Genomic DNA, 71,859 nt, shown 5'->3' with positions numbered 1-71,859 from the left:
CTAGTTTCTGAGAGCAGGAAAATTAAGAGCTAAATGATAGAGCATGGAGAAGGGTTGTAAATTCCAAGGACCTTTTCCTCCATGGAAGGCATTAGTAACACCTTTAACCCGTGTCAAGCTGGCAGACAGACACAGCAGAAAGGGGAGGAAGTTGGCTGTTGGGGATACTAACTGCTGAGGAAGGGGTGAGGGAATGTGTGCAGAGGCTCAAGGTGGTGCCAGTGACCAGTCACACTGGTGTTGAAATCACTAAGGTAATGCCATCTTGTCCTGATTAGGCCCTGACTCCATTTTGTGCCTGCTCAGGCACTTTTAAGCCACAAGTCCTCCAGACAGCCACGGCAGCATTGACAACACATTCAGGGCTTTCCATGACTCTGACCATGGCCCAGATGTATAACCAAAATAACCCGAGAATGTATAACCAAAGTAACTCCACATGTATAACCAACATAATGACAGATGTGTAGTCATAATAATAATAACAGTAAAGGCTGCCGGGCATGGTGGCGCATGCCTTTAATCCCAGCACTCAGGAGGGAGGCATAGGTAAGAGGATTGTTGTGAGTTCAAGGTCACCCCAAGATATATAGTGAATTTCAGATCAGCCTGGGCTAGAACAAGACTCTACCTAGAAAAAAAACCAAAAGCTATTCCAAGGTTACCTTAACCTACATCTCACATTGATATCATGGTTTATGTGGTTTTTGCCTTTATAAACTATACCCTTGAGCTTAAGGGTCGAGAATTCTTTCTGGCATTAGCCCCTCTTGGTTGCCAGCTTAATAAATTGGCTTAAGAAAAAAAATAATAATAATATGACAAAGTGCTAACTTCTCAGATATACTGTATTAATGAAGGTGGTTGGTTTCCCTTCACTCCTTTTTGTTTGGTTGATCAACATTTTTATGTGATTTTTGACAATGCTTATACAGGTATATAATGTATTTTTTAGGTATTCAAACTTTTATTTTAATCCTTTTAAAGCTGTTTTTCATTTATTTATTTGAGAGAGAGAGAGAGAAGGCATGCCAGGGCCTCAATTTACTGCAAGTGAACTTGAGACACATGTGCTACCATGTGTGTCTGGCTTTATGTGGGTTCTGGGGAATCAAACCTGGGTCCTTAGGCTTCAAAGGCAAGAGCCTTAACTGCTAAGCCAGCTCTCTGGCCCAATTCTTGTAAAATACTATAGAAATGAATGCAAACTAAACAAATATGTCCATGTGCCTATGTACAAATTTTTACCTTTGAAAATCTGTAAAAAGTACATGGTAAAAACACACAAACAAATAACACAAAAGGTCTTCAAAACAAGCACAAAATATTTAAATCCAGTATTATGGAATTGGTTTGCACAAAGGGAAGCAAAAGTAGTTTTGAACTGCTGGTTATGACTGGTTTTCTAGGCTCACTTACACAGTTTATGGCAGTCAGATTAAAGGCCTTTTTGTCTTAGGATGTCTTCAGTGTCATTTTATTTCAAACAGTCCAGAATATTGTTTTCCCCTCACAAATCGTGAGAAAGGGTGTATTATAGCATCACCTTCCGCTGTCATCTTCCTCTTGGGTCACAGGTGGGCAAGGCACCGTGCTTTCCTCTCTCAGGCTCGGGCAGTTGAGGAACTGGACTTGGCCCACTGGAGGGAAGGAAGGCAGCTCAGACTGTGAGGGTAAGCAAGTTAGATTGTCTGCAACGCTGGGAGTCTGCCTCCTTTAGTATTATGACCAGTGTAAGTCTCCCATTAGCCATATCCATGTGGACGTCCACTGTGGGCTTCATTCTGACCCTGTGCTCCATTGCCCAATCACCTTTTAGAAGCCTGGATGAATCTGATGTCTACGTGGATATATAGTGTATTGTAATGATACTCACGCCATTACCTTCTCTTGTCCACTTCCCCTCCCGCTGAACCCCGTCTGTTTTCCAACTAGTCCCATTTCAACTTTGTTACTTTTTGTGTGAGTTGTAACTCTCTCAGTTTTTTTTTAATATTTATAATTATTTATTTATTTAATTGTGTGTGTGTGAGAGAGAGAGAGAGAGAGAAAATGGGTGCTCCAGGGCCTCCAGCCACTGCAAACTCCAGAACACATGCACCACCTTGAGCATCTGGCTTATGTGGGTCCTGGGGAATCGAACCTTGGTCCTTTGGCTTTGCAGGCAAATGCCTTAACTGCTAAGCCATCTCTCCAGCATGACTCTCTGAATTTAATTAGAGCTGCTTGCACAGTGGGAGGGGGTGTTTACAGAGGCATGGGCAACTTAGCCATGCTTTTAAAAATTCCCAGCACAGAAAGAAAACAAAAATGAGGTAGATAAGACTTGACTGACGTGTGCACTTTACCCTGTGCCTGGAATGAAGGAAGACACAAAGCGTAGAGGTGGAGCAACCTGGTTGAAGCTCCGAGGTTTGCAGCCACATTAGAAGGATGGTGGAAGGAGACAGGTTCTTTAAGCAGCATCCCAGCCCAGCACTGTCTGTCTGGACCATCATGCAAGCAGCGGAACACCTCCTTGGGCTGCTGGACCACACAACTGGGCTCCTGTATTATGGGTTGACTGTGCACCTGGCTGATGTCCCCATCTCATATGGGGTCCAGGCATGGCGTATTTTTGCATGTTCCATCTGCCCTAAGTCTGTCAGTCCCCTTGGAACATGGGAGAACATTCTGAGATGAAGAATTCAGTCTCCACATTCAGAATTCAGAATCTAAAAGTGGCCAGGCCTCTCCAAGCATGAGACTGCCAACCAGGGTAATTAAGAACCTGGGTAGAAGCTGGTGTGGTGGCGCACACCTTTAATCCCAGCACTCGGGAGGTAGAGGTAGGAGGATTGCCATGAGTTCGAGGCCACCCTGAGACTCCATAGTGAATTCCAGGTCAGCCTGGGCTAGAGTGAGACCTTACCTCAAAAAAAAAAAAAAAAAAAGAACCTGGGTACCTGGGTAGGTGCTGGGAAGATGGCTCAGTGGTTAAAAGCACTTCCTGAGCAAGCCTGATAACCAAGAATGTACACAGAGCCAGATACAAGCACTGCAGACATGTCAGGAGACTCTCGAAGCCCAAAGGCCAGCTAGAATGTATTTGCAGCAAAGAGAAAAGGAAGGTGGAAGGAGAGAACTCAACACCCTAAGGTTGTCCTCTGAACTCCACATCCATGCCTTGACACATGGCTACTCATTTACACACACACACACACACACACACACACACACACACACACACACACCCCACATGTACACTGTAGGGAAGGAGGAACTATTTGCTTACTACAAACACCTTTTACTAAACCTCTTCTGCTTAGTAGCCAAGTCAGCGCCTTTGCCCATCTCCTAAAGATTGGATGGCTGTGGAGGGGACATGGCTGGGTCCGCAATCTCTTAGGGAGAGGTTTGTTTCTATCCAGTTCCACAGGGAGACACATGAGCCCACAGCTCCTCGGCAGCGAACAGCTGATCTGAGGTCAGGCACTTGCCTGCCTTGTATCTCTGTGACTTGGGCAAACGCCAGACATCTGTCCACTGTTCATGGAGGTCTCACCCATCTCCAGAGGCTGGTATATGCAGAGCACACACACAGTATTGATGATTATTGTGGTGTGATTCAGGCATCCCCCATAAACTTAGGTGTTCTGAATGCTGGGTTCCCAGCTGATGGAGATTTGGGAATTAACGCCCCCTGGAGACAGTGTATTCTTGGCGGCAGGCTTATGGGTATTATAGCCAGCTTCCTTTTGCCAATGTTTGGCACACTCTGTTGTGTTGTCCACCCGATGTTGGTCGGGGGGTGATGTCCACCCTCTACTCATGCCATCATTTTCCCCTGCCATCATGGAGCTTCCCCACGAGTCTATAAGCCAAAATAAACCCTTTTTATCCCTACAAGCTGCTCTTGATCAGGTATTTTCTGCCAGCAATGTGTACCTGACTGCAACAATGATCAATCACTTTTTTAAAAAATTTTTATTTATTTATTTATTTGAGAGAGACAGACACAGAGAGAAAGACAGATAGAGGGAGAGAGAGAGAATGGGCGTGCCAGGGCTTCCAGCTTCTGCAAACGAACTCCAGACACGTGCGCCCCCTTGTGCATCTGGCTAACGTGGGTCCTCGGGAACCGAGCCTCGAACCGGGGTCCTTAGGCTTCACAGGCAAGCCCTTAACCGCTAAGCCATCTCTCCAGCCCAACAATGATCAATCACTTTTTAAGGTGTAGAGAACATAGCCAGTGAGGAGCTGCTGGGCCCCTCCCCCCCTCCCCGCAGCCTCCAACCTGTCAATCAAGCACGTGTTCAGCAATCCCCTACCTCCAGCCCAAGAATTATGTGAGTTACCCACTGCATTCCAATCGTGGCACCAAAACTCACAGGTCACTTCACCTCTTGAAGCTCCAGTTTCCTCCTTCCCAGGGATGGTGTCAAGAACGTGAGGTGCACAGCCACTCAGGCTCCCTCTTCTTATGCTTCTCATGCCTTGCTGTTGCCATCTTGAATGCCTCAGTGATGTTTTGAGGAAAGAACCTACCTTTCTAGTCTGCATTAGGCCCCATAAATTATGTAGGCAGTCCCGCTCCTCTGTGAAATAGGAATGGCATTTACCTCAAAGATTTGCATTGAGAATTAAGTTAGAAAACATCTCTTATGGGCTTAGCCACATGACTGGGAAGAAGTAAGTTCTCCATAAATGACAGCTGTTACATGTCAGCCAGGTTAATTCTCTCCCAGTGCGTTCTTTGGCAGCTAAGCGCCACCCCTGATTGACCTTTCTGTCTGCAGAGCCAGAATACACACTGAGGTAGGGTTGACTCCGACCCTCACACAGCATCAAGGCCGTGGGAGACCATGAGGCTAACACTTTGTCTCTGCACATCCCAAATGCAGACTCAGGGATTGTGATGTTGACATTGTTCAAGGTGCTTCCTACTGGATGTTGAGACGAGAGATCCAGGCCATGTGACATGCCACTAATGCCACAGGCTCTGAGCTGCTTCCCCTTCCAATTCTGTGACTCTTGTCAGCACGGGGAAGTTTAGGGAGCGGATAGATCTGTCAAAGGCTCCATAAAGCCCCCAAGGTTCTAACTCGTACACTAGCCAGCCACACTTGCAGTGACCAAACCTAGCAAGACTTTGGCTAGCCCTGGGCAACTCTAACTGAACTCATTCTTGGGATCCATCTCACACCTCTTGTGTTAGGAGGACTTACATTCTGAGGTCACCATGCATGGGTCCCTGGGAGCCTGCTCAACCCAGACATGGGGAGAGTAAACATCTGGTAAGGTCACCCTTGGGCCTTGGCGATGAAAGTTGATGGGGGTCACTTCTCTTTCCATCCTCTTGGTATGGAGCTCCCAAACACACGGCACACAGCCACTCAGGAGTCGTGGTGGGGCCAGCAGCATCTCTTGAGTACTGGCCAGCTTGCTGCCTCATGCTGATCTGCACTCAGCTCCCCACGGAGCTTGAACTCCAGTTGGAATCCCTGGGAAGCCAGGTCTGTGGCCCTGACCTTGCCTTCTGGGGATCCAAGCTTAAACAGTCCCCTCTGCCTCTCCTGAATAGCAATTCATCCATCACACAATGTTGCCTATCTCCACACATACCTTTTTGAAAAAAAAAAAATCAATATAATACTCTGCTGTGATTTGCTTATAAAATGTCCTCCACACTCATGCTGATTCTGGAGCTGTTCTGGAAAGTTGTAGAATCTTTACAAGGTGAGGCCAGCTGGAGAAAGTGGGTCTCTGGGGATGAGGGCCTTGAAATTTATAGCCCAAAGCCGGCCATGGTGGCACCCGCCTTTAATCCCAGCACTCTAGAGGCAGAAGTAGGAGGATCATCAAGGGTTCAAGGCTACACTTAGAGTACATAGTGAATTCCAGGTCAGCATGGGCTACAGTGAGACCCTACCTTGAAAAACCCCCCCAAAAAATATAGCCCAGCCCTGTTTCCTGTCACCACTTTGCTTCCTGTTGCACCCTAATAAAAGGACATGAGGACTACCAGCTGCATATTCCCACCACATGGAACTGCCTATCACCATGGCTTCACCTCCACGATGGACTGTACCCCTCAAACTGTGGGCCAACACACATCCTTCCTCCCCTCACTTGCTTTTGTCAGGAATTCTGCCACACCAAAGAGAAAAAGTAACTAATCATGTTCTACCTGCATTTTAATGGCTAAATTAAGGGGGGAGGAATCTACTTAAAATGAAATAAAGTCACTTTCCATTTGCACATGTTCCTGCTAAACTCACCTGGAAAGCCAAGGTGGTTATGACATGGCAAGCACCTTTGGGTGAATCCTGAAGGGACGTGGAGAAGGGTTCAGGACGTGCTCAGCTGGCTGGCCTTGGCCTGCAAACTAATGGAATGCTGGGCTGTAGTTCCTCTCCCTTCATGGAGGTGCAAGGGTCTTCCTGCATGGACTAGTCTGGACTTCCTCACAGCAGTGACAAGGTGCAGGATGTCCCAGCAGACCAGGCAGGAACTGTCACATCTGATTGTGGTGGACACTCCTGGGAAGGCCTCCAGAATCCTTGGCTCCCTAATGCCTACACTGTGTGTAATGCCCTGACATCCAGATGTGGTCAGGAGCTGTGTGATCTCATGTTAACAAATCGAATATGATGAAAGAGGGCTTGGGAGATAGCTCGGTCAGTAAAGTGCTTACATTGAAAGCATGAGGACCTGAATTCAATCACTAGAACACACACACACGCACACACACACACATCTGAGTGTAATGGCATATGCTTGCAATCCCAGTGCTGGGGAGGCAGACAGGAAGGTTCCTGAGGCTCACTTGCTAATGAGTCTAGCCTACTTGGCAAGTTCCAGACCAATGGGAGAAACTGTTTCAATAGAAGGTGAACAGTAGCCAGGTGTGGTGATGAACTTGAATCTCAGCACTGGGGAGGCAGAGGTAGGAGGATCGCTGTGAGTTTGAGGCCACTCTGAGACTATACATAGTGAATTCCAGGTCAGCCTGGACTCCAAAAACAAAAAACAAAAAAATTTTTTTTTAAGTGGGCAACATTTGTACTTGCTGGGATGAACTTCCAAAGCAGGTACAGGTATGGAGGAAGGGTTTTATGGAAGCTTACAGATAGAGGGGAAGTTCCAAAACTGCAGAAGAAGCTGGCGCATTTCCACAGGTCCACACAGAGAGAAACACCACCATCACCATCAGCAAGCACACTCCAGGAACCCCGGCAGAACCCCAGCACTCTGCATGTCTTTTGTCTGGAAACACATTCTCCCCCAACCACCCCTTGGGATTAGACTCTAGGACCCACCCACAGTGACATCTCCTCCAGCCAGGTGGCTGGAGATCTAAGTTACAAGCTGAAATAAAACTCTCTCTCTCCCTCCCCCTCTCTCACATGCACATACACACACACACACACACACACACACACACACACATACACCCACACAATGACAAAGTGAATGGTTTAGTACTCTTGCTATCCTATTGTGTTCTGTGAGAAAGGTATGTGGGCATTTCAAATATATTACGGTCTCTAATCAGTGACTTTAAGTTAACCAAAGAGGAAATGGTCCTAATTGGAGGCCTGACTTAATCATGTGGCCCTCTTAAAGAATGTTCAGGCTCCCCTGAAGTGACAGAACTCAAGTAACCAGGGTCCTTGCTCTCTCTCAAATGCTGCCTGTCATGGGTCCCGCTGTGTCCCACTACCAAAGCCAAATGAAAAGTCTCAGTACCTCAGAACAGGACTGGACTAGCTATTTAGACAGAGGACCTTCAAGGAAGTACTTGGTACTATTAGGGTGGGCTTTCATGTCACATGACCAGTCCAGTGTCCTTTGTCATGAGAAGAGGAGGAAAGACGGTATGAGGACACAGCAAGAAGGAAGCTATTTGCAGGCAGAGAGCAGAGACTTCCGAAGCGACTAAACCCACTGACATGGAAATCGTGGCTCCCAGACTCCAGATCTGTGAGGAAATCCATGCCTGCTATTGAACCTTCCCCACTGGTGGCCTTCTGCAGGGACTGCCCTGACACACTCAGGTTATTTGTGTTGAAGAAGTTGGCTGCAGTGAATTGACAGTCACAGGAAATGAAGTCTGTAAAATCCCCGGTTGTAGCCAACAGTGGCTTCTCCTTCCTAAGTCCTCAGGTTAGACACAGCTCAGCCAGTACCCCGCTCCACCCACGTGAGACTGCAGCTGTACCTCTAACCCAGAGGAAGTGGGAGACGACACGTGTCCTATCATGTTTGTGGCCGTCACATCGCATGGAAATCTAATGTCTTCGGCAGCAGAGCTGTGGAAGTCGCAGTACCACTTCTGCATTGTGTCGGTGACACGCGAGCCACAGGCCCACACAGACTTCAGCACTGGAAACGGAGGCCTTGCTGAGACCAAACCTGAATCACATCCATAGCCCTTGACAGCTGCATAATTGAATTTTAATTTGTGGCCCATATTTAAAAGTGGGGCTGGCTTTCTGCGTCTAAACCATTGTACTTAACATGACATGTTTTCTCCGGTTGGTCTTCATGTGGACTTCATAGGAGACCCCTGTAAGCCCCTCTGAAGGATGCCACCTGTCCCTTATTCGAGTTTGCAAGGCACAGGGCGCCAACCAGTATCTCGAAGCAAGCTGCTCTGAACATTCCCTCCATGCTTGATGAGCATTCTGCCCTGTGCCTCACAGGATGCCCTGTTTGAGAGAAGCTTTTGTGTCCTTTAATGGATTGGTTTCCTTCTCCCCACCCTCCCGGCAGATTGTCCCCCTGTTGGGTGAGCCAGGGGTATGGGATGGTGAGCAGTTATCTCAGCCCCTTGTGAATCAGCCCCTGGCCCAGGTACATCCAGCCACCTCTCAGGACTGTGCCTTCTGTAAGGAGCCCCCATCTAGACCTGCACAGTCCCAGGGGCCCAACAGGAAAGCCTATTCTTTATTATAAGACCGGTTCCTGAGCCCTCAGCAGGACATGGAGCCAAACTGACAGCTGACTCTTGGTTGCCTTCTGCAACATCTCCACCTAGTGGAGCTGCCAGAGAGCTTCTCCGATGGGGATACCAATTCCCAGTTGCCCCGGAAAGAAAAGGCAGGTTCCAGCCAAAGAAAGAGGCCACACTGGGCAGCTGGAGTCACTGAGCAGCCTTCCCTGACTTGCTTAAGCCGACTATAGTGCTCCAAGTTCCCTGAGCTTCCTTACTTCCGGAGCTTGGCTGGCTGCATTGCACACATCACACCAACGAGACACGGGAGCAGGAAGGGCCACTGGGACAGAAGACAGGGAGCTAAATTCCTTCTGGTCCAGGAGATTGGGGGAGGGGGAGAAACAGAGAGAAACTGAATAAAGTCCGGGTGTGGGGCGTGTGCTCAGCGGCCCAGGGGAGGGCAAGAAGCCGTGCCGTCAGTACTGGTCACACGCTTCCCACCCACTTGTCCCTGCCAAGGGGAAGCTCACCACCTATGCCTAGAAAAAACTCCCCAGATGGCCTCTTTATTTTTTTTTAATTTATTTTTATTTATTTATTGGAGAGAGAAAGAGGAGGAGAGAGGAAGAGGGAGAAAATGGGAGTGCCAGGACCTCCAGCCACAGCAAACCAACTCCAGACATTTGCGCCACCTTGTGCATCTGGCTCACATGGGTTCTAGGGAATCGAACCTGGGCCCTTTGGCTTTGCAGGTAAGCACCTTAACCACTAGACAATCTCTCCAGCCTCCCCCACCCCCAAGATGGCCTTTCTCAATGAGACAGCGAGGGTAGGCGCAATGGCAGACAAGCACTTCCAGCCCCTCAGATCTCAGAATGTATATACATGCTTGGGAAGGTGAGCTTCTCGGGGGGGGGGGGAGGTGACTCTGGCAGGGAGGGGCCTGCAGAGGGACAAGCTGCCACACAGAAGGACCTACGGTGGGGCAAGTGGCCGCTGCCCAGAGATGGTCATGCCCAGCAACATCAGAATGTGATACAAACTAGGATCTTTGAATTAGGTTTGTTGGGCAGAAACTATGAGGGTTCTCATTTGGCAGGTGAAGAAACTGAGGCACTCCCTGAAGTTTGCTTAGATCTCCATTGCTGTACAACCCGGAAGGATTCCTGGAGAAGGTGAAGAGGGCACAAGTCTGAGAGGCAGGCGTGGTAACCACAGTAGCCCAAGTGGTCTGGTGAGGTTCATCAAACTCATGGGCTTTCTGGAATTACTGGGTTAGTCTGAGATGACTAGATTGACCTAGGTATGGTTTACTCACTACGCATAAACATTATTAGGACAACCAAGTAGAGTAGTGTACGCCTTTAATCCTGGCACCCCCGAGGCTGTGGTAGGAGGATCGAGTGAGCTCAAGGCCAGCCTGGAGGTATATAGTGAATTCCAGATCAGCCTGGACTAGAGCACCTTGAAAAACAAAACAAAACATATACATACATATGTTCCAGACTTGGTGGCAGATCCCTGTAATCACAGCATTCACGAGACTAGGGAGGAGGATCACGAGTTCAAGACCTATGAAGCCTACACAAGTTCCAGGCTCTCTATACTACGTAACAAGATGCTATCACAAACAACACAAAGGTCAATTATAGGAAAAAAGCAGAAGCTTAACTTTTGACATGGCTGAGTAAATTTAGGCTTTGACTTCACTTCTTAGTCTCCCTAAGGCACTACTTGGTCTGAACTTGGGAGTCAGGCAGTTCTAAGGGTTTGAGTCTCTTGCTGAGCTAGTCACCTGCTATTTGAACCACTTAACTAACCCTCAAGGCTTCACTGCCTTCACATGAAAGATGGTAAGATCAAGCATATTTTGCGTAAAACAGACCAGCAAATATTTTCGAGGATAGGGCTACCTAATAAGTATTGAAAACTTTGAAGGTCACGGAACCTTTGACGTGAGGTGTCCACTGAAATGTGTGAGCCCCACACTCCAATAAAACTTTATTGAGACCAGCAGAGAATCAGACTTGCAACGTGAGCTTTAATTTTTGGCTTCCTGGATTGGCAATAGTAGAGGCGATGTTAGATCAGACAGACTCTAAATTATAGTCCCTCAACTAAGGCAGGAGGATATCCTCCCCAACATAGTCTGGAGGGAACCCTATGGGGGATGTTCTGCTCCCAAGCTCATTCAGCGTCTGGTCATTTCTTGTTTGCTCTCCAGATCCCCAGGATGGAGAGGCTGTGGTGAAGGGAGTGGGGACCAGGGAGGGAGACAAGGACAGCACAGTTGTGGGTGGGTGTGACTGCGGCAGCCCAAGAAACAGAGAGGCCATAGATAGAGGAGCCGAGTGTTTGAAGATCCCTGGAGGCACTCAGCTCTGGCTCCATGACCACTGGGAAGTTCTGTCCTCAGCCCCCTACTTTTACATCTGCACAGGATCCTTTCAGCCCCTGAGTAGAGGGCGGTGGGGGACCCAGGAGGCAGCCACAGGAATAATCCAGGAGAGAGAAAACAATGAGTTGTCTCGGTGGAGGCAATCAGATTCTGGACATATTTTTAAGTGTCTAGTTGCACTTAGGAATGTGATGGAAGCCTGCTGGAACCATTTCATTCACTGATTCAACTAGACTGGCTGGCCTGGCTGTACCCACCGAGCTCAGGAATCACAGGCATGTGTCACTGTTTACATGGGTGCCAGAGGTAGAAGCTCAGAGCATCTCATTTATACAAGAGCCTTAGAAACTAAGCTATCTCCCAGCAACTAAAATCCCTTCTTAAGGTAAGAATGACCCAAGAAATATTTGATAGCCTACACATATACCATAAATACGTGTATATTCATGTATATGTATAAGTACATGTATATATCCATTGTTTTCTGAAATTCAAGTTTTACTGAGCAGCCCACATTTTACCTGGCAATCTTATTCTGGAGGTAAGCTCGTGCAAAGCTGAGAGAGTTAAGTAACCACTATGGGCTGCATTCCCCCCAGTCTGGCCACCCTTCAGCTGTGTGACCCAGACAAGCCTTCAACCTCTCTGTGGCTCTATTTCCTCATCTGCAAAATGGGCCTGTTGAGAGTGCCTGCTTCCCAGACAGGTGAGAACAAATGAGTGAAGGCCTGTCACCCTCTACCGGAGCCCAGCAATCTACAGACGTCCACCATTCAACTTATCCGAATTCTTGGATGGAAGGGCCCATGAGCGGCCAGGTGTGCTGGGGAAACAACCCAACCGTAGCTCCACTGGGCGCCTCCTCTGGAATAAAAGTTTCCTCCTGCCCTACCCTCCCAACCCACCCAGGACTTGAAAGATAGAAAAAGTACTGCACCACTTTCACATCTTTCATTTCCTCACAGCTCAGTGAGCATTTGTTTGAACTCACTTATTTTCCCTTTACAACTGTCCACTCTTGCCTTCCTCTGGGCCGTCAGGACTATAAATCATTGTCTGGGATTCCTTGCTTAGAAAGAGCTCTGGCTAGAACCCACTCACTGGAGAGTTCTGCCAGGTTATTTATTGTGACAGAAAATTCAAATGGCATGGCAGTCAACACAGGGAGGAGAAGCCACCTCAGCAGTATGTGCCACCGTAAATGCAGATGGCAGGGGCGGGAGCAGCATTTTTAGTAAGTAGAGCAGATACTCCACTTGGCTGAAGATGCAAAATACCAGAAAATTCTCCTGACTTTCTGTGTGGTTGGAGGAGAGATAAAGGCAACCTGCTTCTTTTCTTCAGGACCCTAGAGCAATGCTGTAGTTCACAATTGGTTGTGGGGCCAGGCAGGGCAAAAAGCTGATAAAATAGGAAATTAATGAGCAGGAAGGGACAGTGTGAGACAGGGAAGGAACATTGTCACCTGCACAAGCACCTCTCTTGGTGCCCTTTTTTTAAAAAAATAAATATTATTAATATTATGATTTATTTATTTGCACCAGGGTCTTCGGCCATTGCAACAAACTCCAGACACATGTGTCACCTTGGGTATTTGGCTTATGTGGGTCCTGGGGAGTTGAACCTGAGTCCTTTGGCTTTGTAGGCAAGTGCCTTAACTGCTAAGGTATCTCTCCAGCCCTTGGTGCCCTTTTTTTTCTGGCCTACTTCAGAGCAAAAGCTTTTTCCTGAATGGTTAAAAATATATTCCCCTTGTCTCTGGACATAGTTTGCAAAGGGAATCAGTAGGCTAGGATGCCTCTTCCCTTGCCCTCCCCTCCACCAGCTACTCCAGGTGATGGGTTGACAGTTGACATTAGCCAGGAAAGGCTTTTCTCCTCCTTCCTTGTGGTGGGAGCCATGCCCTGCAGCAGACAACTTCTGACACCCTTCTTTGGGCCTCTCTCTCCTGCCTCTACAAAGTGAGCTGTTACTTGACAGGTTACTCAGGACCAGGAAGATGGACTTGCTAAGCCCGTCTTGTCCTGGACTTACTGGTCCATCTGCTGCGTGCAAGAGTTTGCTTTGCTGCCCTTTCTGAAAACACATGAGCTGGTCTGTGCAGGGGCAGGGCTAGGAAACCCCCTGTGTGTGATCTGTAGCAGTCAGCAAGGGGTTCATCTAAATTTTCCCTGCTTCTCAAGAAATGTTGCAGTGGGGAAGAGAATGTGGGACAGGGTGACCTCAAACCCCAAGAGTTGATATAGACATCTGTGAGGTACATTGGGTATCACCAGATCACCCACACTTTGCCTGGGGCCAGCCACAGCCACAGGCCTGGAGACGCTGTGGTCACTGTGTTCCAATTCCCGTTCCAAACTCTGTTGATGTCCCTTTCAGAAGAGCCCCTGGATTTTCAGCTACAGTGAACATTTCCTCCTTTTCACTTCAATACATTTGTTTACTCACAAGGCACATGCCAACCTGGGCTTGATTATTTCTGGAAATGGTACCTCTCTTGTGACGTGCGCCTGCTATAGGCATGGCAGTGGCCGGGCATGTGTGATGCTTCCTAAGCCTTCTCATCTTAATGGATGCAATTGGCAGTAACTGGGCCAATAAGCCAATAAAAATCATGGTGTGTTTGTTACTTTATGTCGTAACAAGCTACTGTAAGACTCTGCAGTTTAAAAAATAAACACTTAAATCTCGGTGAACAGAAATCCAGGAGTGGTTTGTGGCGTGGGACTGTTCAGGAGGTGACAGTTAAGACATTGGCCAGATCTGTAGTTATCAGAAGGCTTGGCAGGGGTGGCCAGGCCCACATCCAAGATGGCTCCCTTGCGTGGTGCTGGCTGTTGGCATGAGGCCTCAGCAACCTCCCGGTGTGCCCCTCAACAGGCTGTTGGAGAGAGTCTGAGATATCCAAATACATTTTAAGATCTATTCTTAGAAGTTGAAACAGTTCTGCTACATTGTCCCTAGGAGCAAATCTCTTCTAAGTAAGGCTCACACTCTGAGATGAAAATCAGGCTCCACCCATGTTGGGAGGGGTATCAAGAAATCAGCAAATTTTAAAACCTCTTAGGTAACATGATATGGAGGGAAGAAACGGGGGCTGGGAGGGAAGGTGTTATAGTTGGCTGAACTGACAATAGCAGAGAGAAAATACATGAATGTTTGCATGTATGGGACGTCTGTCTATTGCCTGCTAAGGGAGGTAGATGTGGCGAGAGGGGAAGAGGCCAGGCATGGACAGAGTGGTGGTGAGGTGTGGAGTGCTTGAGGCAGACGGCAGGGTGAGAGAACCAGAGGCGACCTCCGCAAGGTTAGGAGCAGGCCTTGCTCCTCTGGAGCTCAAAATGCCTTGGATTTACTACTTAGCTTGGGGCCGTTACGCTTGGGTGAGACAGGATGTGGGGATGTCTGTGCAAAATCTGTAAAATCACAAACCACAAAAGCACCAGTCCTCCTTAAATGCTTCTGTTTCTTTCCTAAGACTTCAGTCTCCTCAGCATCCTCATGGTGCTGATCACACAGTAGGGACTCAAAATTAACTAGAAACACTAAATTTGGGCTTTCATTTGATTTATAGACCTCACTCCAGAGGGACAGGGAAAGGATGTAAAGTTGAAATCAAAAATAATGTAAGGGCTAGGGAGATGGGTCAGTTGACAAAAAGCACTTGTTCCAAGTGTGAGAACCCTGGTTTCAATCTCTAGAACCCACGTACAAGACCATGACTTTAGTCCCAGTGCTCAAGAGATAAAGGCAGCGTGCAGACTAGGTAGTCTAGCCTCATTGGTAAGCTCTGTGTTCAGGGATCCTGTCTCAGTAAGTGAGGTGGAGAGTCATTGAGGAAGATACCAACATCAACCTCTAGCCTCCAAACGCACCTGCACATGTGCCCAAACATACATGTGCACACATACACACATGCACACCACATACACTAATGTAGATGGTAGACCTACAGAAAGATATGAGGGAGGGTTTGTTCATAATTTTTAAAAAATATATATTTTATTTATTTAAAAGAGAGAGGGAGACAGAAAGAGGGCAAAAAGAGGCAGAGAAAGAGAACGGGCATGCCAGAGCCTCCAGCCACTGTAAGCGAACTCCAGACACATGCCCCACCTTGGCTTATGTTGGTACTGGGGAATTGAACCTGTGTCCTTAGGCTTCATAGGCAAGCACCTTGGTGGCTAAGCTATTTGTTCATCCTCTGTTCATAATTCTTAGATAGGGGAAGAAAAACAAGCATGGGAGCCTGGGCTACAGCCGCCAAAGCACCACTTTACCTGAAACTCCTCCCCTGCTTTCCTATGCCCTTTGGCCAATAATGTCCTTCCAAGCAAATGACAGATGGTAGACTTTTCTGACTGCCACCCACCTTGGTACTAGAAGCATACCTCTAGGCTCTCTGTCATCCTGGGGGTGGGGGGTGGTAGGAGGAGGGACGTAGTGCACTAGAATTGTTCCTCCCCTTTCTCTCCCCTATTTGGGCAGCAGATATCTGAGAATCGTGGGGCTCACATAGATAGCAGCAGATGCTGGGCAGCCTTTCCACTCCCATGAGCCTCTCTGCCCCTGCTGTCTCCATTTGCTGCCTTGGCTGCAGCTGAACCAGAAGCTAGCATTTAATGAGAAGCTGCCTAGAGCACAGGCCAGGAGGTGGGCTTTGTCTGAGGTCTTTAGTATCACCTCTACTACCAATTTGTTGGGGGGCGGGGGAGTCATTTGTGCCAATTAGACCCTGGTTAGTAAAGGGTTGTCCTGTCTGCAAGGCAGGTAAGAAGCCAATTGCAAGGACAGGTGATCAATGAAGGTGACACATTACTTGTACTTCCAATTCCTCTCAGACAGTTAGGCTTCAATTAGCGCTCTGAGAAATAGAAATAGAGAAAGTAGGTGGCCTTGTCTTGGCTGGGCCTGTGCAACCATGCCGAGCGCTGAGATCCAAGGCCAGCCGCGCTGAGGCAGTAGGGTAGGCCTCTGCCTTAATGAGCTCCAAAGCTTCCCGATTTCATTCTCTTCTGTGTTTCTTCAGGAACATAAACCAATGCTTTAATAATGGAACAGAATGAAAAGGGTGTCAGGGCATGGTGGCACATGCCTTTAAGTACTTGGGAGGCAGAGGTAGGAGGATAGCCATAAGTTTTAGACTACCCTAAGACTACATAGTGAAGTCCAGGTCAGCCTGAGCTAGAGTGAAAGAGTGAAAAAGAAAAAAAGAATGAAAAGGGTCAGGCCTTTCTGTTGTCTACTGGTCAAAAAGGTGCCTCCCCATTCTCTATCTGCCTCTCTCTCTTAAATAAACAAATTAATTAAATATTTCAAAAAAGATTATTAAAATGGGCTGAATAGATGGCCTTGTACTTTAAGGATCTTGCCTGCAATGCCTCAGGATCCAGGCTCGATTCCCCAGATTCCACATAAGCTAGATGTACAAGGTGGCACATGCATCTGGAGTTCATTTGTAGTGACTAGAGGCCCTGGAGCACCCATTCTCTCTACTGTCTCCCCCCCCCCCCGCTCTCTCTCTCTCTCCTCTCTTAAATAAATTTAAAAATATTTTTTAAAGATTATTAAAAAGGAATTACCTGCATTCACTCACAGCTCCTACTGCCCAGGCTCAGGCTGAATGGCCATTGCTGGTTGGGACCAGTTCTGATCAGCTGGGCATCCAATCTGTCAGGTTGGAATTTATAAAGGTCACACCCCAGGGAGTCTCTCAATCCCCATGAGTCATGATATTGTACAACCCCCTCCTCTGGAGTGAATGTATGACCTGCTTCTAACCATTAGAATAGGGTCAAGGTGATGGGCTATCACTTGGACTCTAGGTGACCTGAAAAATCCAGTAGCTAAGTGGTTGAAACCCCTATGGAAAAGGCCATATAGCAAGGACCAAGGGACAGGCTCTGGATGCTGAAGAGGCCCCCAGCCACTGGCCAGCAAGAGAATGGGTAGGGGTATGTGGTAGTTTGAATGTAACTTTCCCCATATCGTGTGGTACTTTTGATTTTAAGATTAAGCTTCCTGAGGCTGGAGAGATGGCTTAGCAGTTAAGGCATTTGCCTGAGAAGCTAAAGGACTGAAATTTGATTCTCCAGGACCCACATAAGCCAGATGCACAAGGGGCACATGTGTCTGGATTTCATTTGCAGTGCCTAATCTCTCTCTGTCTCTCTCCTCTCTCTGTCTCTGTCTCTCTCTCCTTGCAAATAAATAAATTAATTAATTTTTTAAAAAGATTAAGCTTCCTACTTAAGTCTCCAGCAGGCTTGAGACCCCTGCTGGAAAAGGTGTCACTCTGCTATGGATGTAAAATGAAGTGAACTTAGCTTCTTGTGCCATGATGAAGCTTCCCCTGAAATCTGTAAACCTAAAATAAATTTTGTCCCACAATCTGCTTCTGGTCAGGTGTTTGTCTCAACAATGCAAAGGTAACAGAGATATAAAATTGGTTCTGAGAAGTGGGGACATTAATCTGAGCATGTGGATTTTGGTCTTCTAGAATGTGTTTGCGAGAGGAACATAGAAGAATGTTGGTACTTTGCACTGGAGAAGCCTTGCACTGATGTAAGCAGAGCTTGATGGGCTATGATGATGAGAGTTTGAAAATGTAAATGCAGAGAGAATTATCAACTATGAAGGCTTGGCCTATGAAGTTTCAAAGGGGAAGGAGAGAACTTTGTTGGAAGTGGGCTACTGGCAGAGAGGATGGCTGCATTCCTCCCATGCCTGAGAAGTTGAGCAAAACTGAGTTTCAAAGTAATGGAATGGTGTGTTTGGCAGAAGGTATAGAACAGTTTATCATAGAAAGAAAGATATGAAAAAATGTACATTTTATCACAGAAAGAAATTTAACAAGTTTGAAGTTATAGGCACAGAGACTGGAGTTAGACTTAAGCTGTAATTAAGAGATCACCACTATTAAAGGCAGGCCAACTGTTTTGCACTGGGACAATGATAAAGATACCCTGAGGGTGAAAATCCAACCATGGAAAACTCAAACTAGCACAAATGCAAATTCTTTTGAAAGGAGAGGGCTTGAAGGAAGACTGATGAAAGAGTATGCTTCTCTTCCAGGTTAAGCTTTATCCCCCTGGATTTACAAATTTGTCTGTGCCACCTATCTGGTACTGGTTTTGGAAGCATGAAAAATTCAGGGAAGTGGGTCATGATGTGACATGGTTCCAAGAGCCACTAAAATGCAGGAATGTGAAGCAGGATTAAAATCCTTGTATAGAAGCCCAGGAAGGCCATTGTATGGAGCTATGAAGATTGAACCATAGGCTTCAGTGGAGACCCCAGAGTTTGGATACCAGGCCAGCTCAGGATGAAGTTTACGCTGGGCTGTGAGCAGCCCAGCTGGAGGGGCAGAACTGAAGCCCCAGGACTTTGTCACTGCTTGTAGATGTTGGACTTGGAACTTCAGGTTTTTGATGTTCTGCCTCCTGGTTATTAATTCTGCATTAGTCCGGTCTCTCCTTGTTGTGTCTTCTTATTGCAATGGGCGTGTTTACTCTGTGCCATTATGTGTTGGAAGTATGTAACTTGTGTTTTGAATCCATAGGCTCACAGTTAAGAGACAGTCTTGAAACTCTGATAAGACTTTGGACTTTTGAATGGGAGGCTGAGGTAGAAAGAACACTGTGGTGGTTGGATTCAGGTGTCCCCCATAATCTTAGGTGTTCTGAATGCTAGGTTCCTAGGTGATGAAGATCTTGGAATTAACACCTCTCGGAAGCAGTGTATTATTGGGAGTAGGTATGTGGGTATTATAGCCAGTGTCTCTTTGCCAATGCTTGGCACATTCTTCTGTTGTATTGTCTACCTTATGTTGGCCAGGGGATGATGCCCACCCTCTGCTCATACCATCATTTTTCCCTGCCATGATGGAGCTTTCCCTTGAGTCTGTAAGCCAAAATAAACTCTTTTTTCCCCACAAACTGCTCTTGGTCAGGTGATTCATACCAGCAATGCATACCTGACTGCAACAATATAGTGAATTTTGTACCAGAAGTAGGGTCTTGCTGAAATGAATCTGACCATGTGGATTTGGGTCTTTTGGAACTTGTGTGCTAGAGAAATGTTGATGGACTTGGTACTTGGTACTTATGAGACAGAAGATTCACAGTGTGGTGAGCCAAATATTTTTTGGCTATTCTAATGAGAGTTTGAAAATGCTAAAAGCACAGAGAATTATTTTGGATTATGAACCTTCAAAGGGGAAGAAAAGACAACAGAGAACTTTGTTGGAACTGCAGTACTGGCTGTGTTATGCTGAGCTTGCTTAGAGAGTTTTATCAATACTGAATTTAAAATTAATGGATTGGTGTGCTTGACTGAAGAGAGAGAACTGAAAGATGTACTATTTAAAGTTATAAAAAATTTAAGAAAGTTTGAAATTACAGACACTGATTTTAAGTGGCTAAAGCTGCTATTGTTGAATAGATTACCATCATTAAGTATGGGCCAACTGCTTTACATTGAAACAATGGAAAAAATGCCTGAGGGTGAACTCCACCTAGGAAGGGCTGAATGGATAAGAATACAAACTTGTGTGAAAGGAAGAATTCTGAAGGCTCAAGGTCAAGATTTATTTCCCCCTAGATTAACAACAGCTGTGACACTGCACACTTGGTATTGGTTTTGGAAGCATGAAAAAAAAAAAAAAAATGCATGGAAGCAGATCATGAAGTGCACATGGTTCTAGGAGCTACAGCTAATATGTAGCATGTGAAACAGTGATGTCCCTGTGTAGCCAGACTAATGAGGACATTGTCAGATGGATCACTGTTTGCAGTGGAGACTGGAAAATGTTAGGGTATACTAGGACTATGCAAAGATCACCATGAAGCAATATTGGTTCAGGATGAAACTTGTCCACAGGCTACTCCAGCCCAGCTGGAGGGATGGAATTGGGAATCCAGAGACTGTTGTCACTGCTTATGGATGTGGGACTTGTACTATATAAGTTTGTTGGTTACCTGATGAGATTAGGGACTATAGAACAATATTTAAGTTGGTAAAGCATATGGGGACCTTTGAATTTATACTGAATGCAATTTGCATTGTGACATGTTTAGGAGTCTATGGGGGGCAGGAATGGAATATGGTAGTTTGAATGTGACAGTGGAAATGTATGGCCCCATAGATGCAGGTGTTTTATTAAAATTGAGTTTGCAAATTCAGCCCCTAGCCAGCAGATTCCTGCTATAGGGTGACATGTCACTGGGGGGAGAGGGGGGGTGGATCTGATTCCAGTCTAAAGGTGTATAGTGTAGCTTGAGTTCTAGTGGTTCCTATTTCCTTGTGTTGCTGCCTGTTGATGGATTCTCACTGCCTGTATTTATGAAAAGAAGCTAGCTTCTTCTACCATTGAAGGAACTTTTCCTGGATCTGTAAACCTGAAATAGATACCTTCCTCCCATAAACTGTGCCTGGTTGGATGCTCATCTCCTCACCATGGATATATGACTGTAACAATCGTCAGGAATTTGAGGTCAGCCTGGGATACAGAGGCAAACATTTACTGAAGACCTAGTTTGTGCCAAGTTAAAGTTGGTAAAGACTATGGGGACCTTTAAAGTTGGACTGAGTGCATTTTGCATTGTGAAATGATCATGAGTCTGTGAGGTGGGATATGGTGGTTTGTATGTACATGTATGTCCTCCATAGCCTCAGGCATTTAAAAAAATATTTTGTTTTTATTTATTTATTTATTTATTTATTTGTTTGTTTGTTTATTTATTTATTTATGACAGAGTAACAAAGAGAGAGAATGAGTATACCAGGGCCTCTAGCCACTGCAAACGAACTCCAGATACATGTGCTGTCATGTGCACCTGGCTTACATGGGATCTGTAGAATTGAACCTGGGTCCTTAGGCTTCACAGGCAAGTGCCTTGACCACTAAACCATCTTTCCTGTTTCCCTCAGGGATTTTAAAAAATATTTTATTTTTATTTATTTATTTATTTGACAGAGAAAGAGAGAATGGACATGCTAGGGACTCCAGCAACTGCAAACAAACTCCAGATATGCACCCCCTTGTATACCTGGCTAACATGGGTATTGGGGAATTGACCTGGGTCCTTTGCCTTTGCAGGCAAGTGCCTTAACCTCTACGCCATCCCTCTCGCCCACCTCAGGGATTTTTGATAAAGGTTCTTATTTAGCCTCTAGCAGGCACAGACCTACTGGAGGAGATACATCAGTGGGGATGTATCTTGGGTTCAGCCCTGAAGTGTTTAGTGCCATCTTGTACTTGCTGCTATGGTTGTCTCTCTGCATGGTTGTATGATGAAGTAAGCCAGCTTTCTCCTCCATGATAAAGCTTCTCCTGGAATCTGTAAGCCCGAAATAATTCCTTTTATCCTATAAGCTGCTTTTGATTGGGTATTTGTCCCAGCAATAAGAAAGTACAACAGGGTACATTCATCTCAGCCACAAGGAAATAACATCTATAAGCAAAGAGAATCAGGAGGTTCTGGACAAAGTCAGCCTGTGAGACTCTGAGCAGAGGAGCCAGCCATACCTACCTGTACCCCTTGGGAATTGGGCACTCATGTGCAGGTGTTGTTTGCTAAAACCCACATTTGTGATACTTTGTTATATAGTAGTAGCAAACCAGTACTGTGTCATGCAGACAAGTATTTGGTAATTTCCCTTAACAGTTGCATTTGCTATTCAACTAATCACACAGTGCTTTATGGTGCATAATACTACTTACTCCTTGTCTTCTTGACCAGAGCTTCATGCAGTTATGAAGAAAGTTTTTTAAAAATTTTTTGTTTATTTTCATTTATTTGAGAGTGACAGACAGACAGAGAGAGAAATAAACAGCTAGGTAGATAGAGAATGGGTATGTCAGAGCCTCCAGCCACTGAAAACAAACTCCAGATGCTTAAGCCCCCTTGTGCATCTGGCTAATGTGGGTCCTGAGGAATTGAGCCTTGAAAGGAGGTCCTTAGGCTTCACAGGTACGCTAGGCCATCTCTCCAGCCCCAAGGCAGAGAGAGATAGAGAATGGGCACATCAGGGGTTCCAACCACTGCAAATGAATTCCAAATGCATATGTCATGCCACCTTATATATCTGGCTTACATGTACTGGGGAATCAAGCCTCAAACTGGGGTCCTTAGGCTTCACAGGCAAGTGCTTAACTGCTAAGCCATCTCTCCAGTCCCAGTTATTACTCTTTAAAATTGTATTTATTTACTTTCTTTGCAAGGAGAGAGAGAGAGAGAGAGGATGGGCATGCCAGGGCCTCTAGTCAGTGCAAATGAACTTCAGATGTATGTGCCACTCTGTGTGTATAGCTTTACATGGGTATGGGGGAATGAAACTTGGGTTGTTAGGTTTTGCAGGCAAGCACCGTAACCACTAAGCAATCTCTCCAGCCCATGGCTTTTTTTAAAGTACAGGCTCACTTTAGCCCAGGCTGACCTGGAACCCACTTTGTAACCTAGGCTGGCATTGGACTTGTGGTAATCTTCACACTTCTGCCTCCTGTGCTGTGATTAAAAGTGTGTGCCACCATGCCTGGCATGTTCTGGCTTTCTTTTTTTTTAATTCTTTTTATTTTATTTTACTTTATTTATTTATTTTTTTCTTTTCACAATTTTTATTAGCATTTTCCATGATTATAAAAAATATCCCATGGTAATACCCTCCCTCCCCCCACCCACACTTTCCCCTTTGAAATTACATTCTCCATCATATTACCTCCCCATCTCAATCATTGTGGCTTTCTTAATTAGGTAATAATCCCATGAGGAGCCAGAACTCTGCCCCTTCACAGATCAGAGTACGCAGCATACAGTAGGTACAGTCAGTTCTGTGTACTGGGGTCCTGATCCTCCCTTTGTTCAAATAAACATAATGGGCATAGGTTAAGATACATGTGACAAACCTACTATGTACCAAGTTATGTCAGTCCCAGGCATGCAGAGCATGGGCCAAAACTCCACCCTCAAAGAGTTTCAAACACAATCTCTTCATCCCACCTCCCTTGCTATGTAGTGTCAGAAGACACTCTGGGCTCCAGAGCTCTGGCCACTCCATCAGAATCTGAGCCCACAGACTAGGCAAGTTCGTCAGTGAAGATTTAGTGTTTTACAATAAATCTTTAGGGCTGGAGAGATGGCTTAGCTGTTAAGGCACTTGCCTGTGAAGCCTCAGGACCTGGGTTTGATTCTCCAGTACACACGTAAATAAGCCAGATGCACAAGGGGGAACACATGTTTGGAGTTTGTTTGCAGTGGCTGGAGGTCCTGGTGTGCTCATTCCCTATCTGCCTCTCTCTCAAATAAATAAATAAATAAATAAATAAGTTATTTAAGTAAATTTTCAGTTTCCAAGTGATGATGCAAAGAGTTCCTGTGACACCTAACTCCTGTTCAAGCAAAGGAGCCACAAAGATATCTCTGCCCTCTCCCACCCCCACAGCTCACCAGACATGCCCATAGTCAAGCAGACCAGAGATCAACACTCTATTAGATATGAACTACGTTTTATTCACAGGCTTACAGAATATATCGAATTAAGAGGCATATCACATGTTAACTCCATTTACCAAAAAGTGATAAATATATACAGCTTTCAAATGCATCCATTGTTGACTGCAAAACCCACTTGCACAGACATAGAAGCTATGCCTACTTTACTTATGCATTTAAAATACATAAAAACAGTACCAAGTGGCATATTGGCCCTAGATATCACAGTTCTTATACATTCCTGATAGTCAAAGGGATGGATAGGGAATGCATAGTTTTCTACTAGAAAAAAAAAAAAATCTGGATTCTGACACAAGCAATGGACAATGTAAGGACTGACTGCGTCTACTGGGAGCTGCGGGCTCAGGACCCCACAGTGGCATTCTTACTGCCTGGGCATCACAGTGGATTCTTTGCAATCATCATTGGTTTGCTAATTCGCCTGGTCACCCTTCCCTCTGCTAACTAGACTGAGGCAAAAGCAATTATGATTACCTCTTTCCTTTCAAGTTTATTTCTACTTTCTTCAAAGAGTTTACTCCATAGTCATCGGTTCTGAATTTCTGCCCATTTACCTCCAATCCAAACATCTTTCTCACTGCACCTGCTGTGAGATTTCTGATTCCACTCGCACACTGCCTGACAAAACCCATGGTCCTGTCTGATGAAAGAACTTTCTTCCAAAGCTTGCAGGAGGAAGCGACACTGGCACAAGACTCAGGAAGCCTGCTAGAAACGCCCATTAGGTGGCATACAAACAGGCTCCCCTCCCACCTTCATCTCCTGCATGAGACCTTCAGCCAACGAAATCTCTCTCCTGAGCACTTCGGGCAGCCAAACCTCCAGCCTCCCATGCTGACTTCCTGCCCTAAGCCTGACTCCCACCCCCCACACTCATCTCATTGCATGGGACAGGAACACAGTGCTGCCATTTCCAGCAAGATCCCTCCAGGCTGAAGAGGGCCAGACCAATCGATCATCACTCGTGCATTTGGGCTTGTAATTTCTCTCGCGTAGAACTCATCTTGTTTATCTGGCAGACATGGTGACAAGAACCCAATATGTCCAACCTCAGCAACCCTCCCATAGCCATTGTGTGGGAAGAGAAAGCCTTGCCAGCTAGAATCCTCTTCAGAACAATAGAAAACTAGCTGAAATTTCTAGAAGACCTTTGTGAGACATGTCCCAGGAGCAGTCCAGCAGTATTCATGAAACGTTCAGTGGGTCATGTGGTTCTGTAGTCTCTACCAGGCATGACTTTCCTCCTGGCTAAGCATCCTTTGGTGCACTTTTATTTTACTTCTAAGTGGTGTCCTTGTAATCACGAGAACAACAAACACATCTTTAGTGGACAGAGCACAGAGCATCGCAGAAAGAAATGCAATGCCTGCGGTTCAAGGAAATGTTCTTCCACTCACCACTGAGTAGCCGTGGGCAGGCCGTCCCTTTCCATTCTCTATTTCTTGCTCTCTGAAGTTAGAAGAGCTGCCCTGTAGCAATCCCACATCTACATGTGACAAGCGAGAAGAACACATGCACATGGGAAAGGTAGAGCTCTCCCGAGAAGCACCGCGAGTTACCCGACGCCCAAGGCCCCAGTGCGCATAATCTCTAAGGGTGATTTTCAGTCTTGGTAGAGACCTGTCCTGACCCTACAGCGCTGAAGGACAAGCCCGAGCTTCAAGGCAGGCACCTCAAAATTCTATGGCTGTGTGGAGGCATGAACCCTAGAGTGCAGCCCCAGGAGTTACAGAGGACAGCTGAGCACTGACGGCCAATGGATGACTGGAGGGAGGAGAAGGAAGGGAGGGAGGGGAAGGAAGGGAGGGAGGAGAAGGAAGGGAGGGAGGGAGGGAGGAGAAGGAAGGGTGGGAGGAGAAGGAAGGGAGGGAGGGAGGGAGGAGAAGGAAGGGAGGGAGGAGAAGGAAGGGAGGGAGGAGAAGGAAGGGAGGGAGGAGAAGGAAGGGAGGGAGGAGAAGGAAGGGAGGGAAGAGAAGGAAGGGAGGGGGGAGACGAAGGGAGGGCGGGAGGGAGGGAGGAAGGTGCCCTCAAAAGACCTCTGCAGGGGATAGTACCATGCATTTCTCCGCTTTGGGGTTCTGTCATGGTTGTAGGGTTGGGTGTTTTGTTTTGTTTTCCTTTTACATTTCTGTAGAAACGGCTTCACACTTCAGGCATTCTTGGTAGGGAGCAGTAAGATTAATGAAGCAAAGCTCTGCCACCTTGTGCCAAGAACTTCCCTCTCTCAGTGAGTGGGCCAGAACAAACACCTCCTCCCATAGGCCAGAACTCAGCCGACTGCAGACTTGGATAACTTCGTTTTGAAAGAATAAAGGAAAGCTTGATTGCAGTTGAGTGGATTACTCACCATATCACATTCTAGCCCCACCATGTACTTGAGATCTTGTTTGTTTCCATCATGTCCTAAGCCCAGTACCCTGTGTGTCCTGGTTTGGGACTCTAAGCAACAGCTCTGCCTTTCCCGTGCAGGAGGCCGGCCAGTCCCTGGCTTCCTCCCACGAAGGACTACAGAGCGGCTGGACTGCCACTCTATACAGGTAACCCCATGAAAGGTTCCCCAGATGCCTCCTCTATTATAAGCAGCAGGAATCGTGTTATTTACACCTGATATAATACATGTGGGGACTGTCTCAGTGTCCCCCAGATTGTCTTCCAAGTGACTACCTTCCATGCAACTTGTCTAAGGGGTCCCGTGACACCAGGGAGAACGGACAGTCAGCTCTACAGTGAGAAGGGTAGACGCTTCCCACTTCTAGCCTCAGAAGAGGCGTCCATGGGCATTTGTGGCTAAGTGAAATAAACCAAGAAGACAAAGCAAAAAATGGCTTGTACTTTTTAAAAAAGTGAAAAGAGACCACTTTCCCTACTTGCTTGGAATTTAGCAGAAACGTTCCAGGCAACCACACCACCAAGTGTGGTTGAGCAAATTCACTGAAGCTCCTGGTCCCCTAGGCTGAAAGCTATAGCCCACTGTGCCAGAACTGTACCCAGGAGGGCTGCTGTGACATCACACATTGTTCTCTGTGCTGTGTATCGCTTGTTCCATGCTGCTTACAAGCAGAAAGTAACAGTCACATGCATATCCACCTACTGAGGACTTGGTGACAACAGAGCAATGAGCTTGTGCTACCTTCATGACTGCAAGAGACGTGGGAGAGGGGCTGCACTGCAAGGAACCCCTGAAAGCATTCACCCCTAAGAATTCCAGCTACCTAGATAGAACATCCTCTCTGGAACCATCCACAAAACCCGATCCACGAGCTTTCCTACTGTATCCTCACCAGAGGCCCCTTTACAAATAAGCCACCTGGTCCTGGGCACAGAACGGCTGCATAGCTTTCAGTTTGTCTGGCTGCAGCCAGTCTCTCCTGACTCTGCACCAGAGGCCCTGGCACCATGGCCACGCTACCCTGTGCTGAGTCCTGAGAGAGGAAGATGCACGCATCTGTGCTGAGCAGCGGGATGTACAGAAGCTTCGCTGGGGCCGTGTAAGCCACCGAAACACCCGCAGCTCAACAAAGGGCTGCTCCAGGAGGGAGGGAAGCAGGTGGGAAAGTAGGCAGGTTGCTATTCAATGACTTGAAATAGGAAGTTGTCCAGAGGGCAAAGACGTGCATCGATCCAAGAGCCCCTCTGGGTTTCAAAGCACACCGAGATCTGAGTACAGTCCCCTTTGACTCTGTAAAATCTCACTTCAAACATCCTACCACGTGCACATCACATGGAAACACCTGTTCCATGCCTGTAAAGGGGTAGATTAAAAAGCACCGTTTCAGTCTTTGGCCGGTCTGCTGGTTACCCACAAACTCAAAGGATGGGTTTGGGGAAAAGCAAGTGAATGACAGCACATCAAACAAGCACGGCTGCTCCCGCCACTGTGAGGGTCACCTTTGAACCGCAGAGACGCATTCCTTTGTCTCACTGCTGGGTCACAGCCCACGCCCACCTAGACAGGTGTTACCAGAACATTTTCTCTGTGGCCGAGAAAGTGATGACAGGCAGGAAGCTGTTAGCACGCCTGTGGTGACCACACATCCATATGAGTGCCAAATCTAAGGCTCTACCGTAAGGAAGACGGGGTATGACTTTCAAGAAACAGAATGGCTCAAAATAGCACTGCTGAGTAATCTAAGATTTTCAAACTAACCATGAAAATCTTTTCAGTTGACTTTGGTTTTAACGGCTCCTACTGAAAAGATTGCTAAGATGGACAAGAAAGGTCCACAGGCTTCCTGGGCTTTTTGTTTTTAAATTTCACTATAACAGCTGGCCCATCTTGCTCAACTGTCCCCTTCCTCATTAAAAAAAAGAAGTTGTTGGCTGGAGAGATGGCTTAGCAGTTAAGCACTTGCCTGTGAAGCCTAAGGACCCTGGTTCGAGGCTCGAGTCCCCAGGACCCACGTAAGCCAGATGCACAAGTGGGCGTATGCATCTGGAGTTCGTTTACAGTGGCTGGAGGCCCTGGTGTGCCCATTCTCTCTCTCTCTCTCTGCTTCTTTCTCTCTCTACCACTCTCAAATAAATAAACAAAAATAAAGAAAAAACGAGTTTTTTTTCCTAGATGGTAAGAGTAAATGCTATACTCTTTTCTCAGAAATTACAGGCTTTAAGATGTCTTTTTTTTTTTAATGGCAGAATGGGCGTGTCATGCAGTCAGCCAAAAAAAAAAAAAAAATGCAATCCCTGATTATTTTAAATGTGAATCCTAAAAGTTTGAAAACTTCTAACTAGCTCCCCCAGTGCATTTTAAGTTTTTTAGTTTCAGAGCTCCGAGCCTGGCTTATTTGAGGATTTCATTTGATTTCTTCTTAGCCCCTTCTCTTATGAGAGCTATGCTACCATGTCTCTTAATTCCCCAACCACACCTTCACAAACTTAAGTCAACAATGATGTGTTCAAAAATCTTTGTTTTCCCTTTGAAACTGGACGCGAAAAAGAAATCCCTCCTGTCAGTGGAGACGGCTGTAAATGACCTCGGTGCCTGCACATAGATTTCCTTGAACTTTTTGAACAGCTGCTTCTCTTTGTCCCACTGATATATCTGCGAGAACGTGTAGTCACTCCCCAGGGCTAGGTAGTGATTATCTTTGAAGGAGAAGGGCTGCAGGGTCATGGCCCCCCGAGACGGCAGTGCCTGGACCTCCACAAACTGCTTACTGTTCCAGCGCATGACACGGGAGTCCCCGATGAAGCGGGTGAGGGACAGGTACAGAGTGTTCTGCATCCGGAAGCTCTTCACAGCCAGCACGTCCTCCATGTTGGGGATGTCACCGTGGGGGACAAATTTCTTGGAGCTTTTGTTCCACTGGAGGATGATGGGGACCTGGGAGCGGCTAGAGAGGATGAGGTGTGATTTCCCATCGATGTCCACAAACTCTGCATCCGTGTCCCTGAACCACTCGTGCAGAGACTGATACGAGTAGAACCCTTTGCTGTTCCATTTATACACGGTGGACAGCCCGGCCTTGGAGCTATCCGCAATGATGAAGAACGTCTCATCGTCGATCTGGAACAGCTCGATATCGTTGGGCTTGGAGATGCGAGAGACTTCGATGTCTTGGAATTTGACAAACTTGGTCCAGTTCTCATCATATTTGTAAATGTGAGAGCCACCAAAGAGCTGGGCCACCACCACGAAGACCTGGTCATCAATGAGGATGGCCTTACAGCCCACGATGGACTGGCCTGCGGTCAAGAACAGAGAGGGTCAATGTGGACGTGGTGAATGCTATGCCTCCTTGGAAGGCACAGCTGCTATAGGGCACCATATCATGGGTCTTGAAAAACTAAACACGGAATTGTCCAATGACCCCACAGTTCCCCTTTATGGTGCATATACCAAAGCACTGAATGCAGAGACTCAAAGACATATCCAAATGTCAAATGGCATGGCCAAAGCATCTGCACCTCTAAAATCTCCACACTGAAGCCTAACCTCAAGGGGGTGTCACTGGGAAGTGAAGCATAGGGAAGCTTACTGGATCACCCATTAGCAATCAGTCCCTTCATAAAAGAGGCCCCAGAGAACGTGTGCCTTTCCACCATGTGAAAACACAGCAAAAAGACTGCAATGGAGTGAGCTTTTGGGCCAGACATGGCATCTGTTGCTGTTTTGATAATGGATCTCTCAGATTCTAGAACTTGGAAAAGAAACTTCCATCAACCAAAAGCAGCCAGTCTGTGGTACTCTGCTACAGTAGCAACGGAGCAGACTAAGAAACGCACGTTAAAGCACCACGGTGCACAATTGCCAAAAGGTGGAAGCAGACTGTATCGACAGATGGAAGAAGGACAAAGACAGTGTGGTCCATGCATGCCACGGAGCAGGGTTCAGCCTCACAGGAAGGAGATTCGGACCCACCCCATCATGCAGGAACACCGGGGGACATTCTGTGAAGTGACAACAGCCAGCCACAAAAAGACACACACTGCCAGCACCCAACAGCAGGAGGTCCTTAGACTAGTCTGAGGCATGAAGACTGGGAAGGTTGGCTACCACGGGCTGGGGAGGAAAGGAGCAGGCGCTGCTATTTATGGGGTAAAACATAAAAAGAGGCGCGGAGTTTGCTTGCACAGCTGTGGTGGTTACCTTCTCATTGCCCTGTGACAAGCAGCAGCTTATGGAAAGAGAGGGTTCATTTCACGCTTATAGTTACTGATGGGAAAGTATGGCAGGAGCAGGAAGATGGCTCATGTTGTCACAGCCTCAGCGAGTTAGCTCACTAGCACTGGCAAGGGGTCTGAATTATACAATCCCAAGCCCCTTATCCGATGACACACCTCCTCCAGCAAGGCTCCACCTCCCAAAGGCCCCATAACTTTCCCAAATTGCCACCAGCTGGAGATCAAGTGTTCAAAGCACATGAGGCTATGGGGACATTCTACGTTCACACCACCACAATGATATCAGTGAGCCTCACACTGCAAAAACTGTATACTGAAAAGCAGTCAGGATGGTAAACGTTGGGTTACGTGTATTTTACCATGATTTTGAACAATTAACTCTGTCTTGAAAATGCCTCTATAGAGGTAGGTATATGAGGCCCTTTCACTCTGGTGATCATAATGAATTTGTGGATTACTCATGACAAATGCTCTTAGGACAGAACGCTGGCACACGGGAGGTGTCACCAGAGGATAAGAAAAGCATCTGTCCTGACCGTCAAACACCCTGTGCCCCAGTGGAGTGCTCAGCCCGTCTCTGTCACACCCTCCAAGGCTCAGGGACCACTGAGAAAGAGGTGACAGAAAGAATGTAAGAGCCAAAGGAAGGGGAGGAGTGCTTACAATGCTGTCTTCCAGACACAGAGTGGCCTTGAGATTCATGACCTCACAGTGACTGGCACTACCTACACAAGACCTACATGACAGGAGGGGGAAAATGATGACACAAAACTAAAAGAGAGACTAGTTAAAAAGAAAGGATTCAATGGAGAGGAGATTTGAGAGGGGGGAAGGAGAGTATTGGGAGGGGTTATTATGATTATGGTATATTGTCTACATTGATGGAACTTGTTAATAGAAAGCTTTTTAAAAGCCAGGCATGAGCCGGGCGTGGTGGCGCATGCCTTTAACCCCAGTACTCGGGAGCAGAGGTAGAAGGATTGCCATGAATTCGAGGCCAGCCTGAGACTATATAGTGAATTCCAGGTCAGCCTGAGCTAGAGTGAGACCCTACCTCAAAAAAAAAAAAAAAAAAAAAAAACCAGGTATGGTGGTGCATGTCTTTAATCCTAGCACTTGGGAGACAGAAGTAGGAGGATCACTGTGAATTCAAGGCTAGCCTGACACTACACTGTGAATTCCAGGTGAGTCTGGTCTAGAACAAGACCTTACCTTGGACAACCAAGAAAAAAAAATTAAAAAAGAAACCCTGTCCCCTAGTTTGCCTGTGACATGTAATGCGGAAACACCTGTAGATAACCCAGAGGTCTGAGACCTGGCTCAGATGTCACAGGGCCCTTACTCACTCTCTGCTCTTGGTCACCCCACCATCCTCTCCACCAGTACTCCCACATTTCCACACTGCAGAAAGCCACCCACCAAACCAGAGGTTCACCCACATCTCAAAGACCACTCAGCAGCCCTCCCTCAAGATCTTTCTATTAAGCTATTTCTTCTGGGCATGGGGGTGCATGCCTTTAATCCTAGCACTGGGGAGGCAGAAGTAGGAGAGTCACCATGAGTTTGAGGCTACCTTGGGACTACAGAGTGAATTCCTGGTCAGCCTGGGTTAGGGCAAGAATGTACCTTGAAAAAACAACAAAAAAAAGTTATTTCTATCCCTTAATTTTCTAGGCAATTTGAACCAAAGTGAATTTGGTCTATAAATTACAAAGGATAATGACCCAGTCTCTGTCCTGAAGATGAACTTTGGGGGCAGACAGCCGGTAATCAGTGGCTTTCAAAACAGTATTTTCTTTTTCTCTTTCACTGTTCTGGACACCTGCCAAGTAGCTGACCCCTCGCCTTTATTTTAAAACAAATGACTATGGGTTCTTTCTGAGTACAAAAGTGCTCACTGTTCAACAAGCAAATTTCAAAAATATAACAGGTGAAACTTAAAAAGTGTTGTTTATTTGTGTTTTGAGGTAGGCCTGACCTGAAATTTACTATGTAGTCTCAGGGTAGCCTTGAATTCACAGTGATCCTCCTACCTCTGCCTCCTGGAATGCTGAGATTAAAGGTGTGCACCACCACACCCAATTTATTTAATTTTTATAACTGTGTTTAAGGCAGGTATCACTTTTATGGTGATCAGCTTAATTTTATTTTTTATTTATTTATTTATTTATTTTGGTTTTTCAAGGTAGGGTCTCACTCTGGACCAGGCTGACCTGGAATTCACTCTGTCATCTCAGAGTGGCCTTGAACTCACGGTGATCCTCCTACCTCTGCCTCCCGAGTGCTGGGATTAAAGGCGTGCACCACCACGCCCGGCAAGCTTAATTTTACAAAGTATGAAACTGAAACAAAGAGAGGTTAAGCAATTTATATGAAGTCACACAGCTAGCATGAGGTAGAACCTGGGACTTAGTCTAGACTTAGTTTATACTTCACCACCAAAGTACCAAAAGGTACAAAAAATAAAATAAAAGCCATTTGGACTACAAATAAAGAAACAATATCCTGATATTTTCTTTCATCTTTAATTTATTCTCACATTCAAGTAGGTTTCTTTATTAAAATGGGGCTTATATGCATGCTTTTTAGAACGTATTTTTTGACTCCTATGTTGTAAACAATCTCCTACAATTTGCTTTTTAAAAATACTACATATTATGTTGGATGGCTGCCCCACATTCTCTTTAACTAATTCCCTACTGTTGGACACAGTCGTTCTTTCTAGTTTTTCATTATTGTTAAATAACATGTTTCCTTTCACATATTGTTAAATAACATGTTTGGAAACCATCTGGCAGTGTTCTTAAATGCAAAAATTGCTGGGACAAATGTTGTGCATATTTCTAAGACTGTGGGGCATAAACTGCCAAAATGCTCTTCAAGAACTTCCGCGCTGCAGACGCACCTCACAATGAGCGCTTCCTCTCCTCCCGGGAGCCTGCATGCGGAGGCGCCACTACCCAGAGGGTCCTAGAGGTCTTCCCGTCACAGCCAATGGGCCTCAGGAGACGAAACGGATTCCCTCCTGGGGATACTTCCCAAGACCTCTGTCCAGGAGACACTTGCGCCCTGTGGGGTTGTCAGCAGCAGCAGAGATGGCATGCACGCGCGTGCGTGTGGATGAGTGTGTGTTAATGCAGGAACGGGGACTTCAGGTTAGGACATACTGAGCACGCAGAAGTCAGACAGCAAGCAAGACACAGACGAGCTGTGAGCTAAGAAGAGATGGAGATGGAGCAGGAGGGAGCGACACTGTCGGAACGTGACCACTGGCTTTCTCTCTCCCCTTTGGAGACAGAGGAGCAGCTTAGGGTCTCAAGAGAGGAAGTGGGTGTCCCTCTGATTCCTGGGAGCCCCCATCTCACAGACACGAATGGAGAACACCCTGCCAACCTTGGGGTCATAACCAAACAAGATGACACATGAGAGAGGCCTGGTCCACAGAGGGGAGCGCTGTCCCCACCCCTTTGCTCATGCCCAAGGCCAGGGGCTCCGAGGGCTGTGCCTTTGCTTGTTCACCAGAGCCATGAGCCCTACCTACCAAGAGACACACTCTTATCTAACCCTCTGTGGCCAGAGCGATTCACCCTCTGGAGCTCTCTGCTGGCCCATGTGCTTATGAAAGTCTCAGAGGTCTTAACGGATGCCAAACAGTTAAGGTCTCCAGGGGAAGAGGAGCTGGCCCTGTTTCTTCCCCCAGCAGATCAACATACCATATCATAGCTGTAGTCTATGCCTACTGTACCCACGTCACCCCATCACATCCTTACCAGACTGCTTCATCCAAGACAACCCTGGCTCCACTCCACAGAAGAAATGGAAGGCATGGGCTTTCTACCTCCCAGACCATGTGCATGGAAATTACTCAACATGTTCAGCTGTTTTGTCCCCACCACTTAGAGTGCTCCTGCCTCACAATGCCCAAAACTTCTTTATAAATGAATGAATGAGACAGAATGAATGAGTTAAGCAAGGAAGGAAGGAATTGGGATGCCACTAACAAGGGGAGGTGGAGGGCGATACCACCTCTCCTTATCGTCAGCCTGGGGCAGGGACACCCCCAGGGAAAGATCCAGGTTCCAGTGAGTGACTCGAGTGCTGACCCTCTGCAGGTCACTTGTGAAACGGCCCTGCACAGAGAACCCTTGCCCCATTCACAGGAGGAAGACTGAGCTTGGGCAGCCAGCTCCTTCCCAGCATGCTCCTTGCTCATCAGTGCTGGAGCACAGTCCAATAGCCACCTCTCCTTTGGAAAGGTGGTTTTGGTACTTATCTAGGAGTAAGCCACAAGTCACAGCTCAGGCTGTTGTGAGGTGCCAGTGAGATCAGCCAGGGCTGGAAAACTTTCAGGCCTCCAACAGTCAGCCCTGGAGTTCTTCTCATTAGGGCAAGGCTTCTGGCTGCCCCCACCTTTTTGCCACCTTCCCCCCACCCACCTCAACCCCTGCCCAATACACACACAAGGCAGGGCAGAACAAAAGCCAGCCCACTCATCCTTCCACATCCCCCAAGTCCAAGACAAGGCACTAAACTCCCATTAGAATGTCAAGTTCTTATTTAAACCCCCTTTCCTCCACCACGGACTGGGCTCAGGATCTGTCACCCAGGTCCACCTGTGTTGCTCTGAACTGAGTTTGCATTTCTCAGAGGCTGCTCCCAGAATAGGGAGCTTCATGCCAGCAGGCCACATGGCCACAGCAGTAGCAACCAGCTCATCTGAGATGACATCTCCCAAACTTCGGGGGATGTGTGGGTCAGGTCTCTTCCAGTTGTGAGATTAGGCTCATTAGCAGCTGTCCCCTAGGGGTGAAATGCCACTCTCTCACTTCCTTTGCCTGCTGTGAAGCCACTTTTCCATGAGAGATGCCTAGACTGTGGGGCTTGGATCAGCAGCCTGGATAGGCAGTCTGTCTCGGGTGATGACTGTCAGGCTTGCCGGTGGAGTTTATAAGGTCAGTGTCAGACTAAACTGAGAAGCCTTTGAAAGAGTATTTTAATTTTATTCACTTATTTAGAAAGCTCCATGTTTAGAACGGCTAAGACACAAGGAGCCCACAGCGGCAGCAACTAAGTCTGTCCCACAGGCCTGGATTCAGGGACCTCATCATTCTCATTTCATTTTGTTTGTTTGTTTGTTTGTTTGAGGCAAGCCCAATGAGCTGCCTTTCTTTTCAAATTAGAGTGGCGTGCAGGGCCTCCAGCCACTGCAATCGAACTCCAGATGTGTGCACCCTCCTTGTGCACATGCACAACCTTGCGTGCTTCCGTCACTGTGCATCTGGCTTATGTAGGACCTGGAGAGTCGAATGTGAGCCTTTAGGTTTCACAGGTAAGCGCCTTAACCACCAAGCCATCTCTCCAGCCCTTCACTCTCATTTTAAATGCACTTACTAAATGATAAAAGTGATCACCAAGATGAACAGCCAGCTCTACATAGTGTGTGGGGGGGGGGGGTGTGGGTGTGGGTGGGTGTGGGTTTGGGTGTAGGTGCGTGTGCATGCATGCATATGTCCTAGCACATCACTTAACAATCAGCTTAACCAAAACCAAAGTTATGATTTCTCTCTGGTAGAAATGGGCTTCCTTACCTGTGCAGGGCTGTGGGATTCTCAGGTGACTTCTTACCAGCGCTGGAACATGCTTCTACCTTTCATGGAGCACCCTCCTCCCAATCTCAAAGGGACCCTCATCGGGGTTCCTGCTCTCACCAATCACTGCTCATGTCAAAATAGCTTTGGAATGATCAAAGTGGGCTGGAATGCGGACCCTACCTCCACTCTAGCTAGGACACCAAGCCTTCGCTTGCTATGACACAGCTGTTTCTTCTCTCATGGGTTTTATTTATTAATTTATTTTTGAATATGTTTGCTTATTTGCAAGGAGAGAGAGGAAGAGAGAGAGAGAGAGAGAGAAGGGGTGCTCCAGGGCTTCCTGACACTGCAAAGATGTACGTGCCACTTTGTGCACCTGGCTTTTACATGGGTACTAGGGAACCGAACACAGGGCTTTAGGCTTTGTAAGCAAGTGCCTAAGCCGCTGAGCCATCTCTCTAGCCCTCTCACAGGCTTTAGGCAACACTGAAGGCCGGCACATCCATGTGATGAGCGCCACGACGCACCTGTAATATTGTCATAGCTCCGGAAGTTCATCTCGATGTGATCCCACTCCAGCACCATGCAGTTCTCCATGCTGGGCTGAGCAATGGCCACGAACACATCGTTCTTGGAGTTGAACGTGTCCACCGACACCGACTGGTACGGCAGAGTTTGATGAACAACGAAATCTGGGAATAGTTGGTTAAGAAAATGCTCATTAAATGCCTCTGGAATTCCAACTGCCATTATCCTTCCGAAGCTGAGGGCAGGGGGGTGGGGGGGGCACAGACCCAGGACAGGAGTGACCCCACATCATGGCACACTTTACACCAGAGATTCTGGACAACAGGATTACGAGGCTACATGCACACTCGGATAGGATATTACTTCCTGGAGGCAAGCGGCTTCACAGGTTTGAGACAGGATCTCAACATTTTAAGCAAATGTGGTGAGACCCAGCTTTCCAAGAACCAAGGTAGAAAGAAGCCTGAAGAGACATTCTGCCCTTGATCTTGGCCCAAAGGCCAAACATTCTGGAAACTGATGTGTAAATTACTCTGTGACAGAGGGTGCTGTTCTCCTAGCCTGCTCAGAACAAGCTCTGCTGAGAAGTTTGCTTGGTGTAGGGCTTCTCGAACTCTCCCACTGGGGGACCTGCTGGTCACCTGTGATCTCTGCCAGCTATGCCCAGGAAACAGTACCTCCCACAGGTAAGGTAAAGAGCACCCTGCTAGGGACAGGGACAGGGTTAGAAACCAAACTGTCCTGGTGGGTCTCAGAGTTTTACGAAGCCCCCTGGAAGGCAAAGAGGAACCCTGAACTTGGCGCCCTGTGCCGAGGGACGGGACAGAGTAGCACAGCTCGGCAGGCAGGTAAGGAGCTCTGCCGGCTTGCCAGCACAGCCACCCGGTTTCTCCTCTCACATTCCCTGGAAAGTGGGTGCTCCTCAGCAATAGCCACAACCAGTTCACTGCGGAAGTCTGCCCAGGAGAAAAGGGAGCACGTTCACAGAGCTGGAAGAGCCTTGCGCATGAGAGGAGGAGCTAGAGAAACCCGGAGAAGAAAGACTTACACACACACACACACACACACACACACACACACAGAGAGAGAGAGAGAGAGAGAGAGAGAGAGAGAGAGAGAGAGAGAGAGAGAGAGAAAGGTTAAGAGCCGGGCAGGGTGGTGCATGCCTTTAATCGAAGCACTTGAGAGGCAGAGGTAGAAGGATTGCCATGAGTTCAAGGCCACCCTGAGACTACACAGTGAATTCCAAGTCAGCCTGGGCTAGAGCGAAACCCTACTTCAGAAAACAAAAAATAAAATAAAATAAAGGTCAGAGCCACACATTGGGTCATGATACACAGAGACATTTCCTCCTACCCAAAACTAAAGGCACGACCCATATACCCCAACAAGGAGGGTCCTGGTGGAGGGGGAGGACAGGGAGGAGGCTAACAATGGTACCAACCTAAATGTATTTACTGACTACAAAAATAAAAAAAAAATTTAAAAAAGAAATAAAGGTTAAGAAATAGAAGCTAACATTCTCTCCTTAAACATACGTATACATACACACACACGCACACACACACACACACACATATACAAATACATACACACATACATTCATATCGACATACAAACACATTTTTAAATAAGGTGACAGGGAGTCCTTGGTAGCCCAAGATGGCCAAGGGGGCAGGGACTCCACCTCCTTCTCCTTCTTCCTGGCCTGGGCCACCTTCCCTCCAGGCGGGCTGGTTTAGCCAGCTTCCTGAATGCACCGTGAACCGACCAGTGCTTTTCACCTTCATTCAAGCCCACTGACCATACACTCAGGACTGGCTGGATTTCCCATTCAAGAAACGTTCCTTTTCAAGCTCTGGAAGCCCCCTCCTCACAGAGACATGTGCCTTCTTTCCCTCTTACTCTGATATACACATGATCTTTTAAAATACTCTCCTGCCTCTTAATTCCTTATGTGGAAGACAGAACAAACCCAAGACCCTTAGATTGAATCAAAGGGCTGGCAGGTTTTCTCAGTGGTTAAGAGCACTAAAGCACTTGCTTGCAAAGCCTACCAGCCTGGTTCAATTCTCCAGGACCCACATAAAGTCAGATGCACAAGGTGCATACATTTGGAGTTTGTTTATAGTGGCAAAAGACCCTGGTATATCCATTCTCTTCTCTTTAATAAATATATTTTTAAGGGCTGGAGATATAGCTTAGCAGTTAAGGTGCTTGCCTGCAAAGCCAAAGGACCTAGGTTCAATTCCCCAGGACCCACATAAGCCAGATCACAAGGTGGCACAAGCATCTGGAGCTCATTTGCAGTGGCTAGAGACTCCGTCATGCCCATTCTCTCTCTACCTCCCTCCTTCCTTCCCTATTTCTCTTTCTAAAATAAACAAAAGTAAAAATATGTTTTTAAAATTCTTTTTGTTTTACTTATTTATTTGAGAGCAACAGACATAGAGAAAGAGGTGGTAGGGGGGAGAGGCACCAGGGCCTCCAGCCACTGCAAACGAACTCCAGACACGTGCGCCCCCTTGTGCATCTGGCTAACGTGGGTCCTGGGGAATCGAGCCTCCAACCAGGGTCCTTAGGCTTCACAGGCAAGTGCTTAACCACTAAGCCATCTCTCCAGCCCAAAAACATGTTTTAAAAAGAAAGAAATAGAGACTAAGCTATGGTTTCTTTGGCCAGAGATGTTTCGCCATGTGCTGCTCCTTGACAAGGCAGCCAGACTAAAACATGGGACTCTGGTGGATGACTGGCTAGAGAGAGTCATTCCTGGGAGCAAATTGTACCTTTTCTCAGCTCTTTCTTGCCTACTCCTTACACACTGCCACTCAAGTCCTATGTCCTCTGCAAGGCCTGCCCTGATCAGTTCCCATGACATTAGCAGGACTCAGCACTGGGCACAGCTGTTGAAGGCTTATATTCACCGTGACTTCAAACAGTAACAGCATAGTTCAACTTGGAGATAAGAGGAAGCTGTGGGCCACTATACAGAGAGAGAGCGATCACCTGACCATGGCCACACAACCAGTGTGGCGTGTGTCCTGACAGCCATTCCCAGAGGCTAGACCAATAGCTGCTGGTAGAGAAGCTTCAAAGATGTCACGTGAGACAGGTGCCAAGGGAGCCCAATCAGAAGAAGCGGCAAGAAAGGTGGCAGTGGTCAGGCAAGGGTTGGGGTGGGACATGTGGGGCAGGAACGAAAAGCGCTAGCAACAGCAGAAGACAGGAGAAGGTCGGGGTTTAGCAGACAAGAGTATGCGAGCTACCAGGAAGAGGGCTACGTCTGGAAGCAGCTGCTCTGAAGCCCCATCCAACCTTGAGACACTAGGTTGATTCCTTCTCCTCTCCTGTTCACTTGTCGCAAACTGGGGGGAAGGACGCTGACCCTCCCCATCAATTTGTGTGGATGGAGATGCCTGTCTGGGCTCAGCACATGCATAGATAGGGATTTAAGTTCCAAGGACAGGAAATCCACTTTGATGTCCCAGATCATCTGCTGGGGTGGAGCTGTCGTTCTTGCTGAGTGACCTTGGGCAAATAACTCAACCTCTCTCTGCCTTAGCTTGTTTTCCCTCTCTCTCTCTCTCTGTCTCTCTCTCTCTCTCTGTGTGTGTGTGTGTGTGTGTGTCATTCTGTCTAGCACAAAGGGAAGCTCTGGATACCCTCACTTTAACAGTCACCCCCCACCCCCCACCCTTCAGATACACACTAAGTGTTCCATACACTTGTTTGTTGCCATGGCCTTGCCTTTCTCTACATGCAGCAGGTAATTGAGGGGTGGTGAAGGGACAAGTGGCTGTAGTAGACAAGGTACCCCCCTCCACACACATGCACACACACACACACACACCCCACAGCAGAGAGAAGACCCTGGATGTTAGGCAGGCCAGGTTCTGGCTTTCCCTCTACCGGCACCTTCTGTGTGACTGGGCAGGGAGATGGAGCCTCAGGGTCCCCTTTCTCCAAAGGTGAAATCTTGGTTTTACATTTGTAGCAATGACAGTATTTATCTGCCTGCCAGAAATTTAGGGAAGAACCCGAGTGGCCCCTAGTCTACCCCTGAGTGGCCCCCTAGAAATAACTACAGAGTGAACACAGAAGATAGGAAATGCAGAAAGCAGCCAGAGATTGCATGGGCCTTTAGGCTTGGGCAGATGATGAGGAAAGAATGACACAGCACCCCGCAAACTCCCTTTTGGGGCTCTAAAGGGACCTAGAGAGTACCGCTCTTTCCATTTCAGCTAAGATGGCTTTGAACACCTCCTCTCCATCTTAGCTCACACTCCTCTCTCATCAGGGCGCAGGTTCTAAGCACTCCTGATGCCCCGCCGTTTGCATGTCTGATGGCTCACATCAGTCCCCAGCTGTACACTTTAAGGTTTTAGAGTGCAGACCAGGAAGTTTCCATTTCTATGGAACAATCCCAGGATGCAGATGGGTCACATGCAGGGCATCTCTCAAATAGAGCCTTTGTGGCCCTGTTTTATCTTCCCAAACAGTGATTTCCTAATATTTTCTGTACAACATCTGCCATGACTCTGACTGTTAAATTACTCGAATGACAAGTTGAATCCTTATTAGGAAACACAGCCCCCACCCCATAAAAGGATAAGAAGGAAGAAAGAGGAAAAGGGCCAAGAGACACTGATGTGTAGGCCTTTGTACATTTTGGGAGAAGAGACTGGGGGAATTTAAATATCTTCTCCTTTCAAATAAGCCCAAGGCACATCAATGTGGACAGACCTCAAAGAATGCACATACAGATGTGACATCAATTTACTAGTGCTAAAATATTAATGGCACTCCCTGCCAGAAGAGCCACCACTTCCATGCACACTGGATCAAGTTCATGGTGTCAGTGGGTCTCTTACAATTTAGGACTTTCTCCCACTGGAAACCACAGATTTTTACATAGCTATTTATAGCACTGGCAGGAAATAAATTATACATGACGCAGAGCCTATGGGGAGAGAAAGTGCACATTAATGCATTATTTCCCTTTACATTTTCATCAGTCCCCAAACAGGGAAGCTAACAGGACAATTAGGATGCAAAATTCACTCCCTCTAAGGAATTTAGCGAATTATCCCCCCTAACAGGGAATCACGGGCAGGTAACAGGGATCTCTGTGTGGCTAAAAATAGACTGAAAGGGGAGGATGTGGAAGAACTGTGATTAATGGGAAGAGATGAGGCCTCTGCTGGGGTTGCATGCTAATTACTCTCCTTTGCTGAAGACTTGGATGGCGACAATGCCTTCCGCTCATGGGCCAAAGCGAATGAGATCTACCTGCTGTGACTGACCCTACCTGAAACTCTTGAGCCAACAGGAAAATTCTTTTCACCAAACCTTGAGCAAGGAGGTGGTAAGAACATCGCAACCTCTTGTGATCTGCGTCAGCCTTCCATCATTCATCTGTGCTCACGTGGGTCCTCACCAGTCTTTGAAAAAGACCCCAGCAAGCTGAGGCTTGACCTGAGCAGAGGAGCCCCACACCCACACAGTTTGTTGACCACGTTGAGTGGCAGAGATCACATGTGGAAGCACATCAGCTAGTGTGCCATTTCTTCATGGTGAAAGAAGGTGGGCACAGACTTATGTGCCTCTGAGCCTTAAGACAACAACCACAGGATGGTCAGCTCCCACTTAATTGAAATCCCTATCTTAAAGGGTGGACTTCCCAAAGGAGTAACAAGTCGGCTAACAAAGACAAATAACCATACAGAGAAGGCCTTAAAATGTATTAGGGAGTTCACGCTGCTTGCATGGATTCTGGGCCTCAGTTCCAAGCCATTTACTTATTTATTTATTTATTTTCTTCTTCTTCTTTTTTTTTTTTTTTAATGAGGTAGGGTCTCATTCTAGCCAGGCTGACCTGGAATTCACTATGTAGTCTCCGGGTGGCCTTGAGCTCACAGCAATCCTCCTTCCTCTGCCTCGCAAGTGCTGGGATTAAAGGTGTATACTACCATGCCCATCTCAGGCTATTTCTTTTCTAATAACGGGTCTCATCTTCTGGATCCTAACTAGAACTATCCAAGGGCCCCAAGATCAGAAATCCTGACTGTGACCCTCTACAGAACATGCCAGTCTTCTCAGATACAGACAAGGTTTCACAGTGTTGCCAGATGTGAACATAACAATGGGAGTCACCATCCTCACATGGGGGTTTAGAGAATTCTCTAGAAAATTGAAGGAAAAGTCAATAGAACCCCCAGTGAGCTCTGGTTAGCATTTAATACCAAATAGTTTTGAATGACACCATTTTTTGTACAAATGTCATTGACCATGACCTCTGATTTATCACATAAGTCCTATAGCACAATAAATAATTGCTCAGTGGCCTCAGCTGGGTAGAGGGCACCTGCCAATTACACAGTCGAATAAGCTCCTATTCAGCGATGAAAGATGAGGGTACTTCCTTGAAATTTCCACCTTCCCATCAAAGAACAGAACTTGTGGGGTCCCTTACTTGCAAACAAATGCACCTAGAGACAGGTTCACTTTGTGAGTTTTGCTTTATTTGTTTAGAGGGTGGTAGCAGGTTTGGGCCTAACTGTGATATTTTGTTCTTGAAGTTTTGTGTGTGTGTGTCTTTTGAATTTCTGTAACAATTTTCTGAGTTCTCATTCCCGCTGCTTCTCCTAACATGACTTGAGGCTTTGTAGATACCAACTCTGGGCCTAACCTAACCGTTTATTTTTCTGAACATCTAGAAGGCAGGTTTCATACTGTGGATTGATCCTCTCTCTTTTAAAATCTGGCTTCAGAAGCTCTGGAAACCTGCCTGACCCTTTCATATGGAGACACTCCCCGGCCCTGTACCTGCTGTGCTTTGAGGCAGTTAGCATTTTAATTCTATTCTTTAACCTCCAATGTGTAGAAACTGAAGCCCAGAGGCAAATTCTGGAAAAACAAAATCAAACTGCCTTTACATTTTTCACTCAATGAAAGCTTATTTTTTATTTTTTTGGCAATGCCTTATCAATTTACTTTTTCTATCTTATCTTGGCATTGGTTATAATTTACCTAGTTGTCTCTTCCTGCATAGAACTATAAATTAATTTATAGATTTAAAAGGCATTAAATTTCCAAGAATATCATCTTATTGAATCAAAAGAATAGAGACAGGAAAATAATTTGAGTCCCTCTAGACTGGCTTTTCATGAACTTAGACTTATCTGAAGATATTTGCATGCCAAACTCACATGTTTATATATTGATCTTTATAAAGAAAGAACAAAAATCAACCTCAGAGAACTCAAATCTTGTAATGACTTAAAATGAAGCCAGGCATGGTGGCACGTGCCTGTAATACCCAACATTTGGGAGGCTGAGGCAGGAGGATTATCTTGAGTTCAAAACCTCCCTGGGATACATACCAAGACCTTGTAACAACAACAAAAAAAAAAATTTAGGCCAATGCAGTTAACAAAAATTCATCCCAACAGAAAATATCTACATTTGCTCTTCGCCACATGCAGTTGGCACATTGACGAGGGAAACAACAATTATTCCAAATGTCCATCTTTGAGGTTCTGCCTACCTGTGGTGGTACATTCATAGTCAAAGCTGGTCACATCGTTGAGCTTCTTTTCCTGGTATTCTGGGGGACCATTACACAGTACGTCGGACACAGTAGAGTTTGTCATCTTTAGCCATAGGTACAACCACTTGGCTTTACAGTCACATTCAAACTTATTACCCCTTAAGTCTCTAAAACAAAACACAACACAAATATGCACACACAGAAACAGATATGTCTGATTTATTTTGGTAATGATGTGAAACATTAGAATTATTGGCATCCTGGTACATTTTAAACACCCCCAAAGTGGACTTTTTTTTTTTAAAGTGACAGTTCATGTCTAGTTCTTGTAATTATCATTCCTCCACGCCAGATTTTAAGTGCATGTCACTACAGAGAGCTCTCAGAGATGACACATACCTCCACCCTCTTGAAGTTGTCCTCATGCCATGGTGGAAACAGGTAGGAATGACAGAACATTACAACCCCAACCCAGATGTTCTAGTGTTCCTAAACACGACTTGAACTTTTAAGATCCCATTAAACGACATCCGGTAAGAGGTGCTCCCCTGTTCTTTGAGTAGAGCATGAGAAGATGAAGCAGGTAGAAAGAACGCCCCCTCCCAGCAAGCCTCATTCACCATGGGCCTCGTGGTACTAAGCATAGTGTCAAGAGGCAAAACCCAACCCCACGCATGCTGGTTCCCAATGAGCACTACTTTGTGATCCACTTGAGGCTGCAGCATGAAAGAAATGCAGTGGAGAGGCAGAGGGGATTGAAAGATATGATTAACTGGGGGCTGGTGACAAGTCTACATGAACTTAATTACATTACTTACAGTTCAATCAGAGAGTCTAAATCACTGAAGACGTCCCTCGGTAGTGCTTTAATATGGTTATTGGCCAAAGAACTAGAAACAGAAAGTCACACTTTAATGGGGTTATTATCTTCCTGCTGGTCAGCCTGAAGTCCCTTTAAATACTACTAATGATTTGAGCAGAGTTCTGAATCTCCACATCAAAACATGCTTCAATCCCTGGCTTTGATCATCAATACTGAGAGAGAGAAACATGAGTTTCATTACACAGAAATAACTGGATTCCAATGTAAATTTTTTTGTTTGCTTATAAAGCAGGCGTTTCTTAAGCTCGTTGTGCATATCAGTTAAGCTGCAGCAGATAGTTTGTGTTTCTTCAAGTAGAAGCCAAGCTTCCTTTGATGAGCATCCTTTGTCTAGGTACCTCCACTAGATGGGTCTGAACCACCCACTGCTCCAATCTAGCTGCACAGGCCTCCATGCTATGGCTCTGCGACTTTTACTGGAAGATGGTCATCAGCATAATATGCATTTTAATTACCTATCCACTTCCTTGCCGTGTTCCCTCCTGACAACTAAGCAACGTAGCGAGAGATTATCACTTGTCTATAGCTTTTTAAATGTTTTTTTATTATCAGTTTATTAGTGAGAGAAAGATGGGGAGAGAGAGAGAGAGAATGGGCATGCCAGGGCCTCCAGCCACTGCAAAGGAACTCCAGAAGCATGTGCCACCTTGTGCATCTGGCTTATGTGGATCCTGGGGAATTGAACCTGGGTCCTTTGGCTTTGCAGGCAAGTGCTTTAACCACTAAGCTATCTCTCCAGCCCATTTGTCTATAGCTTTACCCCCAGGCCCCAGAACAGTGCCAGCATACAGCTAGATCTCAGTATGAATGAATGAATGAATGAATGAATGAATGAAGCACCAATGTAAGAGTGACAACAGCATATCTGGTTGTGTTCGAAGAAGTCCGTCTAAGTGAACATGATCACAGTGACTCTCAGAAGGACTCCCATAGACACACAGCTTTGACCCGTGAAGATAATGCCATGAAATCCCGTGAAGTGGCACGTATAGGGAACAACTGATCACTTTCATCTTCTCCTGAACAGAGGCCAATAAGAAGTGGTTGTGGGGCTGGAGAGATTGCTTGGTGGTTAAGTCGCTTGCCTGGAAAGCCTAAGGACTCATGTTCCATTCCCCAGTACCCATGTAAGCTAAATGCACAAGGGGGCACATGCATCTGAAGTTCATTTGCAGTGGCTGGTCTGCCCATTCTCTCTCTCTATCTCTCTCCTTCTCTCCCTCTCTCTTAAATAAATCTGCTCTCTGTGTGTCTCAAATAAATAAAAATAAATTTTCAGAAGAAGCAGTTGTGTATCTTCTCAGTGCTGGAGAGTGTTCCTAGATACAAATCCACCCCCGCCTCCAGCAAGTAGCCTTGATGATTCAGCATACTGCAGAGGCCTGCCATCATCCTGCTCTAGATGGCTGTCCATGGTGCTGTTGTGGGAAGAGGCTGCGGGCTGCGACCATGTCCACCAAGGCTGTAACTCAGCCAGGCACCATGACACGCTCACCCAAGCCAGACAAGTCACTGATACCTACTTCTGTTTTCTTCTACTCATGAATACAAATGGCAAGATGTATAAATGAGAGGCATGGAGGCAATTCAGCACCACCTCTTTAAAACAGTCCTGAGGCTAATCAGTTATACATGGTAACAACCCATCCCAGAGAGATGACCAAAGAAATGAATGCTCCTCCCTAGCATATGCTAGCTGGCCATGGTAGAAAGTATGAGCCCATTTCACTGCCAATGCTCCAGTTTCATGCTAAGAACTAGGGGTGGTGACACTCATCGTTTGTGACTGCCTCCCCTTCCACCCAGGTAACCACGCATGGGTGAAAATGCAATCCCATGCACCATTTTACCTGGCTTTTAAAATGGCTTGCTGATACAGTTTTAACGTGTCGGGAATCTGGCTGATTATGTAATCAGACTGAGCATACTCTGGGGGTACTTTTTTGAAAATTAAAAAAGGAGATTTTTTTTTTTTAATTTGGAAACCAAAGCACAAAAAGATTTTTAGCTAAATATAGGCTAATTATTTAGTTTTTAAAGTGTGGCTAATTACAAGCCATTGTACCAAAATGGTAACAATATATGGAATAGCTAAAGCCAAAAGTATGAGAATACTTAGAATTTGGTCCAAGTTTGCAATACCCTGAGTATTTACCTTCAGAAAGCAGAATTATTTTCATGGGCTACCTACCCTACTTACTCTAAGTATTTAACATCGCCCCTTCAACTTCATTTTGTAGACAAATGCATGGCACTTACTTCATTTCTCAAACTACTTAACATTCTCTGTCCCCTGGGCCCTGCGGAGCTGCTGAAGAACACGTGATCTAGATTTTATTTACAGATTGGCACAGTTCCTTCCACGCTTAGAACCCAGTCAGCATTTCTTCAGTGGGAATGTGAGCCTGTAAGTGTTGGAAAAGTTCAGGAAAGGGCTGGGGAGATGGCTCAGCAGTTAAAGGTGCTTGCTGGAAAAACCTGCTGGCTTGTGTTCAATTCCTCAGTACCCATGTAAAGCCAGATGCAGAAAGTAGCACATGACTCTGGAGTTTTGGCCCAGTGGCAAAAGCCCTGGCACACTCATATTCATTCTCTCTCCCCTTGCAAATAAATAAACAAATGAATAAAAATATTTTTTGAAGTTCTGAAAAGAAAACACCTCAGAGAGTTGATTTAGATGAGCAACTTCCAGGTTGAGACTTCCCTAAGTGCAGGAGCTGATGCTCTTTGCACAGGTTTAGTGGGGCTGGGCAGTTAAGTCTATGAACTAGGAATTAACTCTGGTCAGAACCTATGGTTAACAAACCCCCTCATTCCTGACTTCTTGGACTTTTCTGCCTCAGCTATTCCTCTCCAGACACCCACAGCTATCCTTTTAGCAGACTCCATCTAGCCACACAAGTGTCCAAGGCCACTCAGCAGTCCATGAAGAAAATCAAAACTTGAGCCGGGTGTGGTGGCACAAGCCTTTAATCCCAGCACTCAGGAGGCAGAGGTAGGAGGATCTCCGAGAGTTAGAGGCCACCCTGAGACTACATAGTGAATTCCAGGTCAGCCTGAGCCAGAGTGAGACTCGACCTCGGGAAAAAAAAAAAAAGAAAGAAAATCAAAACTTAATAACCAGAGGAAGGACATGATGCTGTTGAGAAAGAGGAGAAACAGATGATGGTGATGATGATGATGATGCCAGCCATACCCTGAGTATTTACCATAGAAAATGGGCTGGGTACTTTTTAAGTAACATTATGAACCCACTGTGCACAGAACTCCATGAAGTCAGTATACTCATCCCTATGTTTAAGGATGGGGCGACTGAGGCTCAGAAAAGCTAAGTATATTCATAAATGATGCCCTGGTGCTTTGAATCCAATCTCATCATCTCAGCCAGTAGAAACTGGGGGATTTGGCATCTAAGTTGACTCTGAAAAAAGTCTCAACTTTCCTAGGAAGAAAGGAAAACCTAGTGCTCCGGTGGAGCAGGATGCACACTGGCCAGCGTGCACTGGGCTGACCGTGGCTGGGCCTCCCACGTCCACTCTCCTGCCTTCTTGTCTCTAGGCTCCAGCCATGGACCTGCAGCTCACCATGTCCACTGGCAGATGCCTTTGCCAGGATGGTGGCTGGACATGAATGACTCCCTCCCTAGATGACCAGATATCCCCAGTGAGTGAGGGTCACACCCAAAGGCATCACCACCACAACCTGGCATCTACAGGCAGCACTCAAGTTTCCCCCAGTTCTCTTTGTACTGCACATAAGCTGACTGTGGAGAGGAGGGCTGTCATCGTCCTCAGAAAAAATGATCTTACTGTGTGACACCCTACCTTGAAAAAAAATCTCTATCGTGCAAACGAAACCCAGTTCCTGGCTAATAAATTACTCCCACCACCAAGATGACTGTGTTTGCATTCTCATAAACACAGGCACTATTTTTCTAGGTTTATAAAATTTCTAAATGTGCATGCTTGCTTTATTCTGATATGCCAACTCATTTATTTTTTTTGTCTCCAGAATGCTAATAAGGAAGCAGAGAGCTTAGCTGAAGCCACAGATTAATCCAATCCAGAAGAAAAAGAAACTTGACTTCAGTGAGAGGAAACTTAGAGATGCCTCTACTCCATTATGCTCTCACTCTGATCCCCCAGGTGACAGCCTCCACTGAGCCATTTAAGTCCCAGTTCCAAATCTCTAAAGTGGGGACTCACAGATTATCATCAAAGATGGAGAAGGCCCCTAGGCACCAGGCCTGTCATCTGGCACCAGTTGAGCCTAAAATCCATGTCTGCATTCCACTTTCATCAGCACAAGACCCCTCACCGCACAATAGTCCCTCAAGTGGTTCCCATGGTGATGCTGGATGATGGAGAGATCATAACACCCATGTGTGGTCATCACAATGATGGCATCTGGTAGTATAGAAACCTTGGGGTCAAGCTAGAAATGAGTTTCCCTCAGGGATGTTGTAATAAGAAAATATCAAAGAAGAGAGATGCCACAGGAGGGGAATCCCACAACAGTTTTTATAGGACTTACAGGTGAGTCAGGTCACGGAGGCCCCGAAAGGCATTTCTTGAAATGGTCTCTATTTTGTTCCCTTCAATGAACCTAAGGAGAAAAAGAAAATTCAACTAAATTTCATCTCCGAGTAAAATCTGAAAAAAAGCACCCTTGAATTACAGAGACTGAAGACTGAGGTACACTAACGTCCCAGGGAAGCCAGGATGTATATAAGAACACGTGCACAGGAGCCACACAGAGTGTCCAAAGGCAGAAGCGACAGTGTGGACAGAAACTCCTGGGGGCGGGAAGGATGCTCTGTGGAGAGGTGAGCCGCCCTCCCAGCTCTGGAAGACTGGAGCGCCTCCAGACGCTTTCCACAGTCAGCTGCTCTTACATCTCCCAGTGCCTGACTACTCCTACTTCGGTTAATGTCATAGGCCCCCAAGGGGAGCCCACTGTTGTACACCTCTGTGTGGTTACAGTTTTTGCTGAGGGAGAGTTCCATTAAGCTTGGCTTCCAGCAACTTTGAGATCATCCTGTCCCACCCAGCCTAGTATCTGGGTAAATGGTGACAAAGCAAGGATGCTGTTGAGCTCTGGATAATGCTAGAAGGAGGAAGGACAATGAAGGGAGCAGGAGCTCACTTTCTTTCTCCGGATAAAATGGCATGGGGTTCGCACACGCTATTTATTTATTTATTGATGTGTCTCTTGCTGCTGCAAATTAATGCCCATCCAGCTTTGCAAAAGTGGCTAGGGAATTGAATCTGGACCAGAAGGCTTTGCAAGCAAGCACCTTTGACCACTGAGCCACTTCCCCAGCCCCTGCACATAGAATCCTACAACAGTTACACTGGCCACAATGGAAACTCTTATGATATGACTGGAGTGCACCGTGACTGTTCCCTAGGGCCAGAGACCTAAGTCAAATGCCAAGGGGTGCTTAATTAGACAGTTCAAAGGACAGGCCTCGCCACATCCGTGATGCTAATAATGGATGAGCTCTTACATGGAGAGCTTTCTAGTGCCTGTTTTAAAAACACTGGGGTCTCTTTAGCACTAGACTGTGGCATAAACTGGTTAGCTAACTTCCTTCCCGATGTCCTGGGCCATCACACTACGTCCCATGAGTACTTGTGGGCTTGGCCAGACTCTAGCTGCAGCTGTGACATTTTCTACATCAAACACATGTCAGAGTACCAGCTTATGAGAGTGCACTCTGGAGAGAGAATTCCTGCAGCGACATCATACCCCGAGATCCTACATCAGCAGAGAGCTTTTCTTCACTAGGATGTGTCTAGAATTCCAACTTTACCTGTTCACCTCAGATAAGAAAGCAGGGACAAGCTTTCAAAATCCTCTGAATGCGAAGCAAGGAAATCCCATCTGATAGCAGGACTGACATTATTACAAATGTACCAATACTCAGCCACAAGAACTTAAGGGAAGCGCAGACTTGAGAGTGATAAAAGGTTGAAATTGGAACAACGGCAGAGCTCACTGCTAGGGGGGAAATTGCACATCTGAAGAGGAAAAAGTAACGTTTCTTCTTGTCCCCCGCCCTCAAAGAAAAGAAAATCTTATTAGCCCCTTGGCAGAACTCAAATAAGACGGGCAAATGGGACTTGGGACAGCTGAATGAAAATCATGCAGTTTTACCTCCAAAGAGGGAAACTTTGTTTAAAAATAAGTATCCCTTAGACTTCTCCAGCTCTATTTCTGGCTGATCAGCAAATCCATGCCTAGTTATGGCAGTAAAAATATCCGGCGAATCTCCAACCATACTTACTACACGGCAAATTAAACATCAGCAGAGAATGAACGAGTGTCATTCCGCCTTTGTTTCCTGCCCCGATTTGTCTCCAGCCTCCCCCTGCCCCCAGCAGATTTAGAAGCAAATAAACTAGTAAAGGACAGTGATGACAGAGAATGGGTTTTCTCCATCCTTCATCCCCCCGCCCCCCTACAGAGAGGCTGTCCCGCTCCAGGGCACAACCCAGAAAAGGCCCTGAGGTACCAGATGTCCAGCAGACAGACCGTCACACTTACAGGTATTCGAGGTGAAAGAGCCCAGCAAAGGCATCATCGCGGATCACCGTGAACGAGTTGGAATTCAGCAGTCTGAAACAAGACAGCGGCAGCAGGAATGTAAAGCTGGGGTCATACGGCGACAGCATTTCTGTTCCTTTTTCTGGGTTCTGATCCATGGACAAATGAGGGTTCCCCTCAGCCTAAGAGTAGCCCATTATAAAGTCCCCAGATTGTCTTTGTGGCCGCTGGTGGAGGACAGGGCAAAGGAATCTCTTCTGGCTGGACTCTCCGCTCCTCTCCCACATGCCACCCTTCCTGCCTTGCAGGGGCTCAGGAAATCTCCACTGATAGCTGTTAATCGGAAACACTTTTATTCTATCGCAGCCTAACAGCCAGTGGATGCTTCATGACGTCCAAGCCGTCGTGGAGTTATCAAAAACCTGAAGACCTCAAAAGATCTTCCAGCTCTATTTTTAGAAATTTCAGCCTCAAAAAGATGGGACTAGACTAAAGTCATACCTCTGGGACAAAATGAAAGCAATCCTTTGGGTCACATTATATGTTCTCATGAGAAATAATTTCAAAAAAAGTTAAGAGCCAGGCATAGTGGCGCATGCCTTTAATTCCAGCACTCGGGAGGCAAAGATAGTAGGCTCACCACAAGTTCGAGGCCACCCTGAGAATATGTAGTGAATAACAGGTCAGCCTGGGCTAGAGTAAGACCCTTCCTTGAAAAACAAACAAAAAAGAGTTAAGAAATCTTGGCTGGAGAGAAGGCTCCTTGGGTACTGTGCTTGCTGCACAAGCCCAACAACCCAAATTCATATGCCCAGAACCCACATAAAGCCAGAAGCATAGCCTCAGTGTCTGTAGCCCCAGCATGCCTACAGTGAGGAGGGAAACAGAGACAAGAGACTCCTGAATCTCACAGAGCAGCAAGGCTGCCTGACATGGAAAGTGAGCAAGAGAGACCCTGCCTCAAAGCAGGTGAGGACTAACAATTGGGGCTGTCCTGTGATCTTAAAACATATGTCATGTCATATGCACTCTGGCATACACACACACATTCCCTCTCCCCCCCCCCCCCTCTCTCTCTCTCTCTCTCTCTCTCTCTCTCTGTCTCTCACGTGCGAAAACAGAAGAAATCTTCAAGAGACTCTTTAATCACTGTGTGCTTTTCTATTTGAGTTGCCATTTAAGTCTATTTGGTAAACGTCTATGTAATCTACCTAGAAACCATATGTCTATTTCACAAAAGAATATCTAAGCTATTCTTACCATTGCATAGAAACTATATTTTCAAATCATTGCAATTTTGATGTTAAATGGCAAGTACAATGTTATTAGCAGGCATATGACATGTCAAGGACAAGACCATCAACATGGTTTATTGAGGATGAGCAGTGATCTATATATCTATATTTGTCTTAGTTTACTGCTTGCTATAGTTATTTTCATCTCAAATTTAATAAATATGATTAAAATGCTGTGCTATGTTCCCAACACTGCCTGTCACCGATGTTTTATTTGGGCTCTGTGGTGTTGGGGACAAAACCCAGGGCCTCATGCATGCTGGCAAGTGCTCTAAGAGTGAAATACACCCCCTGGCCCTACTGCTTTGCTTTCAGAAAGTGCTTTTGGGACATTTCTTTTCATTAGCAAACATCAACTTCCCTGTTACAGGGCACATGTGGGCACTCACGCAGCAGCCTAGCTCACTCACCAAGGGAAGGTGGGTCTATGGATATGGGCTTTGGACCCTGGGTTAGATTCCAGACTCTGATTTGGCATAAGTCATTTCAACTTCTCTACACCTCAGTTTCTTCATCTGTCAAATGGGAAAACAAAAATACCCTTCCTGAAGGGAAACTATGCTACTCAGAGAAAACAATATGCATAGGTGTGTAATATGCTGCCTGGTTGCTTAAATATATGGTAAACTAGAAATATTCTCATTTCCTTAGAAACATTACTATTGTTGTTGTTGTTACTGTTATTGTTATTATTATTATTATTTTGGTTTTCGAGGTAGGATCTCACTCTAGCCCAGGCTGACCTGGAATTCACTATGTAGTCTCAAGGTGGCCTTGAACTCACAGTGATCCTCCTACCTCTGCCTCCCAAGTGCTGGGATTAAAGGTGTGCACCACCATGGCCGGCTACTATTTATTTATTTATTTATTTGCAAGCCAAGAGACATAGAAAAGAGACAGACACATAGAGAGAGGGTGAATTGCAGTGTCGGGACCACCAGCCACTACAAACAAACTCCAGATGCATGCAACACTTTGTGCATTTGGCTTTATGTGGGTACTGAAGAATTAAACCCTGGTCATTAGGTTTTGCAGGCAAGCATCTTAACTGCTGAGCCATCTCTCCAGCCTACACTATTATGTTTTTTAAAGCCAGGTGTGGTGGCACATGTCTTTAAGCCCAGAGAGGCTGAGGTAGGAGGAACTGTGAGTTGGAGGCTAACAGAGGAAGTTCCAGGCCAGATTGGATTAGAAGGAGACCCTACCTGGAAACAACAACAACAACAAGATTATTTTGAAATTTATTTGTGTGTGTGTGTGTGTGTGTGTGTGTGTGTGTGTATGCAAATGGCACACTTGTGTCAGTCAAATGATAACTTCAGGTCAGTCCTTCCTTCCTTTTTTTGAGGAAGGATCTCTCATTTTTAACATTTTTCTTTATTTTGTTTTGTTTTTCGAGGTAGGATCTGGCTCTATCCCAGGCTGACCTGGAATTCACTATGTAGTATCAGGCTGGCCTTGAATTCATGGCAATCCTCCCTTTGTCTCCTGAGTACTAGGATTAAAGGTGTGTGCCATCATGCCCAGTTTAAAAATTTTTAAATATTTTTTTATTTTTATTTATTTATTGGGGGGGGGACAGGGGAAAGAGAGGGGGGGGGAGGTTGAGAGCGAGAGAGAATGGGTGCACCAGGGTATTCAGCCACTACAAATGAACTCCAGGCACATGTGCCGCCTTGTGCATCTGGCTTACGTTGGTCCTGGGAAATCAAACTTGGGTTCTTTGGCTTTGCAGGCACGCACCTTAACAGCTAAGCCATCTGTCCAGCCGAGGATCTCTCATTTTTGTCCACCACCCTCTTTACCAGCTTGTGAGAAATCTTCTGGGATTCCAAAAGCCTACCATAGTTTCCAGTTGCTTTTCTAGCAACTCAGGTTGCTGCTCAACCCGAGTTGTACAGCAAGCTCTTTATCCACTGAGCCATCTCCCCAGCCCAACACTAAGATTTTAAACTTGAAGTTTCTTTTAAGGTGAAATGTTTGGGGAAACCATTCACGGAGGTAAAGTTCTGTTCATAATTGGTGCAATCACCCCCCACGTGCTGGATATCTGGTGGGGTCTACAACAAAGTCATGTTAGAGAACTTGTACCAAAGTTAAGAAACAAACTTGGGGCAAAACGATGGAAATTCGTTACAGACACCATAGGGTATGCTAACACTGAAACCAGACCAGATGGCCAAAGCCGTAGAGACCACACTTCTGGGACCCCCATTTGGCAAAGAATTTCCCATACTCACAGCAGCTGCAGGGAAGGTAGATGGGAAAACATTCGGTCCTTGATTTCCAAAAACGTCCCATTTACTAGGCTCCTATAGGTTAAAAAAAAAAAAAAAAAAAAAGTACAGAACAAGGCTCAGGCTTCTCTTAGGAAGTGCAGGGCCTAATAAGCACAAGGAGCAGTTAGCTTCATCCGCCCGAAGTTCACCCTCTTCCTCTCTGGAGGTGAGGCTCCTGCAGTTGACCATCATCTTCCCAGGGGTCCCAGGAGGTGGGAGGAGAAGAGGAGAGTTGCTTTTCAATACTGGAGATCAATAGGAAGACTAGTCTGGCTTACAGAAATGGTACCATCTGTCTGGCTCCCTTCGCAGACATTAGCTCAGTGAGCTTAAATCAATCCCCTCCCGCGCTTCGCCTAACTTCGCCCCTGCTGAAGATGGGTAATTACTTCACCTCTGCCCAAGACTGTTTGTGCAGACACAAAGTTAATGTTGGCCCACAAAACTCTGGGGTAGGATTAAGCACTTCCCTGGGGAGCACATCTCTGAAAGACACTCAGAACATTTCTGATTAAACGCACTGTGAAAGCCTTGGGGGAAAACCAAGACACCTGAACTTCTCTGTGAAGAGCGAGGCAATGCCATCTGTCAGATGGTCAACTCAGGGCAAAGAGGGTTGGTTCCTTTTCGACCCCAAGGTCCTCTATGCTTTCTGAGAACAGTAGGACCTCCATGCAGTATTTCCACGGACATGTAGATCAATTAAGCAACTCCTGATTTAAAGGATTTAACAAGAGGAACTCTAATTTCTGGAATCTTCTACCCCACCTAACTTAGCAACAGTAAGAATCAAACAGGGCCCTCTCTTCCCCACAGCTGGCTTCTCTCCACTTACCATAAATGCAAACAGGATTCCCCACCCCTCCATACACCCTCCTCCCACAGGTCCCTCCTTGGACCAGGTCCCTGTTCTGCCTTGGAGACGACCAGGGGCACGTCATGCAGGCGGAACAGCAACGTCACTCGCGGGACTCCCCTCTTCTACAACTGACTGGGCACCCCAGCAATTCAGCTTGGAATAGGGCTACCAGGAAACGTCCCGGCAGTAAACATGCAGTACCAACGCCCCTTCCATAGCCATTAGAAGAGCTAGCCATTTGGGCTGCGTGGTTGGGAGGCCAAGCTGAGTCTTCCCAAGTGGACAGACAACGGGAAACCCTTTCTGGTCAGTTCGTCCAGTGCAGAAAACACACTGCCAACAGAACACGAGGCGGGGAAAGGAGACAGGACAGGTCCCCTTGAAGTGGGAGGCAAGAAGTCAGGGACTGAGCAGAACACCTCATACGCCCCGTGGCTCTGCAAAGCCCTCTGTGTCCCCTCTTTCAGGCACGTGGGGCAGCCCCTCCACTTTCAGAGGCTGCATGCCTTCACGCAGGCAGGGCTCCCGGCAGCCTGCAGAGTGGAGGGGTCAGCAGGCGGCCAAGGGGCCGACCTCTCCCCCAGCCCGCACAGCTGGGGCCCGCGGTGAGGCCTCGCCCATTCCCGGGCCACATTCCGCCGCATCCCCACGTCTCCTCCGGTCCCACACCCACCCACCCACCCCAGAACACACAGCGACTCTCAAACTTTAACGCGCCCAAGAATCACACCGGGGGGCGGGGAAGGGGTAAAGGATACCAAATGCAGACTACGGGGGCTCCGGTGCCCAGACCCTACCTCCCCGTGGTGTGCACCCCCCCAACCCAGACTGCAGTAGCACCAGCTCCCCCCAGATGGGTCTGATCAGGCGGCCCGTGGCCACACGGAGAAATACTGTCACGGGAGGACCTGACTAGGTTCCCCGACTCTGGGCCTCGGGGTTCCCTCCGTCCTTCCCCCTCCACCGAGGGCAGAGACTCCACCCACGTCCCGTGGCGCGCCCCCCTACCCAAACGCAAGGAAAGCCACCAGGGGAGCAAGGGTCAGGTGGCACTGCCCCAAGCGCTCAGGGTGGGCAACTCCCTGGCTGGGCTGGGCTGGGATGGGATGCGACGGGGGGGGGGGGGGTCCCACTCACAGGGAGCTGATGTCGCTGGGGACGATCCTGGGCACCCAAGAGGAGCCCACGCAGATGATGGACTCCTTGGTACAGCTGCAAGTGGCGGGGCAGCGCGCCAGCCGCCTCACCTGCGCGCCGGGCGGGATGAGGCACGCGGCGCTCAGCAGCAGCAGCAGCAGCGGCGGCAGAGGCAGCGGCAGCCTCCGCAGCGCCATGTCCCCGCCCGGGTCCCCACTCCCGCCGCCGCCGCGGCCGCCGCCGCCGCCGCGCGCTCGGACCCCGCGCCGCTGCAGACACAGGCACGGCCGCCGCTGCTGGCGAGGACGCGGGCGCCGCGGGTGTGGGAGGCCGAGCCGCAGCCGAGCAGCATGCTGGCCGCCACCCCCACCCCGCGCCCCCCCACCCGCGCCCGGGCTGCTGGGCGGCCGCCGCCGCCACCTCCACCGCCACCGCCGCCGCCACCGCCGCACAAGCGCCGGCCTGACATCAGCACCCGCGCCCGCCGCCGGCTCCGGCCCATGAATAATGCACGCGGGGGGGGGGGGGGACGGGGGGGAGACACGGGGAGGGGAGGAACGGGAGGGAAAAGTTCCGTGACCTTGGGGGAGGGGCCGGCCAGGTCACCGACACCCCCCTGCCCCCGGCCAGCCCAGCCCTGCCAGCTTGCTGACCAAACCCTGAGCTCCCCCCACGCCCCAGCACACAAAGTAGAGACTGGAACTACAGCTGCTCCCCAACCCCCAACCCCAAAAAGTAGGATCTGGAAGAACAGCCTTGGTTCCCCCGCCCCCACCCCCCACCCCCCGCATGCCCTGAGTGCTCCAAAGAGTGTAGACTTTATGAATTTTGGCCTTTGTAGTGTGGCGGGGAAGGGGGTGGGGGGGCGTCTGGCCAGGTCGCCACTGCACCTAAGCTGGCTGAAACTAGCCTTTCTCCATACCCTAAGAATGCAGAAAACAAGCTGCCCCCTCGCCCCGCAGTGCCTGCCACCATGGGCCCTGCAAAACAAACAAGCAAGCCAGCCCCTGGAAGTTCCCAGGGGACACACATTGTCAGCAGAGCCCGAGAACCTGATGCGTTTGTCTCCTAACCCACGTCCCTAGTTGACTGATGAGGAAACCTAAGCCCAGGATGCATCTCTTTGCAAGGGAAGGAGTGGAGCCTAGGTTGAGGATTGGTAAACTGGCCCCGGGGGGGGGGACAGAGAGCGAGGTGCCCATGTGTATGCAGATGTGTGACCCCATGGGCACTGTGGCGGAGGTGAGGAGAATGTCAGATGCATCTCTCCTCCATCTCTCATCCGTGTGTTTCCTTGAGACAGAGTCTCTCTCTGGGCCCTGAGCTGCCATTGTCCGACCAGAGAGCCCTAGCAATTCTCCAGATTTTTAAAAATTTTTTTGCTTATTTTTATTTATTTGAGAGTGACAGACAGAGAGAGAAGGAGGCAGTTAGAGAAACAGAGAGGCAATTCTCCAGTGTTTAAAGCCCCTCCCTCAAGACCAAGATTACAAGCATGAGGGTCCACACTCCCAGCTATTTCCGTGGGGCCTGGGGAATCAAACTCAGGGAAAACGAGGCCCTCTCAGGTTCTCATGCTTTTGAGACAAGCACTCGTACCTAGGGAGTCATCCCTGGCCCTGGGTTTCCTTTCCTACTGAAGTTACCCCCAATCTTACCATAAGGTAGTGTGCCGCTGGGAAAACGTCAAATCAGAACAAAGCAATATCTAAACACCCCAACTGCTAAGCAGGCTACAAGGTGAGGCAGGTCATTCTGACGTCAGCAGTCCCCAGAGCAGGCATGGGCACATCCAGAGCAGAGGTTTGGGCTAGAACTTACAAATAATGATACTCCTTCTCTAACCTTTTCTTTTTTCTTGTTCTGGCCAGGCCGACCTGGAATTCACTATGTAGACTCAGGCTGCCTTGAACTCAGATCCTCCTACCTCTGCCTCCCAAGTGCTGGGATTAAAAGTCTGGCTGGGCAGATAATTTGCAAGGAGGACTTCCACAGGGCTATCTAGAGGTCTCAGGCTGGTCAAGGGGTTCCAGGATGGAAAGTGAACTGCTGGTAGGCAAGGTCGTGGAAGAAGTCAGTCATGCCTTGCACGTCACCATGTTTCCAACATCAGAGCGGAAGCCAGCCACTCGTCATTTATTCAATACACTGTGCTGAAGAATGGACGCAGAAACTGAGCTCCGGGCTGTTTCCCATGTGCCCCTGGTTATCCAGGACCCAGCCAGGAGTGCCCCGCTCCAGAACTGGATGCCAGCTGGAGTCTCGAGAGAACAGCACATACAGGACTGATATAGTGGGCTGGAGAGATGACTTAGTGGTTAAGGCACTTGCTGAGAAAGTCCAAGGACCCAGGTTCTGCAAAGCCAGACAGATGCACAAAGTGGCACAAGGAACATGGAGTTCGTTTGTAGTGGCTAGAGGCCCTGGCATGCCCATTCTCAATATCTATCTCTCCCTCCCTCTCTCTCTCTCTATCTCTCTCTCTCCCCCATCCCGGTCTTTCTCTCAGGAAGGAAGGTAGAAAGGGAGGAGGGAGGGAGGGAAGAAGGAAGGGAGGGAATAGAAGGAGGGAGGCCTGGTGTGGTGTTGCATACCTTTAATCCCACACTTGGGAGACATAGGTAGGAGGATTGCCATCAGTTCGAGGCCACCCTGAGACTACATAGTGAATTCCAGCTCAGCCTGAGCTAGAGCGAGGCCCTACCTCAGAAAACCAAAAAAAATGAAGAAAGAAAAGAAGGAAGGAAGGAGAAGAGAGAAGAGGAGAGAGGAAGGGAGGGGAGGAGAGAAGAGGAGAGGAGAGAGGAAAAGAAAGGAAGGTCCCAGAAGGCCCCTAGCTCCTGTTCTGGCGTCTAGGCACGGAGCTATGCAGAGGTCCACGTCTAGGTGTGGCTCCCCCTTGTCACCAGCCAGCGTGCTTCATCCTATCACTCCCATCTCCGGCTTCCTTTTCTTCACCTGGACCATGGGTCAAATAACCAACATTACTGTCCTTATTGTCCATGCTAGGGCCAACTGCAGCCCATCCTGAGCAGAGGGAGAACTGGATAGCCAAGCTGGCAGAGCTGGTATTTGCTTTGGCTTCACTAGAGACACTAAGTGAGGGAGTGCTTGTAAATTATAAGGCACAGTTTATAAATTAAAATATAAAATGAAAATGCAGATTACCTTGGTTTGGTTCCAAGATCCTTGAGTTTGAAAAAAAAAGAAAGAAAGAAAGAAACAACTCAGTAGACTATCAGAGAGACACAATCTGTTTCCAAGAACTAACAAGAGTTTGTGAAAAAAAAAAAAAAATCCTCCCTTGTTTGGATGAGCACTTCTCCCATGACATCAAGGCCCTGTCCTGCAGTGACTGAAATGAGGTCGCTCAGGTAGCCTTCTCTGAGATCTCCACACTGCCTGCACCCTAGATTATCTCTCAAGCTGATACTCAGAATCGTGTCTGTTCATGCCCCCCCCCCCTTCAACCACAGGTTAGTTCTGACTAGGGGCCTGCTGAGAGCTGGACATCACGGTCTCCGCTGCCACTGGGACGGACATTAAATCCAAAGAATGTACAGGTGTGGTAGACAGCTCCACACTGATGGGGTGCACTTCCAAATAGACACAGTTTATGGGAGGAAGGGATTTATTTGAGGCTTACATATCCAGGGGAAGTCCCATAAAAAGAAAGAGGCTGGTCCCACGTCGCAGAGTCAAGCAGAGAAAAATCGCTACCAGCCAGCCAGTACATACAGCAAAAGGGTAGGATATGGACATCAAGCAGCCAGAGCTCTCTGCTCCAGTCAGGCTGCCGAAAATCCAAGTTACAAGCTTCATAAAACATCTGAGTCTTTTGGGGGACATACATTCAAACTACCACAACAGGTCAACAGGCAGTTACAGATGACGCTTGTGCCCATAAAGGAAGAGGAAGGGCCTAGTTCTGTGAGGGGCAGAGGGGCTGGAAGCAGGAGCACTAACTTGTCTGGGAGGAGGTGCAGTGAGGCAAGAGAAGGGGAGAAGGAGGGAGGCAGAGGCCAAGGAAGGGTCAGTATAGACAGAAAGCCCAGCCCATGCAAAGGCCCAGGGACCAGAGAGAGCTGAAGCTTATGGAAGAACACTTAAGGAGGGCCTGGCTAAAATCTCTCTAGACCCATCCTCAGGGACACTGATTCTTCAGCAAGGCTCTATCTCATGAAGGTTCCTCAGCCTTTTCTTTTTTTTAATTTTTTTGTTTATTTTTATTTATTTGAGAGTGACAGAGAGAGAAAGAGGCACATAGAGAGAGAGAGAGAAAATGGGCGCGCCAGGGCCTCCAGCCACTGCGAATGAACTCCAGACGCGTGCGCCCCCTTGTGCATCTGGCTAACGTGGGCCTTGAGGAATTGAGCCTCGAACTAGGGTCCTTAGGCTTCACAGGCAAGCGCTTTACCACTAAGCCATCTCTCCAGCCCTCCTCAACCTTTTCAACAGTTCTATTTTGCTGGGGATCAAGTGTTTAGACACATGAACCCGTAGGGAAATTTTTTGCTCTCAAACCACCACAGGGAAGAAGTAAAATGAAATATGTCAAGGTTGTGTTAGAGCCAATGGGTGGACTACTGTGCCAAAGGCAAGAAAGTCGGGAAAGGAATTATGGAAGAACAGGGTCAACCGTTTGGTGATGGGCATGTTGCATTTGAAATGTTCACAAGGTGCCCACGTGGTCACATGCTGAGTGGTCCCAAAATGACCTGTCCAGGTGGTTAGGAGGAAATGGGGGTGTGGGAAATCTTCACCCCTTAGTTGAACACTTGATTTTTCCTAACCAAAGTAATGTTGGTTGGAAACGCTTTCAGTGTGATGGTGGTTGATTGCATCAATGAGTGTCATTTCAGAAATACACTAGAGAGAAAATGCCTCTCGGATGCAATCATCCAAGAACAATAAAACCTTACGGAAGCCTGTGGATCTAAGAATAGCACAATTTGGGGATGTATTTTTAGAACACAAGCAATCTTCAAATCCAAAACCAACTATAAATCTTGTGAGAATCTCAGAAACCTCCTCAGGCCAAGTCCCCTCCTCAATTTCCAAACCATACTCGGTTCCCAAACCCTTTTGCTCTTCCTCCCCAGAACCACAAGCTTTGGAAAGTCATTCTAACACCTAATGCCCTGGCTCCAAAGCTGATTGTAACAACTAAAGCAAAGTTATCCAGCCAAAGCTCAAAGGCCCTTGGTTTGGATGACTACAGAGTGGATTCCCTAGGGTTGGCCTTTTCATTTCCAAAGAGTTTGCCAAGCCCTCTTTGACCACATCGCCCCGAGATGCCACTCTTGTGTTTGGCTGCTGATCAAACAAATGGAGATGCTGTTTCTAGCTTCCCCACTGTTGCCTTGCTCCAGCAGCTCAGTGGGCATACCAGGCTGGAACTCATTCTGCAGCTGCCCCATCCCCGCCCCTTGAATTCAATGACATCCGAAGGGCTGCCTGCAGGTCTTACTCTTATTCCTAAATCAGCGCAGAGGTCCTCAGGACACTAGCCAGTCTCCCCCCCACCACCACTGTAGCGGGACCCTGTGGAGTGCTTGTTACCCCACATCAACTGTGTCTTCTCCTACCAACTGGATCTGATTTTGCATTGGAGGGAATCACACCTCCTCAACTTTCAATTCATGTGGTTCTGTTTTTTATGTGTATAAGAGTGTGGTATGCATGCATGCATGTTCCTATCTGTAGGTACACATGTGTGCTTATGCATAAAGAGACCAGAGACCAACACTGTGTCTTCTTCTATCACTCTGTACATTATTATTATTAGTTTTGGTTTTTTGAGGTAGGGTCTCACTCTAGCTCAGGCTGACCTGGAATTCACTATGTAGTCTCAGGGTGGCCTCGAACTCATGGCGATCCTCTTATCTCTGCCTCCCGAGTGCTGGGATTAAAGGCATGCGCCACCACGCCAGGCTATTATTATTTATTTTTTGAGACAGGCTCTCTCACTGAACCTAGAGTTCACCAATTTAACTAGACAAGCTAGCCAGCTTGCCTTGCCCAGAGGTTATCCTGTCTCTGATTTACCCATGCTGGGATACAGATAGGCATGTGCTGTCATGCCTGGCTTTTACGTGGGTACTAGTGATCTGAACTCAGTGCAAAGGGCAAGACCAGCACGTCACTACCCGAGCCATCTGCCCAGCCTCCACACAGTCCTCTTGGTGAACAACGTCACCTTCCATTATACATTTCATCTAGATTAAGTCTTTGCACAGCCACAATGACCAACACAGAAATGAATATCCCACCTCACTGACATAATCAGGGCTAACAAAATCCCCAGATGGAGTTTTTACTGGAGATCCTAGGGCAAAGTCTCTCTCTTCTACTGGCCGGGATATTGTATTGCTGGGATCCTGAGAACCCACACACCCACAGGGAAGCCCCCACCCATGAGAGCGGTGCTGATGGCAGTTTGGGGGTTCTAAATCAAGACGCCCATTCAAATTTCAGCTATGTGAGACAGTCAATGCCCTAGGAGTCTGAGTCTGGGTTTTGGACTATCACAACCCAACTGCATCCTAACTCATCCCGTGAGCCATCACCACTGGCAGAGACAATGTTTAGGAACAGGGAGAGCAAACTGAGTGAGCAAAACTCAAAGAGGTGGCTCCTGGCTTCACTTCACCATGTTCTCCACTTCCTTTTAATAAGGCCACATCAAATACATTTGGAGCTTGTAATCTTCCTGGTGCAAGCCATCTGAATCATCCTGTAGTCGCATGGTCTCTGATCAACTGGTCTACTTCATCAAGATGTGCTCTGAGCTGGAGAGATGGCTTAGCAGTTAAGGAGCTTGTCTGCAAAAGCTAAGGACTCAGGTTCGATTCCGTGGGACCCACATAAGCCAGATGCACAAGGTGGCACATGTGTCCGGAGTGTGTTCACAGTGGTGAGAGGCCCTGGTATGCCAGTTTTCTATCTGCCCCCATCTCTTTCTGTCTCTCTCAAATAAATAAATAAATTTTAAAATGTGCTCTGAGGGGAGGAACTAAAAGGCATTCACAGTTAGCTGCCTAAACTGCTTACTTATTAGGCACCTCTTCTGAAACATCCCACAAATCTCATATCTTGAGCAGTTGGTTCCCAGCTTGCAGCACTATTTGGAAAGCTGTGGAGTGTTAGGAGGGGGGGCCTGGCTGGAAGATTAGATCACTAGGGGTGAGCCCTTAAAGGACATCACCATTGCTGCTTCCAGCCTGCATCTATGCTTTCTTGGTCTGCTAAGATGTGAAGAGCCTCAGTCACATGCTACATGGCCTGCCATGGGGAAAGCTGCTCACAGCCAGGCTTTCCCCACCATGATGGACTCAAATCCCTCTGAAACTGTGAGCCAACATAAACATTTCTTCCCTTGAGTTACTTCTATTGGGTATTTTGTCACAGTGATAAGAAAGGTAACTAATACAGGACAATAAAGTACCTGCCCCACAAGCCTGAGGACCTGGGCCCTAACCTTAAGACCCACATAGAAGTGCCAGGTTTGATGGTGCACACACCAGTGCTAGGATGTGGAGACAGGTGAATCCTGGTGCTCACTGGCCAACCAGTCTAATCTAATTAATGAGCTCAAGGCCAGTCAGAGCCCTTGTTTCAAAACAAAGAGAGATGGATGGTGTTCCTGAGGAATGATACTTGGTCTGGATCTCTGGCCTCCACAGCCATGAGCACACGTGCATATGCATAAACATGTGCATAAAAAAGAGAAGTAGAAAATTAACTGCTACAGAAAGTTGATACCTGGAATGGGAACATTAGCGTGGTAAATTTGATTTGATGGCTTTTGTGACTTTGGAACTGGTTTGTGGGAGAAATGTGGAAGTTCGGAAATGCAAGTTAGAATGCTATAAGCAGAGATTAATGGACCATTCTGGTAAGAGTTCAAAAGATAAGAATGCCAAAAGAAATACAAATAGTGAAAATTGTGCTCATGAAGCTTCAGGTGGGCACAAAGACTTTATTGGAAATTGTGTTAGAGGTCATTTGTGCTACATTTTGGCAAAGCATCTGGCTATATTTTGCCCATGTCCTGAAATTGTGACTAAAGCTAAATTCAAAAGTAGAGGACTTTAGGCTGGAGAGATGGCTCAGCAGTTAAGGTACTTGGCTTCAAAGACTAACCACCTGACTTCAGTTCCCCAGGATACACATAAAGCCAGATGTACAAAGTGGTGCATGCATCTGGAGTTTGTTTGCTGGAGGCCCTGGCAGCACATTCTCTCTCCCTCCCTCCCTCCTTGAAAGTAAATAAATAAAACATTTTTAAAAGTGTTTAGTAAAAGAAATCATAAGACAATATAATAGTCACACTGTGGCATGGCATGGTTATTGCACACTACTTTTAGCTGGGTTTATAATGAGAACTGTGATCAAAGAATAGAGGGAAATGATTTGAAAAACATATAATTTTGAACACAAGTGTATTTAAAACATGTTGATGCAAAGAAGCAACTATCATGTTAGAGAAACTAGTCCCATCAAGGAAAGACCATTAACTTGGCGTCACGACAATATGAAAGTGCCTTAAGGCAGTGTCCTCTCTCATCAAAGGGTATAAAAATACAAACTCACTTGAAAGATTGCCCTGCCTGAAAAGCCAGAGTCTTTACAGAGGGCACCTACACAGTGCCCGGCTTGAACAGCACCAGGTACAGAAGGATTTTTCTGGGTTCATTTGCCTAGACACTCACAGGTTGCCATAGTTGTGAGGGTCCAAAGGGGCCTATTACTTCTTAAGCTGCCAGCAAAACTTGGCATCCTCCATGTGGTACTGATTTTTCAAGCATGCAAAATGCAAGTTAGAGTCATACAAGTTTATACCAAGGTTTCAGAGCAAGTCCTGTGAGGCCAGGCAATGTGTAGCAGGGTCAGATACACTGCAGAGAGTTCCTGACTCTCTGGGATGGGCATGAAGCTTTAAGGGCAAAACCCAAGTTGCCCTGCCTGAATGCCTTACAGTGTTAGAGATGCCAAAACATTGACTACCTGTTGAGAAACGATGCAGGCACTGAACTAAGCCAACCCAAGAAACTTCCGTGTGCTATGACCAAGGAGCAATGTGTGTGGGGGGAGGTGGGCAGTCTTCCCCAAACCATGAAAGCTTAGATGATGTTACCACATGCTCTGGATCCCAGACATGGAACATAAGATGTGGTGTTTCCTTTGCTTGATTCAATGTGTCCTTGCTATTCTCCCATTCTACTTTTTGTTTTTAATATAGAGCAAGAGAGATAAATGACATGCCAGGGCCTCAGCCATGGTAATTGAACTCCAGACACTTGTGCTACCTAGAGGGCATGTGTGACTTTGCACTTGCCTCACCTTTGTGAATCTGGCTTATGTGAGATCTGAAGAGTCAAACAAGGGTCCATAGGCTTCGCAGGCAAGTGCCTTAACCACTAAGCCATCTCTCCAGCCCCATTCTACCTTTTTTGTTTTTTATTTTTTTGTTTTTTGAGGTAGGGTTTCACTGTAGCCCTGGCTTACCTGGAATTCACTATTGAGTCTCAGAGTGGCCTCAAACACATGGCAATCCTCCGACCTCTGCCTCCTGAGTGCTGGGATTAAAGGTATGTGCCATCACACCCAGCCCCATTCTACTTTTTTATGACATGGAATGTTTATTCTGTACCCTTGTATACTGTAAGTATGTAATTTTTGAGCATACAAAGGCTTGTAAATAAGAGGCTAAAAGGACTCTTGAAATTGGATTTTTTTTCTCCCCATAATGACCATGAGCTTGTGGGGCTAGGCGCAGACTCCTATGGTTTGTTTTGAATATTTGGTCCCCAAGTTGTAGTGCTATTTTTTACTTCATCTGATTTTTTTTGTTTATTTGATAGGGGGAGAGAAGAAGAGAGGAATAGGCAGATAAAGAGAAAGAATAGACACACAAGGGCCTCCAGTCACTGCAAATGAACTCCAGACTCATGCGCTACCTCTAAGCCATGCCTCCCACCCTGTGGTGTTAATTTGAAGGCTCTGAAGCTTTTAGGAGGTAGGCTTCCCCATCATGAGGTGCTGAAATCTCTCTAGAACCTTCCCTTATTGTTTCTATTAGGTATTTTGTCACATCCATGCAAAAAGTAAGAAAGACAGAAACTTGGTAGTAGGAGTGGGTTGTTGCTGTGATAAGCCCAGCCATGTGGTTCTTAGGCCTTTGTGGGAGGAAATAGTCCTCAGATAAGCACCATGATTTGGGGGCCAAATCAGAAAGACATTCCTGAAATCACAAAATGGACCCAGGTTTCCACTGCTCTCTGTAAGCCTAGCTATGAGTGTTTCCTCTTTACCTATGCTTTGTAGGAAGAGCGTCTCAGAAGAAAACCAGGCAGAGCTTATCTTTAGCACTTTCCCCCACACCTTCCTTTTCCTGAGCTCCTGAGCTCTTCAGAGTCTATTACTAACACTCCTGGTAGCAGAGACTGTGTGGCCAGTACCCCGATTTGACCCCAGTTCTACCATTCATCTCCAAGACCTTGCCTTCCTGTTCTGCAAGTGAGATAGGACACTGCGCACCACCTTAGGGTGCCAGAGGGATAAAGTCAGCCGAAGAATGTGAAAACCCCATGCAAGCAATATCAGCTAGGCAAGTGGTCAGTGAGGTGAACTCTATTTCTTGAGATCCGTAACTTACTACGGATCTGGATGCTATACAGGATAAAACAGGTGCAGGTCTTAACTGACACACATACAGACACAGTACTGTATCACAAGGAGATTAAAATGAAGCAAGACTCTCAGAAAAGTCTGCCAGGGGGCTGGAGAGATGGCTTAGTGGTTAAGCGCTTGCCTGTGAAGCCTAAGGACCCCGGTTCGAGGCTCGGTTCCCCAGGTCCCACGTTAGCCAGATGCACAAGGGGCCGCACACGTCTGGAGTTCGTTTGCAGAGGCTGGAAGCCCTGGCGTGCCCATTCTCTCTCTCTCCCTCTATCTGTCTTTCTCTCTGTGTCTGTTGCTCTCAAATAAATAAATAAATAAATTTAAAAAATATATAAAAAAAAAAGAAAAGTCTGCCAGGATCTTAAAGGTCTTAGCTCTTCTCCCATATATTCTTCCCACAGCTCCAAGAGATGGACTGTGGATCCAGCTTGAAGCTGGAGAGCTTCATTTATTTTTATTTTTAATTTTTTTAAATTTCACTTCTTTACTTTGAGAGAGAGAAAGAAGCAGATAAAGAGAGAGAGAGAGAATGGGCACGTCAGGGCTTCTGGCCACTCCAAACAAACTCCATCCAACCTTGTGCATCTGGCTTATGTGGGTCCTGGGGAATGAAACCTGGGTCCTTTGGCTTTGCAGGTGAATGCCTTAACCACTAACCAATCTCTCCAGCCCAGAACAGCATTTAATTGTCCAGCACATACTTCCGGGATGCTCCTCCTATGGGTTAGGCATAGTGCTGAGCTCTGGAATCCACCGATGAGTGGGCAAGGCAATGTCTGCTGCCTTTAGCCTGCCCTGCATGCCAGTACAGTTAGGTCACTTGGTACTGTTGACCCTGTGGCCTCCTTCTCTCCCTAGCAATGCAGCTCTCCAGAGTCCAGTCAGGAGTAAGAGAGTGGAGACCCTTACAACCCCTCAACCCAACACTACCCTTGCTCCACACGGAAATACATTTCCATCTCTTATACATGCCTAGTGCACCTTGTTCTTCATCTTGACAGTGACCTTGGAGCGCAGCAGTCCAGAAGACTGCTAACTTGGCAGGAGAGTGGCTGACCCATCATTTGTGAAGGGAAAGGGTTGTGTCCATGGGCCCAAAACCTGTCACACAGGGACAGTCACATCCAAGAGGACTGTGATAAATCTTCCATTTGGGGCTGGAGAGATGACTCAGAGGTTAAAGGGGCTTACTTGCAAATCCTGATGTCCTGGGTTTGACCTCAGCAGCACTCAGGTAAAGCCAGATGCACAGTATGGAGCATGTGTCTGGAGTTCACTTGTGGTGGCAGGACACCCTGGTGCACACATTCTTTCATTCATTCTCTCCCTCTCTCTCATTCTCCCAAAATAAATAAATAAATATGTTTAAATTATACATTGGTCCTCAGCAGCCATCTTAGCTCATGTCAGACTAAGGCTTGCCTTTTGTCACATAGAAAGTTCTAGGGACATCTGTCTACAGCATTTCTGGGATACTCACCTATTTGCCTGGAAGAAGAGGATATAAGAACAGCATCTGCCATTCATTCAGCATGTTACCCTTGTTGTCTCAGTTGCAGCTCACAATAGCCCAGAGGAAGAAACCGAGGCTGGGGCAGGGCCAGGGTCAGACAGCTAGTGTTCATGTGTAAGAGGCTCCAGTGGACAGAGTTCTCTCACCTCCTCAGCAGTGTTGCTGTAGGGGTCATGATGAGGGGGAATGATATGAGTGCATCTGTTGCAGTCAGCTTCTCATTGTTGGCACAAAGAACCTGACCAAAAGCAGTTTATGGGAGGAAAAGGTATATTTTGGTTGACAGACTTGAGGGGAAGCTCCGTGAAGGCAGGGGGAAATCGTGGCATGAGCAGAGGGTGGACATCACCTCCTGGCCAACATCAGGTGGATGACAACAGCAGCACAAGAGGGTGCCAAACACTGGCAAGGGGAAGCTGGCTATAGCACCCATAAGGCCCCAGCAATACATCACCATCAAGAGGCTCTAGTTCCTAAATTGCCGCCAGCTGGGGACCTAGCATTCAGAACACATAAGTTTATGGAGGACACCTGAATCAAACCACCCCAGCATCCCACAAGCTTCTAGAGGGCAGTAGTCTTGACATTCCTTCCTCCATCTTCATCCAACTTTTTCAAAAGCATCTCTGATATTAGAGCAGGAGATACCTAGTAGATAAAGTGCTTGCCTCACAAGCAGGAGGACCTGAGTTCAGCCCCCATTTATCCACGTCATTGCCAGCTGTGGTGTCATGGGCTTGCAGTCCCAGAGTTGGAGAGGCAGAGATAGGTGGGTCTCAGCTACCCACAGGCTAGCTAGTCTAGCTAATTGGTAAGCTCTAGCTAGTGAGTGACCTTGTCTCAAAAAGAGGTGGACAGGGCTGGAGAGATGGCTTAGCGGTTAAGCGCTTGCCTGTGAAGCCTAAGGACCCCGGTTCGAGGCTCGGTTCCCCAGGTCCCATGTTAGCCAGATGCACAGGGGGGCGCACGCGTCTGGAGTTCGTTTGCAGAGGCTGGAGGCCCTGGAGCGCCCATTCTCTCTCTCTCCCTCTATCTGTCTTTCTCTCTGTGTCTGTCACTCTCAAATAAATAAACAAAAATAAATAAATTAAAAAAATAAAAAAAAAAAGAGGTGGACAGTTCACCTGAGGATGACACCAGAGATTGTCCTCTTGCCTCCACATGCATGCACTACATACACTTGCTCATGCATGCATGTGAAATTACACACATGGTCCACACATAGGTGAACATGCATATGCACATGTATGCATGCACACACACACACAAACACACACACACACCAGCAAAAAGAAAAAAAAAATGTTCACGAACAGTACAAAATGTCGCCAGTCTTTAAGTCCCTAGAGGTCTTGATGACTCAGACACAGGAACTACAAGATGTCCCAGGAGGAACCAACTGAGTGTGGAAAGAAAAGTGACAGAAGGGAAGCTCCCTACAAATAAGATCTGGCTGGAGGCAAAAGTCCCTAGGAACCAAGAGAGTTGCTGAAGGTTGAAAAGAACACAGAGGAAAAGGCATAGTCACCCTTGGAGATCAGAGATCCTTCCCGAGAGTGCTAGACCAGAAAAGGTCAACCAGAAGAGCTGCTCCAAGCTTCCCTCCGCGGCCCCTGCTGTACTAGCACGAGCCTCAGCAGCTCCTGTGGGGAGCCATCCAAGACAGCACTATTTATTTTTATTTTTTTATCCTTTGAGAAGAATAATAGGATTCATCAATAATGTCTTGGTTTTAGACTCATTTGGGAAATCAGAAAATGTGCCACAAGAATAGCATCCTCTCTGATCGATTTTACTATAATATTTTGAACAACGTAATTACAGTTGGATTCCCCAGGAAGATACAAAGGACTTTAGTGTCCTTCCTGGGATATGGTCAGGCCACTGGAAAAGGCTCCTGATGGCCATCAGATGGTCAAAATTGATGCTAGCGCATCAGTGGGGTACTCTGTCTCTTCACCTGCCACAAATGAACACTGGTGTAGGAGCTGCATTTGCCCTCTGGCTCTTGTTAGGCTCTCTGGACCCGCTGGGGTGCAGATTGCTTAGAAGCAGAGGCTGAGCTCCAGTGAGGGCAAATGGCCCATTAGGAACAGTAGGGAAAAAGCTGACAGGGCAGGGGAGCCACCCATAGCAAGGCAGGTGTGTCAAGTCTGTTTGCCCATCAGAGAGCTGGAGGGAGAGCGGCCTGGCAGAGGAGTGCCCCACATGGGGCAGGTAGAAGTGGCCCAGCCTTGCACCACTGCCTAGCTCAGGCACATTCCTGGGGCTCCCTGGAGGAAGAGGGACTTTGGCTTGCAAGCTGAGGAGGAACCTCCGCCACAAACGCCTGGAAGGTGTTGGCTAAGCATGAGGCTAGTACCAACGTTGCCAGTACCTGTATAGGAGCCATTGAGACTGCCATGTTCCAGATGACCCACAAAGGGTGAACAAGATGGCCATTTGCGCTGGTCAGTTGATGCAAAGGAGAGGACGCCAGTAAAGCCCCAGGCCTTTCTATGTGGACCTCCGCAGTGACTCTTCCCAGGAACTGAGT

General features: G+C 47.2%; 1 protein-coding gene across 1 annotated transcript; it reads right to left on the bottom strand.

Moving 5' to 3' along the window:
- Positions 1-28,265: 28,265 nt before the first annotated feature.
- On the bottom strand, positions 28,266-57,626 carry Lgi2 (leucine rich repeat LGI family member 2). Its single transcript, XM_045161252.1, has 9 exons — positions 57,510-57,626; positions 57,125-57,420; positions 55,090-55,161; positions 51,555-51,626; positions 49,539-49,610; positions 44,941-45,012; positions 44,120-44,289; positions 36,573-36,737; positions 28,266-29,515 (listed from the first exon to the last, which is right to left on the bottom strand). The coding sequence occupies exons 1-9, from the start codon at positions 57,624-57,626 to the stop codon at positions 28,698-28,700; spliced, it is 1,854 nt and encodes a 617-aa protein (XP_045017187.1). The 3' UTR covers positions 28,266-28,697.
- Between the last annotated feature and the right edge of the window lie 14,233 nt (positions 57,627-71,859).

Source organism: Jaculus jaculus, chromosome 11, assembly GCF_020740685.1.
Source record: "Jaculus jaculus isolate mJacJac1 chromosome 11, mJacJac1.mat.Y.cur, whole genome shotgun sequence".
NCBI lineage: Eukaryota > Metazoa > Chordata > Mammalia > Rodentia > Dipodidae > Jaculus > Jaculus jaculus.
Note: the sequence above shows the minus strand (reverse complement) of the source record. Positions and strands in the feature narration are given on the sequence as shown.

Excerpts from the sequence above, each read along its gene's own strand:
- Lgi2 (XM_045161252.1), bottom strand. The coding sequence starts at position 57,626 with ATGGGCCGGAGCCGGCGGCGGGCGCGGGTGCTGATGTCAGGCCGGCGC. Across the intron at positions 36,738-44,119 it reads CTATGAATGTACCACCACAG|ATTTCGTTGTTCATCAAACT; the intron begins GTAGGCAGAACC and ends AACTATTCCCAG. Across the intron at positions 29,516-36,572 it reads GAGCTATGACAATATTACAG|GCCAGTCCATCGTGGGCTGT; the intron begins GTGCGTCGTGGC and ends TCTTGACCGCAG.